The sequence below is a fragment of the Carica papaya genome, chromosome 4, assembly GCF_054855325.1.
Source record: "Carica papaya isolate Zhongbai chromosome 4, ASM5485532v1, whole genome shotgun sequence".
Lineage (NCBI taxonomy): Eukaryota > Viridiplantae > Streptophyta > Magnoliopsida > Brassicales > Caricaceae > Carica > Carica papaya.
Genome location: NC_142312.1, coordinates 30,579,431 through 30,641,279, shown reverse-complemented (window position 1 = coordinate 30,641,279; position 61,849 = coordinate 30,579,431). Strand labels below are relative to the sequence as shown.

At 35.2% G+C, this 61,849-nt stretch overlaps 6 protein-coding genes across 20 annotated transcripts; 1 reads left to right on the top strand and 5 right to left on the bottom strand.

Moving 5' to 3' along the window:
- Positions 1-2,624: 2,624 nt before the first annotated feature.
- LOC110812297 (phosphopantothenoylcysteine decarboxylase subunit) lies at positions 2,625-3,459 on the bottom strand. The gene has a single exon (XM_022039034.2). It carries the CDS (start codon positions 3,285-3,287, stop codon positions 2,817-2,819), a length of 471 nt encoding a protein of 156 aa, XP_021894726.2. The 5' UTR covers positions 3,288-3,459; the 3' UTR covers positions 2,625-2,816.
- A 1,031-nt stretch (positions 3,460-4,490) lies between these two features.
- Positions 4,491-7,082, bottom strand: LOC110812246 (uncharacterized). Its single transcript, XM_088217034.1, has 5 exons — positions 6,033-7,082; positions 5,876-5,939; positions 5,386-5,525; positions 4,983-5,294; positions 4,491-4,790 (listed from the first exon to the last, which is right to left on the bottom strand). Exons 1-5 carry the CDS (start codon positions 7,047-7,049, stop codon positions 4,497-4,499), a joined length of 1,827 nt encoding a protein of 608 aa, XP_088073160.1. The 5' UTR covers positions 7,050-7,082; the 3' UTR covers positions 4,491-4,496.
- An 11,994-nt stretch (positions 7,083-19,076) lies between these two features.
- On the top strand, positions 19,077-20,364 carry MT3 (metallothionein 3). Its single transcript, NM_001426513.1, is given in 3 exon segments — positions 19,077-19,188; positions 19,764-19,811; positions 20,034-20,364. Coding segments are annotated over 3 exon segments (198 nt in total). The 5' UTR covers positions 19,077-19,138; the 3' UTR covers positions 20,134-20,364.
- Positions 20,365-21,608: 1,244 nt separating this feature from the next.
- Positions 21,609-35,510, bottom strand: LOC110812310 (uncharacterized). 13 transcript variants are annotated; one of them, XM_088218929.1, is made up of 5 exons: positions 35,213-35,510; positions 31,703-31,774; positions 31,372-31,639; positions 25,997-27,255; positions 21,609-21,660 (listed from the first exon to the last, which is right to left on the bottom strand). In XM_088218929.1, the coding sequence occupies exon 4, from the start codon at positions 27,243-27,245 to the stop codon at positions 25,998-26,000; it is 1,248 nt and encodes a 415-aa protein (XP_088075055.1). In that variant the 5' UTR covers positions 27,246-27,255; positions 31,372-31,639; positions 31,703-31,774; positions 35,213-35,510; the 3' UTR covers positions 21,609-21,660; position 25,997. The 13 variants fall into 13 exon arrangements, with proteins under 13 accessions (XP_088075055.1, XP_088075056.1, XP_088075060.1 ...); XM_088218930.1 differs by having other exon boundaries at positions 31,372-31,470; XM_088218934.1 differs by having other exon boundaries at positions 35,217-35,510.
- A 397-nt stretch (positions 35,511-35,907) lies between these two features.
- Positions 35,908-38,254, bottom strand: LOC110812288 (uncharacterized). Its single transcript, XM_022039023.2, has one exon. It carries the CDS (start codon positions 36,761-36,763, stop codon positions 36,329-36,331), a length of 435 nt encoding a protein of 144 aa, XP_021894715.1. The 5' UTR covers positions 36,764-38,254; the 3' UTR covers positions 35,908-36,328.
- A 130-nt stretch (positions 38,255-38,384) lies between these two features.
- On the bottom strand, positions 38,385-51,291 carry LOC110812247 (tRNA (met) cytidine acetyltransferase, putative (DUF616)). 3 transcript variants are annotated; one of them, XM_088218926.1, is made up of 10 exons: positions 50,789-51,291; positions 49,842-49,973; positions 49,212-49,541; positions 48,656-48,869; positions 48,352-48,461; positions 48,065-48,267; positions 47,878-47,981; positions 40,684-40,871; positions 40,383-40,582; positions 38,385-38,865 (listed from the first exon to the last, which is right to left on the bottom strand). In XM_088218926.1, exons 1-10 carry the CDS (start codon positions 50,796-50,798, stop codon positions 38,665-38,667), a joined length of 1,692 nt encoding a protein of 563 aa, XP_088075052.1. In that variant the 5' UTR covers positions 50,799-51,291; the 3' UTR covers positions 38,385-38,664. The 3 variants fall into 3 exon arrangements, with proteins under 3 accessions (XP_088075052.1, XP_088075050.1, XP_088075051.1); XM_088218924.1 differs by having other exon boundaries at positions 49,842-50,527; positions 50,789-51,290; XM_088218925.1 differs by having other exon boundaries at positions 49,842-50,221; positions 50,789-51,290.
- Between the last annotated feature and the right edge of the window lie 10,558 nt (positions 51,292-61,849).

Sequence of the window (61,849 nt, the reverse complement as noted above, 5' to 3'; positions counted from 1 at the left end):
GGAAACCAGGAGCATTGAAACGGTGGTCTTTGAATATAATCACCTTCTTCACGTCCCTCGTGAGATAACACGGCGGCCCGTGAGGGTGTGGGAGATGCCGTTTTCGGAGGTGGTAGGTGGGAAAGCGACGACGGTGAGTTGCAGTGGCTGCGTGGTGTGCTTGGAGGAGTTTGGAGAGAAGGAGATTTGCGCGGTTCTTCCTGTCTGCCGACATGTTTACCACCCTGCTTGTCTCCAACAATGGTTTCTCCGACAAAGCACCTGCCCTCTTTGTCGAAGGTCTCTGTAGTAACAGCTAGGCTCCCATGGATTTTCTGTAATTAGTTTAAAAAACAAGTTTGGTTTCTTTAGTTTTTATTTTTGATTTGTGCATTAATTGGTTTAAAGTTGTAAGTAAGTGCATGAGAATTATGTAGAAGGAACCCAATTCATGATTTCATTATTTGATTAAGTGACAAACCTGTGGATTGTTATAATTTGATTAGAATTAATCAAATCATATGTCTAATTCAACCTTAATTGTATATTAAATATCTTAATCAAGTAAATTAACAAAATATCTTAAATACCCATCAACAAAATAAGCCAACAAAAATCCAAATAAAGGTCAAAATTACCATAATCACAATCTTAGTTAGGCTGGCATTCAACAAACCAAACTAATTGTTAAATTCAAATCTTTGACTCCAAGAATTGTAGAACAAAACTGTTTCTTCCTCGTATCTTATGTCAAAAAACTAATTTTCCCGCGTCGAGTTTGTTTATAATTAACTAAAATTCATTCGATTATGTCTGTAACCCGAAACTTTGGTTTTAAATCAACTAGACTCTAGATCAAAAATGTCGAATACAAACGAAATGGATTCCCAAGCTCTTTTTTCTCTGAGTAATTTAAGTTATTCTTTAAAAATTGGACCGATCATTAGTGCTTTCAGCATTGCGATTCTCATCCTCTTTTGCATAATGGTTATATGCATTATAATCTCGTTATTCATTGTCCTCCTCCTTTATATAATATGTGAATGGATTTGTCGACCTTTGTCAAGAAGATACAATATTGATCTCGAATTAGGTAGGAGTCACCAGGCGAGAATTGTGACATATCGTGCAATTTTTCCGCAGTATTTGCCACAATTACAACTTCTGGATCCACATTCATCAAGCAAAGAAGAAAAACTAACTATGAGGAAACAGGTATTGGAAAAATTATTACCACCTGTAATTTTTGGAAGCGAACATGCCAAGAAAAAATACAGAGATTGCGCTATTTGTTTGAATGATTACGCTAACGGGGAAGCTTGTCGAGTTTTTCCCCTCTGTAATCACATGTTTCATCTCGATTGTATCGATAAATGGTTGAAGAATCATCTCACTTGTCCCGTATGTCGAAAATGTATATTAGATTTATGATTTAGAGACTATACATATATGCGTAACAATTGCTGAAATTGATCGTAAATATACCCAGGACCGATTTAATTTTCATTTTCTAACTATTCCTTTACATCATCATTCTCTTTTCTTTAATTTCTTGTTTCTTGTTATTTGCATTTTCTTGGTGATCTTTTCTGTACTCTAGCCGAAATCGAAAACAATGACATTTCAGCTGCAGCTAGGAATAATGTCATAACAAAAAGAAAAAGACAAACCAAAAAATTCTTGTGATTCTTCAAACAATGTCTGTAAATCTCTTGGTTTCTATAATTTGAATTCAACAATTTCATAACTTCTCCAACCCAAAACCCAATTAAAGCTTCAAGAATCTGTTTCTTGAAACTTAAACAAATGGACAGCAAGATCATAGCAACAGAAACCTCTCTTCTCCAACTCTATTCCTCACTTTCTTCCTTCTGCAATATCCTCATTTATTCTCTTGTTTCCATACTTTACTTCATCATACTTCTCTCCATTTACGCGCTAGGAGTTCTGTTTGCCGGATGCTTTATCACTTATTTGATCGAGATCATACTCTGGTTCCTTGTCAGAAGACCTGTCCGATCTGCAAAAGATTTGATAAGTTTAATGAGTCTGGACTGGGATACATGTTTTGCCTTGGGAATTCTAGCAGTCGATGCAGGAACCTCGATTGTAGATGCACTGGAAAAGCTTTTGGTAAGGGAAAGTTCTGTGCTTGAAATACCATCTAGTAGCTTGACAAGCCAGGCGAAGTTAATTATGGATGCTAAGCAGATAAGATTTCATGTTGGTGAAACAGCTTCCAGCGACACTGCCTGTGCAATCTGCTTGGATGAGTTCATGGATGGTAATCTGTGTAGAGTTATTCCTGTCTGTAATCACATCTTTCACTCGACTTGTGTCGATCAGTGGTTGAAGAATTGCCCAAGTTGCCCACTCTGTAGGCGGGTTATGGGTTCATGAACTCTATTAACCGGAGTTCTTATAAAAAGAATCCAACTTTTCTGTTCAGATAAGAATACTTCAATGGATTTTCTGTCGTAAAATACATAAATATGTATATAAGTTCTGCAAATAATTCAATTGAAGAAGAAGACGGTGGTATTACATACAGTGTGAACTTCATCAGGACATGATATATATAACTGCAACTCTTTCAACCCAAAACAAGAAGCATCAATGGCAAAATTCAGCGCCAAGAACTGACAGAGACTGAATAATATTTTCATTCACAGTAAATATAAAGAACTAGATAAAAACACAAACAGATTAAAAACCCAACTTTCATTCCCTTGCCGATTGACAAATCCAGATTTCTCTTCGTAATCAAAGTTTAAAAAAAAAAAGATGAAACGAAAAAGACGATTCATAATGAGAAGAATAATAAGGAAAAGATTATTCTATTTTCTCTGTCTCGCATATTCTTCGTCGTCTTCTTCATCATCAAAATCACCGTCATCATCTTCACTGTCATCAACAAAATCATCCGCATCAAAATCCTCATCCTCAAAATCAGAACCCTCCACCTCCTTCTCCTCATCCTCGATTTCTCCGCGAAACCCACGAGCCTCGACCACACCAAATTGGTTTCCAGCAGCGGAGTTTGAGTTCTGCAAAATCCCCTGCTTCTCCCCCAAAACAGAGCCCAAAAGCCCAGCTTGGAGAACTGGATAAGATTCGGCGAAAATGGGCTTTTGGGTAGTAAATACCTGACTGCAAATCAACAGTGACTGAAATCTTTCGAGATTTTGGGCAGCGCTGCCGACAATTCGGGAGCTACCAAAAATCTTGCCGCGTAGCAGCTGAGACATTGACTTCCCGTTTCCAAGGAGCAATCTTGATGCTGCTGCTGCTGTTGTTGTTGAAGCCATTGACGAAATGCAACAACAACACCTCCAATTCTTTTCTGTGGCTCTGGGTTACAGCGGAGGCTAAAAGAGAAGAGAGGGATGATGGGGTTGATATAGCGAGGGTTTAGGGTTTTGGGGAAGAAGGGTTTGTAGGTTCTAGATGGAATTACCTTGTCCCAGAGACTGGTCAGGGACGTGCCACGTGTAGGCTCCTTAGGTTTTCTTTGTTTTTCTGAAAAAACAAATATATACACATATGTATATACACACATATATAACAAGTAATTGTGGTGGGAAAGCTTTATTATTTTTGGTAAATTACAAGTAAGTAAATGGGTTTTTTTTTTTTTTGCTAATTATAATCGGTTTTATTGTTTGGAAATATAAATAATTTAATTATTTCATGTTAAATAAATATTATAGTTAAGTTAAAATTATTAATTACAAGAGAATATACAACAAATTTCTATTAAAAAAACAAATAAAATTAAATATATATATATATATAAATTAACCAAAATTATAAGTGTAATTATCATATATTATTATATCTTGAATTCTATACATATAACATCAATGCTATTGCATTTATATGGCAATGTAATTACAAATTTAGTAGATTATACATGAACAAATTAAACAAATATCTTTAATTTTTTCATTTCTTTTCAAAAAATAATATTTAACTTTAAGAATATATAGTCAATATAATATATATACACACATACACATATATATATATATATATATATAGAGAAAGAGAGAGAGAGAGAGAGATGGTAACTAACATGGGCTAGTCTCATGCATATTCAATGTAAGTAATCATTTATTCCTTCCTTCTCATGATCATTAGCCTTGCATTTAAGCAAAGCATATGCTAACCCCATTATTATTATTGTTATTGTTATTCTTTACTAATGGTTTGATGTATGTATATGTATATGTATATATATATATATGCATGGAATGAGTATATGTATATACATACATACATATACATGAAGCCAATAGAAAACTATGATAAACCCACAAGAGCATACTGCAAATAAGGAGAGATAAAAAAGGGAGAATGGCTCACAACAAAGTAGTTCAAAATTGGGAGAGAGAATTATTTATATTATACCCCAAGCATTCCACACATATAAATATACCCAATACGAGTTTACTCTCATCAATATGGTATCAAAAAAACCCTTACAACTACTGTACTTGAGAATCAAATCAGTCAAATTACAGGCTTAGGTTTAGGTCAGGATGCACATGACCATTACCCACATTTGCAGGCTTAGCAAATTTATCGCAGTCCTCGACACCAAGTGCAGTGAATTCAGCCACAAGCACAACAATTTGCTTGGCAACACATTCCTTAAAATGATTTGAGGGAGGCATGCCACCTGCGTCAACATCCTGAATCCCACCTTGGACAATAGACCCTAAAGGAGCACCTTCAGTGTATGCTTTACATGCTGCCAGAATATCATGAGCATGGGTGTAAAAATGTCCCACGATGAAGTCCTCAAAATTCTGTAAGACAAACAAGAAGGTACAAGGATGAGAAGTTATATATATATATGGGGGTGGGGGGGAGAAAGATGCATGTCAAGCAAAAGATAAAAGTTTATCAGAAAATACCCAGTTGGTTTTCAAGAGTGATGATAAGTTGTCAACTGTAAGGATGTATCATAATAACAATTCAACTTCATTACTGCAACTTACCTTTGGCTGTTTCCTAACGAGAAAAGCCATCGTCTTCACTGATAAGATAAAAATTGCTTCATTGTAATCCTGAGATTGCATTTCACCTTGTTTGGAGCCACGTATGATTTCAAAACCTGGCTCATTAAAGAAGGGATCTTGATTCAAGATCAGTGCTTGTATTGACACGAAAACCTGCAGCATTGTGGATACACCAGGGATCCACTTCTCATTCTTCCTACCAGACCAGGTGTTAAGAAGACTGAGACATACTTTCCCACACTCGTACAGATTTGGATTCAGTCGATAGCCACCGGAGTGGTAGTGAAGAGACTAGAAGATTGAATCATGAAGTATCAAACCAAAAGTGTGCAAAAGCAAAGGCAAAATAATTTCACACTACAATGAAACCATAATCACTTACTGGTGGAGAATAGGGATAGTCAGGGGGGAAGAAAACATCGAAGAAGAAGAGTCCATCATGGTAGGGAGTACCCTCAGCTCCAACTATTACAGCTCTCATAAGATCCATCCTAGATTCGTAAACCCTGACAAGTATGGTCTCTGTTGCAGGACAAAAAAGTGAGCAGTGGTACTATGCATGATAACCAGACAGAAATTCCTGGAAAAAACTAATATTTGCAATGGAGCATGGTAATCCTTAGGGAGGAATGCGTCTTGCAGAAGTAAAATGAAGAATATTTATGTAAGATGTAAAGTACTCCAGGAGTGTCTGACAATCCTAAAGACAGCAAGGATGTCGTTAACACTCCCGAATCGTAATGCAATATTATATTACTTGCTTACCAATTTCATGGGTTCCAAATGTCAACAAACTTGACTTCTAAGAGCTGAGTAATTATATAATTTAAGATCACCTAATCAACTGGCATACAGAATACGGCTAAGCTAACCTGGCAAATTGTTCTCCAGGATTCTCCACTCCTCCTGGACTCTCTTCGCCCAAGTTTTTGATGACTGTCAGAAAGATGAAAAACAAGAAGCAACTTCACAAATATCTGCATAACAAACAAATTATAAGAACATTCACTAAATTTAAAGACTACTCACCTGCTTTGCTGAATCATCCCGAGAGGTGTAGTAATGGTCTGAATGGTCTTCAACTATGTCAAACTGTTTGAATTGTTGAAATTTCCTCAATAAATCAGCCTCATCCACATTCGTCTGGATTCTGGGAGAATTCTCGGCCGAAGGAGTGTCCCTTTCTCCTTCAAGAGAGTTACCTACTATATTAAATGAGTCGAAAAAACTTGTTTCAATGGTGTAGATCTCGAGCGCAGAAAGTTGTTCAGTATGCAGAGGCTGGTCCAACCAAGACAATGGAGATGCTAACTCAGGAGGTTGATTACTTCCGCTACTACTACCACCAAGTTGATTTTCTAAATCGGCAACTGTCAAGTGTCCCATAAAAGATGCCCCAGCTCCAACAGCGAGCATCACTTCATCTGATTGCAGAAGCTGCTGAGATTGAGAAGTAGCAAAATCAATCTGGCTTTGAAGAGTTGGAAGAACCGGCAATGGTAAATTCATATCCAGACCAGCAGGGTGACCGGAAGTATTCTCTTGTGCCAAAAAATTTAAATCAAGCACAGGAGCTGGCTCCATTCTGGGAAAAGCAGGTTCCCCGGAGCTTGAAGATGCAAATGAACCCAGCTCATAGGTATACACAGGTTCTAACTTCACTGGAGCCTCTTCATCCAATGGATTATGCCCAGTTTCTGTGTTTCTTGTATGTTCAGCAAACTCCGGGAGCAGTGGGATAGAAACCTCAACTCCAGCAGGAATATTTGTACTATCAAAAAACACTTGCAAACTTGCATGATCAACATCCATGAAATCCTCGTTACATTTAATGTAGTAGTCACCGTAAGAACCACAATCAAGGTTAAGAAAGTTATGCCATCGAGGGTTAGTGCGTGAGGAACATTCAACCTTGCTTCCTGGTACCAAAGTTCTGGTAGCAGCTTGCTGCAAAATAATAGAATAATTTCGTGACAGTGGTCGGTATACACGTAAGGGTGAGGAACAGGTACTAAAATGAAAGGACATAATCAGCAGCTTGTGCATGGTTTAACATTAATCATATACCTTAGCTTCATGTATACCAAAATCATTATCGTCTCTTTCTACTGCCTTTCCCTTGTTCCTTGTGTCAGCTTTCTCATCAAGGATAACAGTATCAGCAGAAGCTTTATCTTCATCAATATCTATAACTCCTGGAAGAACAACCTACAAGAACTAGAATTTTTACTACCAAATACATCCTGCGGAAATATAAGGCAAAGCACTTTAAATCTGATCAAGTAATAAACAAATCAATCCTGAACAGCACTAAACACAACATGAACAATTCTTATCTATTCTAAATATTTCCTCCAATGTTGTTATATTTATTTGAGAAAACGAATAGCACTGTTTTGAAAACTACAAATTCATTTGTCAACCCCGTAGAACGACAGAAATCTCACTTCTCCAAAATGGAGGAAACTAAACTAGACATATATTTTTCAAAAACATACTAGCTTGATTGTCATAAAATCGAATTCTGCCACATAGAAAAGATCATGGACTAGCAATTACATCAGTGTTATTAAAACTCAAGGAACCCTGAAGTGCCGAGATAGGATACCTTACTCAAACTAAGACATGAACTAGATGATGCGAAGCCTATTCCTTTGCATGTACAAGTGAATAAACATTCATGCACCGGCAAAGAACAATCACAACCAAACCTAAACTTTACATTTTTGATGTATACTGAAAAAACACATACTTACTTTGCATCATAGAAATAACCTACATTCAAGCAGATTGTTGAAACACAATGGTGAAACTCAAACAATCAACAGTAAGGAATCATCATGTGCATTCACGAGGAGAAGCTAAGCAAAGAACATATATTTAAGAAAAAGAATTGAGAACCAGGAGACCCTAACAAAGCAGCTTGGCGACGATGAGAGTTAACATAAACAACAGTACCACTTAAATTCAAATACGATATCTGAAAAAATGGAATTATCCATTTCACGTAATGCAAGTACAGAACTAACTCACCACTACAATTATATTCCTAAACAAAAAACAAAATGATTAAAGTTTCCGGACTGTTAGACTCGCCTCCACATTGCTTTGTAGACGATTTTTGAATTTACACAAACTATTCGCAATCGATAACAATTTGTATTACGAACTAATTGTAATGCAGTATATGCCAACATAAATCCGTTTGCATTTCAAAAACTGACTGTAATGGAAAAACCAGCTTGCATTAACCGACACTTTTCGATAAAAACAAGTTGACAAAATGAGAGAAACGCGTCTCCTTTATACCCGAGAATTGCAAAGCAACCAAACACTCGACTGCATCTTTTCAATCAAAATGCAGTGGAGCAAACCATCTATCAGTAAGATCAAAATGAAACAAAACCCAAAAAAGTTAATAAAGCAATCCAAAATAACATTTTAAAATCAAATTTCAAACAATCAAACAACCAGAAGAATCAATCATATCCGATCAACACCAAAACTGAGATCGTTCTGTAAATCGAGAAGGCCAAAGCAAAAGTCGGTTTGAAGACATTAGCAGTCTACTGAAAAACAAGCAACCAAACTGAACTAGGTGGATATAAGTAAACAAAGAAAAAAAGATGATCAAACAAAAAAGAAACCTGTTTTCCTTCAAGCCCTCCCCCAGACTGAGAAGTCGGGGGTGGAATTTCGAACACTTCCGGTTCCATGTCTGAAGCCTCTGAACCCACTTGCTTCCTGTGTGGACAGTTAAAAATGAGTAAGAAAACTTTTCACAAGGAAGTTAAAAGTCGAGAAAATGAATCCTTTTTTTTTTTACTTTAATGTAGAGAGAAAGAAGGAGATAGAGAAACATACCCGGAATTTGAGACAATGCCACTAGGTACCGGCGGCGGCACTTCCATCGAGTGATCGGCTACTGACCCCTCGAGGTTCTGAGTTATGCAGAACGGCGCCGGCTTATCGGCTCGTTTCTCTTCCATGAGATATAGAACAAAGAGTAGAGCTTGGTGAGATTTGCTGTCTGGAGAGAGAAAGCTATGGCAAGAGAAAAAAGAGAGAAATTGTTTGGCTTCTCACGGCTTCCCGCCTTTGAATACCAACATGGATTGAGACGTCTACAAACGCCTCTGTCCTATTTAAAATAATATTTCTTATGTGTAATGACCGTTTTACCCCTCCCACCAACCTCATTCCTTTTACTGCCTCGATTTTCTATCTCCGTTTTTAGAATAATTCGTCACAGTATCCAATCAAACTCCTCCACGTACGCATTTCTGGAAGATACTATTGACAGTCGAGCGAAGTGGAGGACAACTGTAATATGTCATGATACAGACGATTATAGCTCATACTGGCAGCAAGCGTTTTCCTCGCTGGGAGATAACTTGCCTCAAAAAGCACGTTGACTGTCATTTGCATTTTCAGTCGTTGGATGAGAGATAATAGTAGGTTTCAAGGGCCAAGATTGAAACGGAAACTTCTAGATACTCTACAGTGCCATCATTACCTTGAAAAGATATCCACGTGTATGTCCAAGTATTTAAGTGTAGGGTCTACAATATAAGATTGAGATAATCTTAATATTAAAAATATAGATAGATATCGCGTCATATTCGGGATATATTTTTTAAAATTGTATCAAATTTGTAGATTATTCATAATCTGATTTCATTAATATTAATATAAATATAATTCATGATAGATTTTCTCATATTATATCAAATTTGTAGATTATTCAAAATCCGATTTAATTATTTATTAATATAATTAAATTTATATGAATAAAAAGTTAAAAATACATTTACTAATATATGTAATAAAATGTATTAACTATATTTGTTAATATATTATATTATATTATTAATGTAAATGTATATATATTTATAATAATATATATGTGTAAGATCAGGTTACGATGGTTTAAAAATGTTAAAATAGAATCCGACCCAATCCACCATTCTTTTTCCATTACCCTCCCACCAACTCATTGCCTTTTATGGTCTCAATATTCTATCACTGTTTTTAAAATAATACGTCACAGTAACCAATCAAATTCTTCCACATAATCATCTCTAGAAGATATTATTGACAACTAAGCAAAATAAAAAACAATGTAATATGTCATAATATAGACAATCATACCACATACTTGATAGAAAGCGTTTTCTCCACTGGAAGATAACTTGCCTTAAAAGTACATTGACTATCGTCTTTATTTTTAGTCGTTAGATGAGAAATAGTAATAAATTTCAAGAGCCAAGATTAGACATGTATTAATAATATACATTAATTATATTTGTTAATATAACAAATGATATTATTAATATAAATGTACATACATTTATAATAATAGAATATTTAAAAATATATATGTAATAAGGTCAGGTTTGGATGGTTTAAAAAGGTTAAATTATAATTTGAACCAACCTACCATTCTTTTTCCATTACCCCTCCCACCGACCCCTTGTCTTCTATGGTCTCAATATTCTATCTCCATTTTTAGAATAATACATCACAAGATCCAATCAAAATTCTCCATGTAAGCATCACTGGAAGATGTTATTAACAATCGAGTAAAGTGGAGGACAATTGTAATATGTTATGGTACAAACAATCATATCACATACTTGATAACAAGCATTTTCCCATTGGGAGATAACTTGCCTCAAAAGTATATTAACTGTCATCTACATTCTCATTCATTGGATGAAGGATAGTAGTAAATTTCAAAGGCTAAAATTGAAATAGAAAATATCTATATAGTCCACAATGTCATCATTACATTGAAAAGATGTCCACGTGTATATCCAAGTATTCAAGTATAGGGTCCACAGTATAAAATTAAGATAGTTTTAATATTAAAAATATAGATAGATATCACATTATATTCAGGATAGCTTTTTTTAAATTGTGTCAAACTTGTAGATTATTCAGAATTTAATTTCATTAATATTAATATAGATATAATTCAAAATAGATTTTTTTTAAAATTATGTCAAATTCGTAAATTTTTTAAAATCCAATTTGATCATTTATTAATATAATTAGATTTATATGAAAAAAAGTTAAAAAAATACATTTACTAATATATGTAATAACATGTATTAATTATATTTGTTAATATAATATAATATATTATATTATTAATATTAATATAAATGTACTTATAATAATAGAATATTTGAAAATATATATGTAATAAAGTCGGGTTATGATGATATAAAAAGGTGAAATTAGAATCTGATCCAACCCACCATTTTTTTCATTACCCCTCCCACCAACCTCTTGTCTTTTATGGTCTCAATTTTCTATCTCTATTTTAAAATAATTCGTTGCAATATTCAATTAAATTATAAGCATCTCTATAAAATGTTATTAACAACATAACAAAGTAGATGACAATTATAATATGTCATGAGACTGTGGATCAAACCACATACTTGGCAAGGAACATTTTCCCCTTTAGGAGATTGACCGGCCTCAAAAGTGCATTGATTATCATTTGTGTCCCTAATTGTTAGATGAGGGATAGTAATAGGTTTCAAGGGCCAAGATTGAAATAGAAAAATTCTAGATATTTCACGATGCTACCATTACTTTTTACGTGTATGTCTAAGTATTCAAGTGTGGGGTCCACAGTATAAGATTAAAGATAACGTTAATATTAAATATATAGATAGATACCACATCATATTCAAGATAGGTTTTTTAAAATTGTGTCAAATTTATAGATTATTTAGAATCCAATTTCGTTAATATTAATATATATATATATATATATATATATACTTCAAGATATATTTTCTCTAAATTATGTCAAATTTGTAGATTATTCAAAATTATATTTGAGCATTCATTAATATAATTAGATTTTATGAACAAAAAGTTAAAAATTCATTTACTAATATATGTAATAATATGCATTGATTATATTTGTTAATATAATATATTACACTATTAATGTAAAGGTTAATGTACTTATAATAGTAGAATATTTAAAAATATACATGTAATAAAGTTGGGTCAAAATAGTTTTAAAAGGTTAAATTAGAATCTAATCCAACCCACCATTCTTTTTCCATTATCCCTCGCACCAGCCCCTTGCCTTTTATGGTTTTAATCTTCTATCTCTGTTTTAGAATAATTCGTCACAGTATCCAATCAAATTTTTCTACGTAAGTATCTTTAGAAAATATTATTAACAACGTAGTAAAGTGGAGGACAACTGTAATATGTCATGATATAGAGAATCAAACCACATATTTGGCAAGTGACATTTTTTTCACTAAAAGATTGAATAGCCTCAAAAGTAAATTGACTGTCATCTGTGCTCCCAATCGTTGGATGATGGATAGTAATAGGTTTCAAGGACCAAGATTGAAATAAAAAATCTTAAATGCTCCACAGTGTCATCATTACCTTGAAAAAATATCCACATATATATCCAAATATTCAAGTATAAGGTCCACAGTACAAGATTAAAATAATATCAATATTAAAAATATAGATAGATATCGTGTCATATTCGGGATGAATTTTTTTAAATTGTGTCAAATTTGTAGATTATTCAGAATCTAATTCATTAATATTAAATAAATATAATTCAAGATATATTTTCTCTAAATTATGTTAAATTTGTTGATTATTCAAAATCTGATTTGATCATTTATTAATATAATTAGATTTATATGAACAAAAAATGAAGATACATTTATTAATATATGTAGTAATATATATTCATTATATTTATTAATATAATATATTATATTATTAATATAAATGTTAGTGTTTTTATAATAATAGAATATTTAAAAATATATATGTGATAAGGTCGGGTTAGGATGGTTAAAAAATGCTAAATTAGATCTGATCCAACCCACTATTCTTTTTCCATTACCCCTTCCACCAATCACTTATCTTTTATTGTCTCAATCTTCTATCTCTATTTTAGAGTAATTCGTTAAAGTATCCAATCAAATTTCTCTACGTAAGTATCTCTGTAATATATAATTAACAATATAATAAAGTGGAGGATGACTGTAATATATCATGATACATAGGATTAAATGACATACTTGGCAAGTAACATTTTTCTCACTAGGAGATAACTTGTCTTAAATATATGGTGATTGTGTTCCTAACCATTGGATGAGGGATAATAGTAGGTTTCAATGGACCAATTTTGAAACAGAAAATTCTAGACATTCCACAAAGCCATCATTACCTTAAAAAATGTCCACGTGTATGTGTAAGTATTCAAGTGTAGGGTGCACAGCACAAGAGTGAGATAATGTTAATATTAAAAATATAGATAGATATCGCATCATATTTGAGATGGATTTTTTAAATTGTGTATAATTTATAAATTATACATAATATGATTTCATTAATATCAACATAGATATAATTCAAGATAGATTTTCTCTAAATTATGTTAAATTTGTAAATTATTCAAAATCTAATTTGATCATTTATTGATATAATTAGATTTATATGAACAAAAAGTTAAAAATACTAATATGTGTAATAATATGTATCAATTATATTTGTTTATATAATATATTATAATATGAATATAAATGTAAATGTATTTATATAATAGAATATTTAAAAATATATATGTAATAAGGTCAGGTTATGATTGTTTAAAAAGGTTATTAGAATCCGATCCAACTCACCATTCTTTTTCCATTACCCCTCCCACCCCTTGCCTTTTATCGCAATATTCAATCAAATTTCTCCACGTAAATATCTCCAGAAGATGTTATTGATAACAAATAAAGTGGATGAAAACTATAATATGTCACGACACAAACCATTAGACCATATACTTGGTAGTCAACATTTTGCCCACTAAGAGATTGATAGCCCAAAAGTATGTTGATTATCATTTGTGTTCCGAGCCATTGGACTAGAGATAGTAATAGGTTTCAAGGGTCAAGATTGAAACGAAAAATTCTAGATACTCCATGAGTGGCATCGTTATCTTAAAAAGATATTCAAGTGTACATCCATCAAGTACAGATGGTTTAAAAAGGTTAAATTTGAATCTAACCCAACCCACCATTCTTTTTCCATTTCCCCTTCCACCAATCCTTTGCCTTTTATGGTCTCAATCTTTTATCTTCGTTTCTATAATAATTCGTCACAGTATCTAATCAAATTTCTTCACGTAAGCATCTTTAGAAGATGTGAATAAAGTGGAGAACAATTCTAATATGAACCTGCATTTTAATATATATAAAAAAGAAAAAGTCGTAATGGATTAAGTTTGTATACATTATATTAAGCGAGTTTGAATACAAAATCTCATTCTTAATCTTAAATTATCTTGGGAACCGGATAAGTAACGTAATAATTATATTGAGCTAAAATTTTGTGGGTCAAAATATGGGCTTACATTTGGGACTATAGAGATTATAGAGTTCTACTTTGTATTTATTTATAATTTGAGGTATTATGGGATCATGAGTCATGTTGGATCAAGACCTCAATAAACAACTCGTTTAATATTCTACTTATTCAATTTTATTTATAAAGTTTTACAAACATATATACATATAATTGAAAAAAGAAAACTCTGGAGGAACTTATCATATATTTTAATGAAATATTGTGTATAGTATATTTAATTATAATTCAAATTTAAATTATTATTTTCAATAAAAATATAATATATCTCTATTAATAATATAATATTTTTAAATCACAAACTCTTAACATTGCTTACTATTTTTAGTAGTTAAGCAAAGTGAAGTATCATAATTGTATTGTAAGATTATGTTATTTGAATTATTTTGTTATATAGATATATATATACACACACATATATATATATGCATGTATTTAATTGCACCAATTATATTTTTAAAAAAAAAAATCAAGTAGGATTGGGAATAGATTATCCCATCATTGGCAATAAGAGAGTGGATCTATCCAAGACCAGATTATACCAATCCGAAATAGGATGAAGAAATTCTTAACTTCGGGATTGAAGATTGAATTGAATAAGGTTCGGTCTAGTTTAGTTTGAACCAGATTTTTTTGGTTTAGTTTTGGTTCGAATCGGACGAATCTGAAACCTGAATCGCATTCCTCAACCATTTTCTCTTCACCCTCAATCTGAACCACATTCAGATGTATCCCTCTCAGCTGTATACGGCGCTGAATTGGTTCGAGGAAACAGTCAATATTGAGGAGAGGAGAGCTGGAGAGGGCCAAGAGCACGAGTCAGACGTTGGACACCGGGCTGGCTTGAGGAGCAGCATTGGATTGTGGAGAGGAGAGCTGGAGAACAGAAAGGGTCGAAAGCAAGGACTTTCAGATGAGCGAGGCTGAAGAGATGACGAAACCAAGAGACGTCAGGAGCTGTACGGGAGTTAAGTAAGTGAAGAGTTGATTTCTTGAGGAGCAATGAGATTCGCGAGACTAGATGGTACAAGAGGCGAAAGCTATGCGAGTGATGGTGAGGCACATGTCTCACTCAGGTGCAATGGCAGCCACACAATGCACTGAGGTTGAAGGGGCTCACATTGACGAATGAGGAGTTTAGTTTTAGGGTTTTTCAAGAATTTAAAAAAATTATCTGTAACCCAGTTTGATTCTAAGAGCTCGTTTCATAGATCTTGACCAAGTAAAATAATTAATTACGTCTAATCCATGTATATTGATTAAACTTTCTAACTATCATTTGCTCCTATGTAATAGAGATTATTATGTTCATTCGAGGAAGTGATTTCATGAGAAGTATTTACGTCTACAATATATAATACTGTAAAAGAGCCTAAGATCTCTTATCAGAGAAGAACCATGCAGCAGGTCTTGGGTTTCAGACTTGATTTCCTCAACTCTTGCGAACCTTCACCAAGAAAACCTACAAAAGCAGAATCTCCATGCATACATGTAAAGAAATACGCATAAAATCTAAAAGAAACCGATAAGAATCATCAACATATATAAATCCTCGAAGGAACCCTGTTAGGGTTTAACAAAGCTTTTATCTTTCTCCTTCTGTGAAATTTTCTACATAATGTTCAAATAAGAAAAGAACATTTACATATGACAGCAGGAAAGAGGTGGACATACACCTGCACCTGCACCATACCTCAATTAATATCACAAAACCCTAATCAATATATATATATATATATATATATATACACACACACGTATAAATACATATTCTTGGATACCCTTTAATGAGGGTTCATTTCTCCCTTTTGGGTCCTTCACTCGAGCTAGTTTAACTCAGGTTCTCAAAAATATAATTTATAAAAAAATAAAATTATGTTAGTTTTAACTTAAATTATTAACATAATGAGTGATTTGATATATTATATAGTATACAATTAAAAATGCAATTTATAATTTGAAATATTTAAATATAAGTAATTGTATATATATTTCCAAATTAATCCCTTTAATCTTGTGACTATGATTGACATAAAATTAAGTTTTTTTTTTTTTTTTATGTAAACTTGAGCTTAATTTAATTTAAATGGACTGAATTTTAGACCAACCCAATTTGTTTGAACTTTAAATTGGTTTTTGGGATTATTTTTATTTTCATATATTTTATTTTATCAATCAAACTTGGATTTTTATCAAGCAAGTGTACATATATGTGTGTGTGTGTGTGTGTGTATATATGTGTGTTTACATACATATATATATATATATATATTGATTTGGACATGCATGGGGAAAGAAAGTGGAGGGGGGAAGTAATGAGAAAGACAAGTATGATTTGGTTTTGCAAGTTGTGGATAAAAGATTGAAAAGATATGTGTAAGGCTCTTCTTTGTTTGTAATACTCAAGTTTTAATAATCACCTTTAAATTTAATAAACAAATAAATAATTGGGAATATTTTTTAAATCTATTCTTGTCTCCATATATATATATGTATGTATTCATGTATATAATTCCCATTCTTGTCCCTATATATATATATATATACATGTATATAATTCATGCTTGATTTTTTCTAGTCCACTTTCTCTTTAAGTAACATATTATCTTTTTAAACAAAAATTATATATTTTATTAATTAACTAACATATATATATATATACATACACACACACTAAATATAATATAATTGAAATTTAATGATTTAATTTTTGAGAATTTGTAACTTTAATAATATATTGAATAATTTATGGTTGTAATTAGTTAAATATTTAAAGAGTTTATTAAGTTTGAAATTCATTGTTTATAATATTAATAAGTTTAATATGAATGATATTCATAGCTAGTCACATCTTTCATGCGCTGGAATCACACTTTCCACTTGATATATACATATATATATAATATAATATAATATAATATATATATGTATATAGATACACATTTGATTATATTAGTGTAAAGCAATGGAGGAGCTAATTTTGACCTTAGAGAGCTACAATTTTTATACTTTTTTTTTAAGTTCTTTCAATTAAGCATATAATATATATATATATATATGTATATGTATATGTATCCAAAATTTATGTCAATCTCAGAGGTACTTCCATGGAGATTAATTTGAAATCCTGACATGTGGGTGGTCAATATTTCTTCAAGTGTTATGAGCTAACTAGCTGTAGTTCATAAAGAATTTTGTGTTTGATTCTAATAAGTGCTTATTACCTTTTCTTTATTCTGTGAATACATTAAGTCTCACTATATACATTGAAAGTGAAGCAGGAAGGTGACATTTATTTATATTTTTTATGCAAATATATATATATATATGTTAGAATTTTTGTGATAGGTTTACTTAATGTGAATTTTAGTATGCGTACGAGATTATTAATTTAATGGACTCGTTTAAAAGTGATCAAATATGATTAAACAGTATTAAATTTTAATGCATCGAATTTAAATATAAGTTTGTAAATATTTTTATTTTATGATGGATGAAATGAAAATTACAAAACTTTGTTAATATAAAAAGTGATTACGGTCTCTGAATCAAAAATTTGTTATTTTATTTTATTTTTATAAAATTCCCTCACAAAAAAATATTAATTTTTTAATTATCGTGTTGGTTCGAAAAATTTACCATCGGATGCAAATAATTCTTCTGCGATAGATACAGATACACTTCCGCTTACAATTTTCGTTAATTCAGTACGAAATTATGTATTAAATTTTTACATATTTATGAATTTAAAAAATATTTTTATTCTAAGAAATTATTAATAATTTAATCATAATTCATTAATCATGAGGAATAAGTTATATATATATATAAGGAATATCTTCTATATACCATATAGGTGTATATATATATATATGTATATGAGATGGGTTGAAATGAGATAAACTCCAAATTTTGGCTCTTACTTGAAAGAATCATAGAGCAGAGAAACAAGAAAGAAAGAAAAAGATAAGCACCAATGATGGAGCCCATACCTTAAGGCATTATGGGGAAACTCTCTCTATCTCTATTTCTATATATGTATATATATAACTATTTTATCTCTTTGAACAAATTCCCAAGACACTGCAAATTCACAGTAATACAGTGCAACTCTTCTGCAACAAGCAAGCCTCAAGATTTGTCTGAAGTGGGAAATTAGAATTTAATGAAATCTGAACTACTGAGTTTTAAGTGAGTCAGTATAATCTTAATTAATAGACCATTGAGATTAATTATGGTATAATCACCATTAATTAGTTTGGATCTACAAATTAATCTTCTTTCACAAATTTTGAGAATTGTTCTCTGTAGAAGATTATGGTGATGGTGATGATGATGATGATTATATATATGGATGTATGTATGTGTATAGATATAGGTAGGGAGAGAGATATAACGTGTGTGTGTGTGTGTATATATATGTGTGTGTGTGTGTGTGTGGAGGGTCAATTTTAGAAAAAAGGAGAAGTGAAATGGACATGAGAGAAGGATAAGAAGCCAAAGGCTCTCCATTATGAAAGATTCCTTACGACGCTTCCTCGAGAGGCGTGTGCTCCTCTCATGCCTTTCTCTGTAGGTCCCATTTCCCTCTTCTTTTCTTCCTCCATGTTCGTCTTCTTCCTATAAATACCTCCTCTCCCTCCCACCGAAATCACCATTAACACAACTCCATACTTCATTCGTTAACCGAAGCCTTTTTCTCCAAGATATCAACCATGTCGGACACCTGCGGCAACTGCGACTGCGCTGACAAGACCCAGTGCGTGTAAGTATACCTTATACCTATTCTCTTCTCCTTCCGCTATCAATTAATGGCTTTCTGGTTAATGGTTTTTGCATCCCCATCGTCATCTTCCTCCATGCACGGTCGTCAAACCCTCCTCTCTCGTTACATCTCTCTCTCTCTCTCTCTCTCTCTCTCTCTCTCTCTCTCTATATATATATATATATATGTGTGTGTGTGTGTGTGTGTGAGTGTGTTTATTAAATATGTACTTATATAGGCTTGCATGTTCTTCTTTCGTCTCTCCCGTCAAGGTTTTAGGGAAACAGGTGTTTGTATCTGCAACTGAAGTCTTGGTTGAATATATATTAATGTTTTGGGTTTCTTCAAGATCAAATTTTGAGCAGATCTGATCAAGGCTTGGAAATTTTTGCCTCTCGGTTTCTTGTTGATGACTTTACGAATCACACACAGACATGCTCTTGTTTTGATCTCCATGCATGCATGTTATATATATATATATATATATATACATAGATACACACACATCAAAGTTGTTTGCTTCACAAATTAATCATATGATCTCAAGACCTGTTTCGACGATTTTGTAACTACAGGAAGAAGGGAAGCAGCTACACTGCTGACATCATTGAGACTGAGAAGAGGTATATATTTCTACGCCGGAAAAGTTCATATATAGTTAATACAAAACAGTAAGAAAGATATACATACATATATGTAGCTATTACAGATTGATTGTTCATGCATGTAAATTAATCCAGGCAGACTCCACAAAGAAAAACAAAAAATATATACATTATACATGGGTTTTATATGTGTGTATGGTGAGAGTTATACTAATATCTTTGTTGATGGTTGGCATGCAGCATCATGACAGTGGTGATGGATGCTCCGGCAGCCGAGAACGACGGCAAGTGCAAGTGCGGACCAAGTTGCAGCTGCACCAATTGCACCTGCGGTCACTGAAGCCAATCTGATAATTAAAGTACTAAATTAATGGTGAATAATTTGAGTTGCATGCTGTGGGTGTCTGAGTGTGAATGTTTGTTGTGTAAACTGATCGGACATTGATTATATCGTATGTGTCTGTCTGTATACTTTGATTTCAGAGTCATGTAATATTTGGCCATGTGGTTGATGATCAATTAAATGCAGTACTATTAGAATAAACACCTCTTCTAATGATTACATCTCTTGCTTCTTGTGTATCTATACACACTTAAGACTTAAAATAATACTGAATCTATATACACATTAGTCCACTAGATCTTATATGTAATTCCTCATAAAAATTTCTTCCAAAATCAATATCAGATCATGAAAAATTTAGCATAATCTTCGAGTTTAACCAAGTATAATATCTATATTCATCACAGACATAACCTAAATATAAATTTGAAGTGCATAAACCCATTTCTTCCACATACTGCCTGAACAAATTATGTTATAGAGAAATGATTATATTCAACATCATTGGTTTAACAGATAAAAGTGCGGCTGTAGAACATCAAGATTCCAAAAGAAATACCTCCTGTAATAAAATAAATTTGACCAGGCAACAAACATGCAATAACAGGATCTATGTTCTTCTACACGGCACCATGAATAATAACAGCATGCTTCTGACTGAGAATCGGCTTTTCAGAACATTTCTGCCGTCATAATGCACATCAGGTTGACCTAAAGTCCTAAACTCTCTTCTGTTTGATTTAGAGGAATCTCTCAATACAATCTTTACAAAGCATTAGGATAATCAAATCATGGAACCAACAGTTTTTCTGAGGAAGACAATAAAGATAGTAACAATTAAAACCAAATTGTAGAAGCAAGCTGCACACGATTTAAGAACAGAGAGATAGCTTCCAATTTACTACTATCTATATTGCCTTCCCACAGTGTTTACTGTCTTGATTTCATATAAAAATTTCCCGCATAAATTTTTTCATAGCAAATTTTCCCACAGAAATGTCAAGATCAAGTAATCTTGTGGAGAGTAGACAAGCAAACATAGACAACAATGTAACGAAGTATTTTAAACTTATCACCATATTTTGGCCCATAAAAGAATGTATCAAATTGTTTCTATAAATGGGCCAAGCAACGACAACATTGCTTTATTGCCTAAAGTTGTAATTTATCATATCGGCATGTGTAGTCCCCAAATTGAAAGTAAGTACTCCAAACCGGTTTCTTTTGTTAACTTTATTCTGTCTTACCAATGTCAAACATTAAAGCCCTCTGCACGAAGGCACTTACGATGAGCTTCAATCCATTTTGCACAAGCTTCTTCACCATGTTGCACAATGCATTCATCTCTCAGTTTCTTGGTATCAGGACAAGCACAGCAGATTTTCTTCTTTGGCTTTGTTTCTGGGCCAGTTGACGTGACTCCAGAACCCTGGTTTGCCTGTGAACCGTGCAAAGCCAAGGAGGAGGAGATATTTTGCATGGATACCCCACTCATCCTGACAAATCCTTTGGAAATAAAGGACACTGAAAACAGGCAGACCAAAGAACAGAAAAAGAATAAATGTTAAATAATGCAGATTAGAGACAACAGAAAAAGAAACATGAAGTATTAAAGCTTTGGATAAATGATTAGATCTCAGTCTGCACTTTCAAAGACAAGAAGCATTCTTTTCTTTCTTATTCTGAGTACACTGCATTTCGGACATAAGAAGTTTCACATGTAACTGCAGCTTGAAAATATGGTCCCATTAATCAAGTATGAGGAAGAGGGAGAAATAAAGTTATAAGATAGAAATTATCATGACTAAACTTAATATATATAGAAATTATTTAATCCATGTCAAATTAGACTGAAACAACTTGCACGCCATTCAGACTCTAACTTCTTGTTAATTCTCTTTTTGACTTTGATGTTGAGTAGGTTATATGAATCAGCAACCATTAAAAGCATCCTTAAGAAAAAGAATATATAACACTTCTTCGAGCATGAAGCAAGCTCAAATAAACTTGAACCCATATCAGAGGGTATGAGGAAGTGGGAAGTCTTTAGGGAGGGTAATTGAGATGAAGTATACGTGGATGGGCTGGGATGGTTTCTAATTTCCTAGGGGTTCTCGTGGGGTGGGGTTGTGGAGAAGAAATAAGCATGGGGTGGGGAGTCTTCAGGAGGATACTAGATGAAGGATGCCACTGTTAAAGAGTCCTTGGTGGGAACCTAGGGTGATGATATTGCTCCTAATAAGGACGCTAAAGGAGCCCTTGGTGGGAACCTCAGGTAATTAGGATTGGTGTGTGGAATTGATTAGACATTTTAATGATTCAGAGATATGAAGTTTATGGAAACACACTCTGTCAAAATGGACCATACTTCTAACGACAAGCCATTATGGAATTAAACTCTTAAAAAATCTTCCCAGTGAAATCTTTTTATGGTCATCTGATGGCAGGTGCGGTAGAGAGAGGTGAGTTTCCAGCCAAACAACTCTAAGGATAGCCTTTTTCTCTTGGGAGGGAACAAAGGAATGTATCCTGACTTGACAAATTGATAGAGAGGGGAAAACTTCTACTGAATGGTTGCTACTTGTGCAAGAGGCATGCCGAATATTGTAGCCATATCCTTTTGTGGTGCCCGTTTGCACATCAGCTATGGAACTTGGCTCATGCTTTATTAGGGTTGAATTAGGTTATTGCTAGATCTATTAAAGATGAACTGTGTGTTTCGAGAGGCATTCAAGGGGATAAAAGCGGAAGGCAAATTCTTATTTCTGGAGTAGGATTGTAACGATCCCAAAAATTAAAGGAAAATGTATATATATATATAAAAAATTCTAAGTGCGGAAGCGAAATAAAAATTTTGATTAATATTCGTTACACAATAACCAAAACGTATTAAATGTATGAAAAAATAAACTAACTAAAGTAAATAGTAGTAATGAATGCTATAAATAAAACTATGAAATCTTTACACATCTACTCGCCGTCTTCCTACGGGACGGGCTCGAAAACCAAATCCTCCTGATCTAAAATGGTTAAGTAAGGAATGAGCTACAGTACCCCAGTAAAGACATCACACTATTTCACTATCACAGAAATAAAGGTTGGTAGAAAACAAAAACGACCAATGCAGCACAATTTATAACAAACTCATTTATCAATAATAAAACTTTTTACTGTCCACTTACCTCGGTGAGATCTATGAAAATAACTTATGAAAAACAGCAACATTATAAACATCATGAAATCATACACACTCTGAAACATAACGCATGTCATACTTTTAATATTTCAATCATCAAGCAATGATTTTTTCTCTTTTATCAGCCTACCAGTATCCGTGAGAACCCATAGTGGACTCCGCTACACGTGAACCATTCACCTTAATAACTTAATTCCAGAGTCGTCCCCATACCCCGTCCGGTATGGGGGCCAAAACTATAAACCTCAATACCCCGTCCGGTATGAGGATGAAACTGGCCGTCCCCATATCCCGTCTAGTATGCACACCAAAACACATAAAGTCTCTATACCCCGTCCGATATGAGAGACCACGTTCCCGGTAGGGTTCCTTATAGATCGGGTCCGTCCACCGTCTCCCAGGATATCTAGTGAGGCTGTCAAGTTATCTATTTATCAATTCACATAACTTTTCTATTTTTCTTAATCTCGATTACCCAATCAAACATGAATACGTAAACCAGTAACGAACACCAAACAAGACAATACAACATCGGGTTCACAATAATTCAAACCATAATAAATTAAACAATGATTTATGCATACGAAACCATAGAATAAAAACATCAGATACCATAATGCATTTAAACTGTAAAACAACTAAAACAGCAACTGACCGAAATTATATCAGATTCGGACTCCATTAGCAACCTTAATTAACTATACATATCTATTAATTCATAAAATACCGTTTTATCATTTATTAAACTTTAATGCTGTGATAGGAAATAGGATGAGAGATTCTTACTTGTTTCGGAGTCTGAAATCGGGTTCTCACTGTGCCTACGGACCCATCAAATGGGCTGAGATACCTGCACTTTTCCTACTGAGAGCATCTGCTATCACGTTACCCTTACCCGGATAGTACAAGATATCACAATCATAGTCTTTAAGGAGTTCCATCCACCTTCTCTGACGCATGTTAAGATCCTTCTGAGTGAATATGTGTTTCAAACTCTTCTGATCGGTATAAATCTGAAAGGTCTCTCCGTATAAATAATGGCGCCAGGTTTTTAAGGCGTGTATGATTGCGGCAAGCTCCAAGTCATGGGTGGGGTAATTCTTCTCATGATTCTTTAACTGTCTAGACCTATAAATTATGACCTTCTCATGTTGCATTAGAACACAACCCAAGCCTAGATAGGAGGCATCACTATAAACTGTATATCCCTCCGATCCACTCGGTAAAGCCAATACGGGTGCAGTAGTCAGCCGCTTCTTTAATTCTGAAAAACTTCTTTCACAGTACTCATTTCATTCAAACTTGGCATTTTTCTTTATGAGTCGGGTTAGGGGAACTGTTAGACTAGAGAATCCTTCGACGAACCTGCAGTAATAACCTGCCATTCCCAGGAAGTTACAGATTTCCTTAACTGATGTCAGCTTCTCCCAGCCAAGTATCGCTTCAACCTTTTCGGGATTCACTGATACTCCTTCATTCGATATGATGTACCCTAGGAAGGCGGTCTGCTCAAGTCAGAATCCACACTTACTCAACTTTGCATATACCTTCTTTTTTCTGAGGACCTGCAAAACTTGGGCAAGATGGTGAGCATGTTCTTCTCTGCTTTTTAAGTAGACCAATATGTCATCGATGAATACGATAACGAATTGATCCAAGAATTCTCTGAAGACCCTATTCATCATATCCATAAAGATGGCTGGAACGTTGGTTTGCCCGAATGGCATGACTAGGAACTCATAGTGTCTGTACCTAGTTCGAAATGTCGTCTTGGGGATGTCTTCTGTTCTTATTTTCACCTTATGGTAACCTAGTCGCAGGTCTATTTTGGAGAAGACCTGCGCACCCTGCAGCTGATAGAAGAGGTTATCAATTCTGGGAAGAGAATATTTGTTCTTGATTGTGACCTTATTCAATCCTCTGTAAACAATACACAGTCTCAATGTTCCATCTCCCTTCCTGGCAAAAGTGACTCCGGCACTCCAAAGGGACACACTGTGTCTAATAAAACCACTGTCTTACAATTCAGTGATCTGTTTCCTCAGCTCTTCCATCTCAATGCGGCTCATGCGGTAAGGAACAACCGAAATGGGTTGGGTGCCTGGCTGTAGGTCTATAGTGAACTCGACTTCTCTGTCTACTGGCGGTCCGGATAGTTCGTCCGGAAACACATCTGGAAAGTCTCGGACTACCGAAATCTCTTGGATACAAATTTCCTTCTTGACCTTGCCTAGTTGGAGAAAATAGCAAGATTAACGTACTTAAAAATTAAGGAAATTTGCCATTAACGAATAAGTACTAAATGATTTTATTAATTTATAAACGGCTCCTCATTAGGAGGATTAAATACAACCTTCTTGTTAAAGCAATCTATGGTAGCGTGATACGCCGCTAGCCAATCCATCCCTAAGATTACATCAAAATCCCCCGTGTCTAACCCTATTAGGTCTACACTCAGTTTCCTATTTGCTATCTCCATGGCACAAACCCTGTAAACAACTTCTCCTAATAGTGTTTCACCCCCATCAGTAGACACAAATAACATTGAATCAAGTTTATCAGATAATACATTAAATTTGAATGCAAAAACATGTGAAACAAATGAATGCGATACACCAGTGTCAAATAAAACATGAGCAATATGGTTACAGATAGTGTACATACCCTATGCCACCTCCGGGTCGGCATCGGCATCCTGCTGAGTGAGGTTGTAAACCCTGCCCTGAATAGGAGGTCTTCCTTGATTCTGATTCCTCGGGCACTTTCTCGCATAGTGCTGGGCACTACCACATATGTGACAGGTGTTGTTGAGGCGGTAGCATGGTCGGTCCCCGTGATCCCTGCCGCAGTGCTGACATATCTTTCCACGTGCTGCCCCTGGAGCCTGAGAGGGAGCCTGGATCACCGGTCTAGGCCTCTTATTTGGTTGGACAAGCGCAGTAGGTGCTGGTCTGCGGGGTGGAGCTGAGGGTCGGTGACTTCCTGCTGACTGAGGATGGGTGTTGAAACTCCTCTCCACAATCTGCGCCTTTGCTAGAACAGCTGAGCATGTCTTGAGCTCCAGCACCAATAAGTGCTGCTTGATCTCTGGGCGGAGGCCCCACTGGAACCTCCTAGCCTTCCTGCCCTCATCCATCAATATCTCAGGGGAGTATCGGCCCAGCTCTAAGAACTTTCGAGCATATTCCGACACCGACATGTTTCCTTGGACCAGCTGGAAAAACTCTATCTCCTTTAAGTGTCGGATGTGCTCGGGGAGGTACTCCGCATGGAAGGCCGCTAAGAACTGCTCCCAAGTGACTGGTGTAGGTAGGGTGGTCTGCTTGAGCTCCCACCAACGACCTGCTTCCCCTACCAGCATGTAGGAAGCAAGGGCAACCCTCTGCTCGGGAACCACTCCCAAGATCTTGAAAGTCTTCTCAGTCTCCGCCAACCAGTACTGGGCATCTTCGATAGAGGACTCCCCTGCAAAAGTAGAAGGGTTCAATCTCTTGTACCTCTCTACGTAGCCCGGGTCAATCAAGGAGGGAGCTGGGTCCCGTGGGAGAGGGACTGGGCCCGGCTGGGGATAGACTGGGGGGCCCTGTGGTGGCACTTGCTGATATAGTGGGGGCACTGAATTGTACTGTGGCGGTGCAGGGCAGTACTGTGGCTGAGGCACCGAATTATACTGCGGCGGTGGTACCGGGTGGTACTGTGGAGGAGCAGGCTCGTGCCGGGGTGGCTCGGGATCCGCTTGCTGTAGCGATGGCTCAACCTGTGGTACTGGGGGAGAGTCGGGTAACTCCCTTCTCTCCTCTCGACCTTGCTGGGCAGCAATGATCCTTTCTAGCATCTTAAATATTCTATCTACATCTTTCCGAAGCGAATCATCTCGGGCTGCTTGGTCTAGTGGGGGTCTTCCTCTCCTCATTTCTCTGCACCTGCATTTTACAAGGAATGGTTGAGTAACGATTTATCAGTTGGTATTTCTCTAAGTATTATTGTGTAAGGGACGAGTTCGAGGAACGCGACTCTGATACCAACTGTAACGGCCCAGAAAATTAAAGAAAAATGTATGTATATAAAAAATTCTAAGTGCGGAAGCGAAATAAAAATTTTGATTAATATCCGTTACACAATAACCAAAACGTATTAAACGTATGAAAAAATAAACTAACTAAAGTAAATATTAGTAATGAATGCTATAAATAAAACTATGAAATCTTTATACATCTACTCGCCGTCTTCCTGCGGGACGGACTCGAAAACCAACTTCTCTTGATCTGAAATGGTTAAGGAATGAACTACACTACCCCAGTAAAGACATCACACTATCTCACTGTCAAAGAAATAAAGGTTGGTAGGAAATAAAAACGATCAATTGAGCACAATTTATAACAAACTTATTTATTAATAATAAAATCCCTTACTGTCCACTTACCTCAGTGAGATCCATGAAAACAACTTATGAAAAACAGCAACACTATAAACATCATAAAATCATACGCACTCTGAAACATAACACATATCATACTTTTAATATTTCAATCATCAAGCAACGATTTTTTCTCTTTTATCAGCCTACCAGTATCCGTGGGGATCCATAGGGGTCTCTGCTACACGTGAACCATTCACCTTAATAACTTAATTCAGGCCGTCCCCATACCACGTTCGGTATGGGTGCCAAAACCATAAACCTCAATACCCCGTCCGGTATGAGTGTGAAACGGGCTGTCCCCATACCCCGTCCGGTACGGGCGCCAAAACACATAAAGTCTCCATACCCCGTCCGATATGAGAGACCACGTTCCTCGTAGGGTTTCTTATGGATCGGGTCCATCCACCGTCTCCCAGGATATCTAGTGAAGCTGTCAACTTATTCATTTATCAATTGACATAGCTTTTCTATTTTCCTTAATCTCAATTACCCAGTCAAACATGAATACGTAAACCAGTAACGAACACTAAACAAGCCAACACAACATCGGATTCACAATAATTCAAACCATAATAAGTTAAACAATGATTCATGCATACGAAACCATAGAATAAAAACATCAGATACCATAATGCATTTAAACTGTAAAACAACTAAAACAGCAACTGACCAAAATTATATCAGATTCGAGCTCCATTAGCAACTTTAATTAATTACACATATCCATTAATTCATAAAATACCGTTTTATCATTTATTAAACTTTAATGCTGTGATAAGAAATAGGGTGAGAGATCCTTACTTGTTTCGGAGTCTGAAATCGGATTCTCACTGCTCCTACGGGCAATCCCTAGATTCTCTGAATTTTTTTCCGGGAACTGAAATACACATCCGGTACCTACACGTGTCCCGAAAAAACTCAAAATCAGACCCAAGGCCTACTCGGCCAATTTCGAAATTCCGGCACGGCGACTCGGGTCGGCCTCGGGTTGGCCATTTCTGGCCGTTTTCGGCCGTATTTGACCAAACTTGCATTGGTTCCTGTGATAAAAACCCCCTAGGGCCCTCAATGGGCCAAAAAAATACCGAAAACTGAGACTTACCGGCGGCAGAGCTCTCAGGTACGACAGCTCCTCCGGCACGAATCGCGATTTGGTGTTTTGCTTTGGTCAACTTGTAGAGAAAAGAACGGTGATCAAAGTGGTGTAAAAATTAAATCGAACAGGAACCGGGAAGGGCCTCATCGGAGGTGAAAACCGAGGAAACCTGCGGCGACGCCGCTGGACTTCGGCGGTGTTTTTCGGCTAATTGGCCGGTAGTTTGGCTCCGATTTGGCCACAGGTGGATTCAACATCGAAAACCGAGCCGAGGGGAGAAATTTTACCTCGTTTGGCGGTCGAAAAATTCTCTGGTGCGGCGGCGGCCGGTTCCTCCGGTGGGTGGGTCGTCTTCTCCGGCGAGAGTTCTGGCAGCTAGGGTTTAGAGTTGGGTGTGGATGAGGTTATTTATAACCTTCTCCTTTTAATCTGAGCCGTCCATCATGATTTAATCTGAGCCGTCTGATCGCGATTAAATTGAGAATAAATCTGGGTCGTCCATCGCAATGCAATCTGGTCCGTCCGTGCGTGATTCAATTTGTGCCGTTCGCACGCGTGAAATTTGGGCCGTCCATGCGCGCTTTTGATCTGGTTGGCCAGAGCTGCTGACGTGGATGCTGACGTAGCGCAATTTTTTTAAATTGCGTTTTAACCCCCAATTTTTTATTTTCTTTTCAAAAACACCCCCATAATCTAAATTTTCACCCATTTTTCCCAAAATCATTTTCAATTGAATCCCAAAAATAATTTTATCCCATTTTATCATTATTATTATTTTTATTTCTATTAAATTAAAATAAAACCATATAGTTATTACAAAATAAATTAATTATTAAAATAAAATAAAATCAAAATAATTTCTATAAAAGTAATAATAAAAAGTTTGGGTGTTACAAGGATGATAGGTCAATTTCAAGTGTGCTCACACTCACCCAGTTGTTTGAAGGAATATCTGCATTAAAAACTAACATGGCTAGGAGAGGTATTAGTGGGATTAATATCGAGGATGATATCCTTGACCACCTTACTAGGTCAATTAGGTGTACTAGATTATCTTGGCCAAGTATATACTTAGGTGTTCCTCTAGGGGGGCAACCCTAGGAGCTGGTCATTTTTGGATGGGGTGAACAAGATAGCTAGGGATCTTGAAAGTTGGAGGGGGTTCCATTTCTCCTAGGAGACAGGGTCACCCTCATTTAGGCTTGTCTTCCTAGCATACCAATTTAATTTTTTATTCTTTTTCAAGATTCCAGTTGGGTTAGCTAAGAGATTAGAGGATCATTGAGGAGATTTCTGTGGGTAGGAGAGTTAGAGAAGAGGGTGGTAGGGACCACCTAGTGAAATGAGTGACTTGTTGTCAGTCCAAGGGTTCAGGAGTTTTGGTTGCTAGGAACTTGAGATAAAAAAACATATGTAACGACCTGGAAATTTGAAAAGAAATAAATTATAAATTGAATACGGAAGCGAAACAATAAAATTAGGATTTACATTCCTTACACAATAATTCAAATTACCCAATAGAATTACGAGAATGACCCTTTTAAAAAAAATAATGAAAATTCAAAGAAATAAATAGAAAACAAACAACTGAGCATCCTATTCGCAATCCTCTTATAGATCAGGATATGCATCTTGGTTCTCTTAATCTGAAATCGTTAATAAAAAAGTGAACTACACTAACACAATAAAAATGTCACACAACTTACCGATACGGAAATGAAAGTTAGTAGAAATCATAAAACTAAATAACTGAGCTCTTAATTGAAGTAAATCCGTTTATCATAAATAAAATTATTTACCGCATACTTACCGTAGCACGATTTTCAAAATCGACCTATAGAATCAATAATATAAACAATATCATAATCTCATATGCAATCAATCAAAATAATAACTTTCTTTTTTATCAGTCTACTGGTATTGATTGGGGTCCATAAGGATGTCCCCATTACGCGTGAACCTTTTTTGTTAACATTTTCAACTAACGGACCGTCCTCATAACCTATTCGGTATAAGCGCCAAAAAATACCATCCCTCAATACCTCGTCCAATATGAGGGTGAAACGGGTCGTCCCAATACCCCGTACGGTATAAGCGCCAAAATACCAATCATCGATACCCCATTCGGTATAAGGCAACGTTCATGGTAGTATTCCCTATGTACCTGATCCGTCAACCATCTCCCAAGATATCCAGTAAGACTACCATTCATCCATTCACTTAATCAAACAATTTTCCGTTTACTTTTAATTTTCAGTTTTCCAATTTAACTGTAAATCACGTAAAAAAACAATACATGCATCAAGGAACACAATCGAATCATTATACAAATTCTAGTGTATTATCATGCATTCGAAACTGTAAAACTAATCAATCCGTTAAACACGGCAAACAGTAATAAATAACCAATTTTAGCTTCATTAGTAACCATTAATTATCAATATTTCTAAATTACGCAAAATACCATATTATTTATAATTAAACTTCAATTCCATAACAGAAAATAAGATGAGAAATTCTTACCCGAATCGATGTCCAAAATGCAAAACTTTCAACTGCGTCTACTAGTGGTCCCTTGATTCCCTGAATTTTCTTTCAGGGATTAAAACACGCTTCAAGTACCTACAAATACCCTCAAAACCCAAAACTGGGGTTAGAAACCCTTTTTAGCCAATTTCAGAATTCCAGCATAGTGGGACCGCCATGCTCCAGCGACAACACTGCCACAAGAAGCAGCGGTTTGCCTCAGATTGGCCGTTTTTTAGGCAGTTTCTGCCGATTTCAGCCATCCCTGCGAGAAAACACATTAAGAGGTCTCGTTTGGCCCAAAAAAACCGAAAAAACTAAAGCTTACCGGCGGCAGAGTTTTCCGGTGCGGCAGCTCCGCCGGCTCACCTTCGCGATTGGGTGTTTTATTTCAGTTAACCTGTAGCAAAAGGAATGGTGATTACAATAGTGAAAAAATTATACAAAACGGGAATAAGGAAGGGCCACATTGGAGGCAATTTTTTATTCTTTCCGCCGCGGCGTCGTGCTTTACCTGCGGTTTCCAGCTCATCCATTGATTCTTTCGCTCTGATTTGGTCATGAGGTGTTCAAAATTGAATTTCAAGCGAATGAAAATTTTTTTACCTCTTTTGGCGGTCGGAGGTGGCTCCGGCACGGCGACAGGTAGTGGTTGGCTCCCTTCCCGGCAATTGGTTCTTCTTCTCTTGGGGGAGGGGAGGCTGGCAACTAGAGTTAGAGTTTGGTGTGAAATGAGATACTTATATCTGTCTCCATTTAATCTGAGTTATCCATCGCGTTTGATCTCGACTGTCCAATCGCGTTTAAATAAGAAGTGAATCTAAACCGTTCATCGCGATTTGATTTGAAACGAACGATCGTGTTTAAAAATAGAACGAATCTAAGCTGTTCATCGCGTTTAATCGCAACCGTCCGATCGTGTCTGAGAAGGGAATGGATTCGGACCGTCCACGCGCGCAGGAACAAATCTAAACCGTCCGATTGTAGGCACGTGGATCGCCAGCGTGACCTCCCGCGCGGCACCGCATTAGTGTGCCTTACCACGCGGCGCGATTCGGTTCGTCGGGACTGCTGACTGGGCGTCCTACGTGGCACATTTTTCTTAAATTGCGTTTTGACCCTCAATTTTTTATTTTTCTTTCAAAAATACCCGAAAACCCAAATTTTTACCCTTTTTTCTCAAAACTGTTTTAAATTTCATCATCTACCTATTTTTTCTAATTTTTACATCAAATAAAATTTCATAAATTAAAAAAATCAAATTTTATAAATTAATTTTAAATTTTTTTTAAAATTTAGTTAAGGGTATTACAATCTATCACTATTGGCTAAATGGTTGTAGTGCTTTTTGCGTGAACCAAACTCTATGGCACAGGATCATAAACAGTAACTAGGGGGTGAATGGAAAGTTGAGATGCCTTAGCAAGGAGATCCTTTTACTCCCATCTCACTAAAAAGGTCATGTGGCAATTTCCAACTTTCATTTCATTAACATCTAATTAAACCTTCAATTTCAAGTGATTCTTTAAATAACTCCAATACCCAATAAAGAAACTAAAAAGTAAACCAAAAATAAACATCAAAAGAAAGGGGTAGATTTTTGTTATAGGAAAAAAATTAAAAACTCTTGCAAAGAAAGTGGCATAATAACCATTCAATAAAGTAGAGGTTAATATAGAAAGATGTAGGAAATTCACCTCTGAATAACCAAAAAGTTGAAGAGATAATCTGATCAATAGAGAAAAAAGCAAAACAGCTCAAAACCCACAAACAGAAACCAAGTACAAAGAATAAGTGACAAATAGTGCTCATGAAGTTCCCAATTGTTTTTTTTTCGAAATAAGTTCCCAATTGCTTTTTTTGAAATAACAAAGTTCCCAGTTGTTAGGAGCATTAGAAAATTTATTCCTTCGGAGATGATAAACTGGAGGGTGAGATAGGTAAGTAGTTGCTGAGTAGCTTAATAAGTTTTTTTCGCATATGTTCAGTTTTCTAGTTCTCAAATATGATAAGACACTTCTATTGTTTTATGTTTGCCACCTGTTATATGACAGGCAGTTCACTTTGCTTCAAAAACCTTATAACTGCCATCATAGGATAGAGAAAGTTCCTTGTTTGAAGGAAGCAGCCATTCAGTATAATGTAAGGAAAAATTATTTTCTTGCTATAACAGAAATCATCAGAGAAGAATTCAGAAAAATTTTATTGAGTACTTTCATACTCTTGGGATCCATGCATTCCCCCTTTAATGAACAGAACCCATACCGTTAATCAAAATCCCATAACAGGATACTAAATAGGGACCATAACATCGACATCAGTCCTTTTTGGTGTGCAAGCTCTCTGCAGATAGAAAGTTCCATATTAAAACCCTATACAACCATTTGCTGATTCCTCACGCTATCTTGGACTGCTTTCCTTGGAAGCAAGTTTGGAAGACAAAGGATGCTCCAAAATTTTCTTTTCTTTTCTTTTTGGTTCAAAGGCAGCCTAGGGGAGGATGTTAACCATCAACAACCTAATGAAGAAGGGTAGAATTCTGGTGATAAGATGCTTCATGAGCAACAAGAGAATGAATCTCCGAGTTATCTTCTTCTTTAGTGTCCTAAAACTAGAAATGGGATTAATTTCTTAACGTCCCTAACCGCCAATGGGTTGTTAGTGGGTCTGTCGAGGACAAATACTAGGGTGATATTTTGACAACTACATCCAAGATGAATTTCTTGTCATTTATCCTCGTCTATCCTCTGGGTCACATAGAAAGAGAAGTCAAATAGAGAATTGAAAATATTGACTCCTTTTTCGTTTCTTTTTGGGACCATTAGCTCGAGACCCTTTTTATTTGGCCTATGGATCTTCCTTCTCAAGATGGCATTGATCTTGTTGAACTCTTTGACCTCTTCTCTTCAAGGAAATGTAAATCTTTTTTACATTGGTTTACCCTTGCTGCCTAAATATTACACTCTCTTTTCCCTCTAAAAAGAAGACTTTGTCAGCGATAATAGTTTTTTTCCTTTTCTTTCTGAAAACAAACATAAAGCAAGAGAAAATTTTGAGAAATCTAGATAAAAAATAAAAACGAACCCATAGTTGAATTCTTGGAGAGAAAAGAGGAATTCATGGCTAACTCGTAGTTCACATATAAACCTAGACTCTAATTTTGGACATGACATGACAATGATGTCGATACCGAATCGCATCCAAAACTTGATGCAACATATTTGGAACTTGATCTAGAACTAGAAATTTGATTTTTGATAATATGCAGATGATGAAGACTTTTCTAGATTACAAGTTTTTAGATTACAAGTTTAAAGAGCACATGCATGTTCGTAGATGTCTAAATTTTGAACAATTTTGCATAATAATACTTAATAATGGTATTTAACGATACTTTTATACTTCTAAAATAGTTAATCAATTATATTACTAATTAGTTTTTTCTTTTAATTTGCTACAAATCTGGGTCTCGTATCTTTTCCTCCTAAAGATCGTATTTTTTTAACGAACCAAAACCCTAATTTCACTTTCGCTATACTAACCGCCGTACACAACGACTATTGTGATTGTGTAGAAGCAAACCCAAATATAAAAACGGAACGAAATCAAAAACATCCTTCTATATACCTAAATTGCAGTAAATACGAATGAACCAAAGCAAACAAGCTGTTTACAGTTATAATCACTTCGAAAAGTCATTTAGGCATATCACCGAACATCTCAAATCCATATTTGGAATCATACAAGCATCACTCGATACAATAACATCATCAGAACTACATTCCTAGGTCTTACATACAATCAAAGGAAATTCAATACAGAAGGATAAGAAGTATACCCACGAGAATCAATAAACCACGCGGCGTGGCTCTGGTGCGCGAGAGAGGAGTTGCGGGTGGTGATGAAGAGGTACGCTGACGCTGCTGCTTCCGCCGCTGGTGCGACTGTTAGCTTACCGTAATGGGTACGTAACTCTAGCCGATAGTTACGACAAAACAGAGGTTAGCGGCTTGTTGACTCGGAGTCGATGGCAAAGACGATGATCCGACGTTCAGACGACGGCCGGGAGCGGAGAGAGAGGAAAGGGGCAAAAGGGCATAAAAAAACGGTGGTCTCGGGACATGCTGGTTTTAAACCCAAATATAATTTAAATTAAATTTAACAAAAATAATAAAATTATCATAATATTTTTTTTATTTAAAATAATATTATTATTAAAAATAATTTATAAATATATATAAAAAAAATTGGTTAATATAAAAAATTAGTTTCTATATAATTTAAAAATATTTTTAAAATAATTAAAATACATGATGAATATAATTCATAAATAAATAAATAAATAATATTTAGTTTAAGTTACTTTTATTATATTAAATTTAATTATAATATAAATTTTAATATTTTGTTTAATTTTAAAATTTTTGTTCATATATTTTTGTTTTAATGTAGTTTGTATTATGTATATATATATATATATAAGTTTATGTATATATTTTACTTTAAATTTTGTTTTATTCTAAATAGACAAAATCCCATGAATATCCTCCTAGAGGATAAGATAATTATTTCTATGGAGAAAACACTTTTCATTACAAGATGAACAAGAAGAAGTATTTACAATTTGGCATTACAAGAACTGGAATCTCAGACAACTTAAATTACATTTAGATCCTCCTCAATGCAAGAAAGACAACAACTTTGGAGTTCATTTCCACAAATTTTCCGAGACCCCAAACAAGATTTACCAAGAAAAATCATGCTAAATCCCCCTTATTTTCTTCTCTGCAAATATTTCTTACAGTTCATGGAGTAGAACCCCTCCAAACCTAGAAGTCACCACCATGAACAGTTCAAATTCATTCACCAGTACCCAAAAGAGTATCATCAGCTTCCCCCCAACAAAAGATTTTCTCTGGAAAATCCCCAGTTCATTTTTTCTTCACTTGATTACTTAATCATATTTCTCCCTCCATGAGTATACAATAAAGAAAATCCAAGAAAAAGCCAATGTGATATCCCCAGCAACCTGCCTAGGCCATTCATAGGCAAGATCTTCAAGCTTTCCTTCAAAGCAAACTCTCCACACAGCCATGGAAACATGGAGCAGAATACAACCTTTAGCAAAGTAAGTTTGGAACTCTCTATCCTTGACAAATGACACCATGAACAAAACAAATCCAATTGAAATCAAAAGCAACCCAGAAAATGATTCTGAGATTTGAATCAGGAGTTGATCATGTGGGGTTGATCCTTTGAGCTTGCTAGCAATCTCAATGCCATGGCCAAACACAGAGGCTTCATTGGTGTAAAACATCATTAATCCCCCACAAACAAGAGCAACCAGAGAATGGAGAATGCAGATGATGAAGAACAGTGGAGAGTCCATTGATCAAAGTCCACCGATGAAATTTCTCAGTCAACACGGAATCTCAAAATTAAATCTGATTGAGTAAACCCATAATCTTGACCTCAAAATTGGAATCCCAACAGAGAAGATGAACTAAAAGGTCAAAACCCCTAAAACCCATTTCATTGACCAAAAGTCATTTCCTAACTTTAGAATCTGTAATTTGAGAAACCCAGATAAACCCATCAATCAAATTCAAAACCCATTTGGATTTTCTCTGAACCACTTCAAATCCCAAACACAGTACTGAATCAGATGCTAAGAGAACCCAGAAAAGCTCAATTGACCACCAAACAGAGACAACAAAAAAATGCTTATGGAATCTGGACCCCTCTTACCTAACAATCAAATTGGAGAGATTCAGGAAAATTCTAGATCCAAAAGAAGAAAACTGAAGAGCGAAGAAACTGAAAGGGCGTTTCAGAAGAAGGAAATTTTTAATTTTATTTGAGTCAAACAAAAAGAACAAAAAGTGAATAGTCATAGATGTGCATTGACGGGTTCGTACAAGATATATATTAATAAATATAATACCATATATGTAAGAATATTTGGTTGAGAGGTTTATTTTATCTCTGGGATTTGACGTTGTATTGGGGATTTTTGGTAGATTAGGGGATTGAGTATGGGTCTGGAGTTGTGTCCTTTAATGGCAGAAACACTGTCACCCTTCCATCCCTTTCCCCATTCACTCACTGTTTGGTTCCTTGCTTCTTCTGTCAAGCAAATTCAACATCTGTGGGGTCATGAACCCATGGTGCTTATATCATCTTTTTGTGATTCATTCATTAATTAATTCATTATTAATGATGGTGTTTTGATTCTCTTTTCTGGTCCAAGGGTGTTTTAATATTTTATTTCTTCATTCTTTAGTGGTAGTCGGGAGGATTGGAAAGAGCATGAAGTAATGAAAAACTAATTTAATGAAAGATTACATGTTCTAATTTCAGTAAAGTAATTGAAAAAAGACTTACATAGTGAATTATTATTTATCTTTTCAATTTAAAGTAATGATAATCTACATTTTGCAGAACAGAACAGATAATGCCTTTTCCATGTCCCAGGTAATCAAGCTGCGGTGCTCTGTTTTCTGAGTGCCGCCGACCAATTGAAAGCTACTAAATTATTTTGTAAAACAGAGATGAGAATGACATGCTTCACCTCCAAAATTTACTTGCATTAAAAAAACAAAGAAAGAAGAGTAGGAGGATATGAACATGATAATACCAAATGAACAGACTGATATAACTTCGATCTCTTGCTCGTATATCATCAAATTACTTGAATAGTAGAGATGATCAAAAAAGAACCTCCCCTTGTGAGCTCATTAACATTCACACTCTATTTTGACAATGCTCACCATTCATGTGACTGTTAGGTTTAACCAAATGCTAGAAGGTCCTAAACAAAGAAAAATGCCAGAACCTTCCTTAACCAGATTGGTCACCTCAAAATGACCTTTCAGTATGCAATCTTAGAAAGAAACAATACGGACATATATACACACACACATATATACCACAAGTACATCAAATAGAATAATGCAGGTGTTTATTACACTCTAGCATGCACGTTAAACATGTATACTTCACTCCCGAGATTCAAGGAAATTGGGAATAGATTGTATGAAATTTATGTTGTGGCATAAAGTATTTACAATAATAAAAGAATATATATCCACAAGTTTCCAACAAAATTTTATGCCAATTCTCTTTAATGATCACTTTCTAGCAAAAACCGTTTCCTTCTTCTGATCCTCCTATACTCATCTAACAATCCTCCTACCTTTGATGTATGTTAAGAAGCAGTGGAAAGAACTTAAAAAGGAAAATGGAAAAGAGGGGACATTTTTCTTTGAATGAAAAAAAAAATAAAGAAAATTATAAATTGTTGTCCCGATTACTGGCAACAACCTTACGGTGACGCCTTGAACCAGATCTCTTGTCCCTACCATGCTTAGGAGGAATCTTCCTGCCTGCCGGATTCCTTCCTGTTAACTTACCCTGAGACACAGCCAATGAGTTTTCAGCTGCAACAGCAATTGGAGGGGCCATGCTCATCATCAAATCTCTGTGGTAAACCTGCAAATCACAAGAATTCAGGTATAGGTACAAATCATATTTAGGAAATTTGTAGAGTACAAATCAAATCCCTGAAAATTCAAGTTTTAGAGTACTTCTATTACTAAGAGATAATTGAATGCTCCCTTGTGTAGCCCAAACGATTCCAATACCCATGATGAGATCTCGAGTTAAGAAACATATCGATCTAGTATCAGATCTTAGGTTATAAGGTGACTTCTGAAGTGCAAGTTCATTGGCTTGGAGTTTCACCCTCAGATGCCTCATTGGGACTACTCAAGGCATTATGTCTTTCAAAAAGTCTTAAATCATTCCTGAAACTGTGTAATGATGAAATGATCGTGATCAAGTACAAAATGGAAAGAGAACACAAGAGGACGGCACTTAAGTCTAACTCCCTTGATTTCAATGTAACCTTCCTACACCTTTGTGGACACCCACGTTGAGGGAGCGAGCGATTGTACGGTCTAAATGAGTAATAATAAGGATAAGATGTTTGGTTTGGTTTGTAGAACATTTATGCTTCTGGAGCCAACAAGAACAAACTATATTAATTTTTTCGCAGTTCCTAGACAGATTCTGAATAATATTTTTCTTTTTTCACTAGATGTGAGGAGATTACTCCACAGTGTGGGAGTTACCTATTCCTTAGGAGCTATTGAAATCCAATATTCTCTAAAGTTGTGTAAACCTGCAGCATCCATGAACAAAAAGAAAAAAGCAAGAGGAATTATCTAAAAAGGTATGCCTCGTTCGTAAACTTAGATATATTTAAGGGTTCTTCCTTAACGACCCCTTATCAAAGTGATCGGTTCTTTGCGACTCCCTAACGCAAGTGATGAAGAGGTTCTCTTAATGAGCCCTTACCTTTTCTTATTACAAACCCATAACTACATCCTACTTTAGATGACCCTAACATTTTATGATGCAGCGAAGGACCAGAAGGTCACTATTACCATAATGAAATCCAGGAATCCCTCCCTTAACCAAGTAGACCAAAGATTAACATTTTATAATGCAGGGAAGGGCCAGAAGGTCACTATTTACCATAATGAAAATGCAATTGCATACAGTTTCCAGGAACCCCTCCCTTAACCAAGTAGACTAAAGATTGGAATGGCGTGGATGGGTTCTATAACACATTTTTTCGAAGCCAAGTGCACCATTCACATGAAGAATGAAGTCAAAACCCCCATCAGAGCACCCTAATCCCCTATGACACAGAATTGGTGAAGCAATCATAGAACTCAATTATACAAGATAATCGCTTTGTACATTTTTCATACAGTTAATCTTTCAGAAAGGTGCTCCACAATAAAACTTTTTCGTCAAAACAACATACAAATGAGAGAACTAAGGTTCAAAAATCTATCTTTAAATGGCTTTCTCTATTACTACCAATTTAATGCGATAAAAAATACCTGAAAAGGAAAAGGAGGGAAGAACCGAAAACAACATCCAAGTTAAATGCTTGAAATAATCTTCTATCCACATTATTATGGCAATACAATTTTTACCTGTACCACAAAATTGCGCCTCTCACAATCCATAAACATGTTGATGCTCCAGTTAACTCTTGCCATGATTTTATCTCTCACTGTAGAGAAGCTTAGCTGATCCCTGGAAGTAAAACGGTCAACTTCGTTGAACCAAAGACATGTGAAAAGATTTGTGATGGGAATATGTTCCCTTATGATAACGCAGCCTTCAGGCACATCTGCACAAGTCAATGTTTGAGAAAACTCAAATTTAAGCTATAAGACAAACCTGTTAAGAACAAAGGTATGAGTACATATCACATCAAACATCTAAACCTACCACTGGTAATAGGAAGCTTAGCCTCTGAATATGGTGTTAAACCCTCCTTCTTATAAAACTCGATCTGATAATCAATGGATGAGTTGTCATACTTTTTACCAGCTTTATTGGCTTCAGCCTCTTCAAACACGTCAAAGCGTCTATAGTGCCTTGATATTGCAAAAGTAGCATTTTCACGCCACAAGAATCTGGAAAAGGCATATGTATGCCAAGAAAAATTATTGACTGTATACTTAGTAAACAATCATAATTTATCCAAAGTGACTACAGGATCCTAATTACATCCCACCCTAAGAGCCTGAAGTGTGAACAGCACATGAAAGTCAATTGCTGGATGCTTAAAGAAGCCTCAAAATGATCTAATTCATATCTATATTCCAAGTTTGAGGAATGTAACAAGCCTGAATAACAAAAGCACTTTAATCTGATAAGACAAGAAACATCCTACAAAAGGCTAAAACAGATTAACTTTCATGAAGATGTACTAGGATAAATTTGTTCAATGTGATGATACCAAAGTGTGAGATATATTTAACCGAAACGTGAGGCAACATTCCTGAACAAAGGCCATGTCTGTTACAGGGATAGGTAAAGAGGTCTTACACAGCCTACTCAATGTTTGAGAGCTAAACTCAATTGGATGGGATAAGCGGTAAGTCAATATCTTACCCATAGGGAGCAGTGTTAGTCACACCACCAGATTGAACCAGCACTATCCAAGAAGCATAGTGTTTATTTTTACCAAAATACCCATTTGATTTTTGTTTCTTCCATAAACCCTCATAGACTACACTAATTACCAAAAAACATAATTTAGAAACAAGAGCCACCTACTGCCTTCGGACCACCTGAAGCTTACCAGAGAAGGAAATAAGAAACCACCTTCATCCAGTCCCGTCGTAACCAAGAAAGACATCAGGAGGTGAATCACAACCTTGTGACCATGATTTCCAGTCCAGTTTTTATTAAATTAAAAACTAATTAAAACATGATTGGAAAATAATTTTTATCTTGTAATATGTTGAAATAATTTTATATTTAGACATTTAGTATTAAATTTATTTTATTCTTATTTTAATGCATTTAAATTCTTTTATTAATCATTATTATCTTATTTTAATATTGATTACTTATGTTCTTAAACATTTTGAGGGTACTATAGTCACATACACTACTGAATCATCTTCTTGACCCAATGATCACATCCTTACCTTATCCTAGCCTATTCAACTAAATCATTGTAACTTTTTTTAAGGAAAATATATATATTAACGAAGCACTAAAGGGATGAACTTCCAAATATAACTTACAAATTAGTCAAACTATCCATTAGGTTCCCGAAGTTCTAGTCAGAAAAAGAGACTTGCCCTTAAACGAAAAAATTTGGAGTCTGGAACCATTAAACCCTAATTTAATAAATGGAAAAACTAAATTTTAAAAATCCCTTCTATTTCTTTCCTTCAAAATGACCTATTAGTCGCTGAGAAGATGAGAAATATTTGGCTTTTCCAACACTTACCAAGCCCTTGAAAGCCTTCTAGATGCCTGCCACTTGAAACTCTTTAGCCATTGAAATCTGCAATTAACTAACCCATAGACTCTAATAGGGTTAGGGTTCAGGTGAACATCCAAGCTCAAGGTTAGGTTCTAGGCTTTTTAGGAATTAACAAGAGAAGAAGTGAGAAGTAGAATGAGAGAATAAAAATAAAATAGAGAGGATTTCAAGAAAAAAATTGTTGATTCCATTCCAATTTTTCAGAAGAATTTTTGTGCTTACATACATTCTTGAATTACAAATTTTTCTATTTGTTCTTTTGAGAATCATAACAAACTAAGGATATTCCAGAATTGAAATAACAAAAAAAGGAACATTATTGCTGCAACTAATCCGAGTCTTATCGAAAAATTACAAAATTAACATAGCAATTAGTTAGGCTAGATACTTCTAAACTAGGTGCTCGCCCTCTATTTACCGTTAAGGGCCTGTTTGGATGACTTACATGAGAATTCATTAATGTCAGGTACGGTCGGGTATGTGTAAGATTTATGAATGTTCAAATTTAATCATATTTGGATGATGTCTATTAATGTCTTATAGTGACAACTGTTTTTGTTTGGATTGACAAGATAATATAGTTGTATATTTGAACAAATTTTTTATTTTATTCATATTTTATTGTATATAGTAATAAATAGAAATTAAAAAGAGAAAAAATTATATATATATAAATATTAAATATAGAGATATATAAATATATATAATTAAATATATATATATATACAATTAAATATAATATATACATATATATTTAAAATATTATATGCATGTATTTATATATAATTAAATATATAAATATATGTATATATAAAATCGATATATTTAAATATATTATATACATATATATAATTAAAATTATAAATACATGAATTTAATTGAATATATAAATAGATATTTATATATAAAAATATATATATATATATATATATATACATAATATTTTGAAAAGAAGAAGAAGAATATAAGGTTGGGTAGAAGAAATAAAGAGAAGGGTAATGTTGTAAATAATAAAAAATATTAACAGTATAAAAGGAAAAAATTATTAAATCATCATAAAACCACCGAATCGCTGGTTTGAAAAAATAAAAAAAAAATCATGATTTTGAGAACCACAACTCAACTACAAAAAAACTATACCATATGTTTGCAAATGCAAATAAATATAAAAAATTAATGAAAAAACCATATCATCATTATTGAACATTCAGATAAGGCCTAAAATGACATCCCCTCTAGTAGACTCTTCTTGAGATAAAAAAAAAAATGGTATATGAAATCAAAAGGCACCAAGGGAATTCTTACCATTTACAAGATATTTACAGAATAATTAGTCTATCAATAATATTTCCAAAATCTTCCAACCTATAGATGTCATGACTCAAAATCGAAAAACAAAAAACATGATTTCATCTATTCTTAATTCTATCCATATTCTCCTCATATCCTTCAATAGCTCTACTATTCCTCTCTTTCCATACCACCCAAAACATAGTTAAAAAAATAAGATTTACAATTTTTTTTCTTTGTACATATCACACACCAAGGTCATAATTCATCTATCACCGATCCCATAATAACCGAATTGATCCCTAACAGCCCATACACCATCATCTAGATACTATACACGATCGGGCACCAACGAAGAATGTGGTTGCAAGATTCAATAGCGCTTTCTTACACAGATAACAACCATTCACCAGTATTTTACCCTTTCTCATTAAGTTATCAATAGTCAGGATGCATCTCTACCCACTTCTCATGCAAAAAAAAAGCTATCCTTGGAGTTGCCTTCACCTTCCAAATCTCTCTAACAGAGAACTACGTCATCCCCACCATGATTGTAATAAAATTTAATAGTGAGCTTCCCATCCTTCTCCAATTTCCACACAATTCTATCCCTGTTATCACTCAACTGTTTATTGGACAAAATAACACCCCATACTCTTCAATCTCCCAATCACTTAAATTTCTAATTACATTCACAACCCTCCCCTTCAACCACTTTCCCCTCTATATGTTTCCTCCACCATTATATCCTTTGTTTGTGCAATAGCATAAATCCTCGAAAATTGGTTTTTAAGGATTCGCCTACCAATCCATTCGTCCTCTCATAATAAGATTTTATTCCCCCTACCCACCTTCCATTGAATGCATTCCTGGAACTTTTATCTCCCCATACCAATCTTCCTCCATAAACCCAACCCTCCACCATCATCAAACTCCAACGAGCATCTATAACCCTCTTCCACAGCCTCCCCTCATCACTCATGTACCAGTATAACCATTGCCTTGTAAGACAATATCCATTTCAACAAATGATCTAAGCCCCAACCACCTTGCTTCATAGGTAGCCTTGCCTTATCTCACTTCACTAGGTGGTATCTCCTACAACTCTCATCATCTCCCCACAGAAAACAACATTGAAAATTTTTCAGTGTTTTTACTATCTTCACTGGCATGGTCATAGCCGATAAATAATATTATAGGGAGGTTTGTAAGTGTGCTTTTATGAGCATTAATCTCCCACTCTTGGACAAATAATTCCTCTTCTACCCTGCAAGTCTTCTCTCGAGTATATCAATCACAGGTTCCCATGTTCTTACATTTTTATATCTAGATCCTAGAGAAACGACAAAATACTTAATAGGTAGCTTACCAAATTGGCAACCCAAGACATCAACAAACCTTTCCTCATCTACCCTGTCTCATAATTTTACCATTTCAAATTTATTTAAAATTAATATTCAATCTAAACACGGCTTAGAAGCACATCAAAACACATCTAAAATTTAATATCATTCGCTTCTTAAGTTGGTAGAAAATCAAAGTGTCATCAACGACCATTTCAAATTTATTTAAAATTAATATTCAATCTAGACACGGCTTAGAAGCACATCAAAACACATCTAAGATTTAATATCATTCGCTTCTTAAGTTGGTAGAAAATCAAAGTGTCATCAACGAAAAATAAGTGCAATACCTCCATTTGATGAGCACCTCTCCCACCTTCACACAACTCAACAACTCCAACTCCTTGGCTTTCTCCAACAATCTACTCAATGCTTCCATAACAATAATGAATAGAGTGGGTGATAAAGGATTTCCCTATCTCAATCATCTATACGCCTTAAAAAAAGAAGAAGAAAGTCCTCCATTCATCATAATAGCAAATGAGAGCATCGTAAAACACGACTTCATCCATCTCCTCCACTTTTGTCCAAAACCCAACATACCTAGCATATAATTTACGAACTCCCAATTAACATATCATATGCCTTCTCCATATCTAACTTGTAATGAATCTCTTCTTTCTTTTTACCCACCACTTCATTTGTCACCGTGACTGCGTCCAAAATCTATATGCCTCCACAAAGGCATGTTGACTCTCCCTAATCACTTCATCCAACACCTTGGACAACCGTCTCCTCCTCTGGTAGACTTTCAGAGGCTTCTTTGAACCTTTGATCCCCAGCTACTTAGTCATAGAGCCTCCCCTATTCCTCACATATTACTGGATACAACTTCCCAATTGAAGCTCAAAAATTGCATCGATGCAGCCAATCAAGATGGATTTGAAGAAAAAGAAGAAGAAGAAAAAGAAGAAAAGGAAGATAAGAGACAACATGCACTCTTTACCTAGAATGGATCTCTGATAACCACACCACCTAATAACCTAGCCAACAACTACAAAGTCCTCTTCTCTTTTTTCCTTTGCTTGGACCTTGTAGCTTCAACTCATGTACCCTTTATAGCAACAAATGCCCAAACTCTTTTGACTTAACTAGCTCCAGCTCGATTTGCAAACCTTTGGAGAGAGGGTATTTTGAATTTTAAAAAATTTCCTAACTCGCCTCACAATTGAATCCCTTCTCCATATCCACATTAAATAAAACTTTTGCAAAAGCTACCATCCCTCAAAAGCAACTCTTAAAATAAATTGAAAGGGATGATTGGGGGAGGGCAAGAAACTTCACAAGCTACCAAATCTAGAACAAGAGCACGCCCTCAAAAGGATCTACAATTAGAGAAGAGCTCTAGAGGGTGTGCTGGTTCCCTCATTTTCCCAAAGACAATGGAAGGTCTATTGCCTCAACAATTTTTAGACACTCCCATGAACATCCATAACTCTACCCTCAAGAGCACCATCGAAGGACTTGAGCTCAATGACCAAAAATGTCCAAGGGAGAGACCTACATAAGAAGAGATGAGGGAACACACAACGGGGGGGAGGGGGGGGGGGGGGAGAGAGGGAGAGAGATACAGCTTTTCCGTTGGTGTTAAACCTAGCCAAAGGGAGTTAACAAAGTTCAACATCCAACTTATATAAGCAGTGATGAATTTGTTTCAGACATCATGAAGAGTCAATAGATCCTTGTACTCAAAGATGATGCCAAATTATCTACCTCTCCAAATCCCTAAATTCTAATGGTAGTAATCATGAAAATATCACTCTCTATACTTAGCAATGGCCAATGAGGTGGGTTACACTTTAACATGCACCTACCCACTCTGTTACTAGCGAGTAAACGGGTAAACAATAAGAAGTACAGCATTAATATAGGTGAAAGAAAAAATATATGGCATAAGTACTAGGTGAGTATGGATAATGTATACAACTGCTCCAATCATACCCTTCTATGTCGTTTATGAATTCTAAAATTACATTTAATATGTTGTATTATACAAGGTAAATATTAAGTTTAATTAAATTATATTGATTAGCAGCATATTATTTAAATAATAATTTAGATTTTTTTTACGCTAACTATTGATTTGTATATTGTTGAATTATTTGAAGTGATCATTTTTAAATATTTGTAAGTAAAAAAATAGATAAACAAGGTATTTTGGCAGGATGGGAGAGGTGGGTATAAGAAATTAATGGGAGAATAGAGACGAGTAATTAGATTTAAATCTGATCCAGTATGAAGCAGGGATGGATAGAAGTTTTTTCTTTGCGGGAGAGATGCGGAGTGTGCGTACCTGCCCATATCCACCCTGTAACCATCACTAGCTATACAATGATTACAAGTTTTAAGCAAAGTCAAAAACAAGTAAATATATATTTGTGATCAAGCTCTATATAGCTGGAAGTTTGATAATCACCAATCCATTAATCCTTTTCAAGTTCATCAAGCTATTTTTTTCTTCTTTTTCCTAACCTCATTTCACAGATATGTAGCCTTAAATTTAACATAGCTCAAAATGAGATAACTTTGAATTTGGAAAAACTAGGTTATAACAGTATATGGTAACTAAGATGCTTGTACCACAAAAAGTTTGAAGTTCCAGATTATAAAAACAAATTCCACATAGAATTCAAGAAAATAATCTTGCCAAGCCAAAAACTAAATGGACAACATCAGATTTTAGAGCAGTCCAGAATCTTCACATGACTAAGGACATCATGACAAGTGAAACCTTTCTCCATTGGAAACTCCACTAAACATATTGTTTCTTCTCATACCTTTTCAATCAAAACTTGTTTGTGTATAACAGAATTTCGCAAGTCATATTCCTATTGATTATAAAAGAACATTGTCTATGAAACCAACTTTAAACCTATTAGGCTCTACATGAAGCATGCCACTTCAACCAAACTTAAGGTAAAGCTAACAAAAGAGCATGGATTGTACCTCTCAAGAATTTGATATGGATCTACAACAAGCTTGAGCTTTCCATCAATCCATATAGAATAGTGGACATTAGGAAAAATCCTATGCAATAGAAGCTTCGGAACCTGCCTCGCAAGATGTCGTGTTAGTAATAAACAGTGTTTTTAAATCATAGTTCAGTATTACATAACTGAAATCAAATGATTACCTTTCCATTTCGTCTTGCATCATCATAAGGAACATTATGGACAACGACAATTCTCCATAATCCAACCCTCCTATCATTTTCTGAGTAACTAGTAGTGTTCTTAATATATGCTTCTGTCTCTTCATCAACAAACATATAGAAAGGAACATTTTTCCTTGCTGCTTCACTAATGTTCTGTGGCTCTTGGATTAGATCATAGTTCCCTACAAATATGCATTAACATAATAATGAAAAGATAAATATAAATGAAAGAAAGCCCATCTAGAAGTTTGTCTTCACAGCAGTACCAAATATTGCCGACGCAACAATGACCTCATGAAACACTTCCAATTCCACGCGAACAGCCTCATCAATATCAAATCCAGTCGCACGACCTGGTTTACTTCCTTTGACAAATCTTTAAAAAAGAATATTAAGTAAGAAAAAATAACATAACCGGACATTTATGAGTTTATCCAAAAAAAGAACATCAAATTTTGTTGCAAACCAACACCACCACCAAAAAAAGAATATAGATTAAAAATAGTCTAGCCATAGTCAAAACAATTCCAGTAACTTTAAAAGAAAACTCCCAAAAAGTATGAAGCCTACCCACAATGCACTTTCATCGTCTCTTTTATCTCAAAAGAATTGTTCCTCTGCTTCAGAGAAGGATATCCACCAAACTCGGAACCTCCATGTGGTTCAACTTTAACAGGATTTTCATCATGAACATATGTCAAATTCTGAAGCACTGGAAATGTTGATGGAGAACTTGGCATGCTTTCCTTTGCCTGCTCCGCAGGCATGTAGCAAACTGGACATGCTGAATAAACATGAGAGCAAGAACACAATCAAGATATGGAAATGGGAGATTTATGTGTCAAAATTCAGCTTTTATTCATCTCGAGCCATCATAGAATTATTTTCTAAGATATTTAGTTCTTTCATATACAAATAATGACATTGACAATGGTTGCGATGATGTACCAATTATAAACAAATTGCACCATTATGATAGGTATTTCCAACTTAAGACGTTTTCTGAAACAACTAAAACTAGTATAGATGTTTCATGTTTAGCATCAGGCTATTTAGCATATACTAATCACGAAAAATAATGGGAAACGAAAAGAAGAAAAGAAAAAGAACAGCAACTCAAACTTACGTCGCGGTCCAATCCGTCTTCTATTAGGTGGAGGGGGAGGAGGAAATGCAAAATTCTCACATGGATGGTGTGAGGAAGAAATAGCTGCAACTGCAGAAGCTAGAATGGTAGGAGGAGGAGAAGAAGGATGAGAAGGAGGAGGTGGTAGTGGTGGTGATGGTGGCGGTGGAATAAGTCGGTGGCCTATATCTACGCCCGAGTGAGTCAATGTGGAAGAACTTCCAGCCTTCTTAATGACAGGAAAAGTTGAGTGCTCCCTGTTGCCTGGTGCTTGGTTGCTATAAGAATTCAACCTTCCAATATGCTGGTGAACATTTGGACCAGCGCTTTCTGGTGTACCAATCACACAAAAGAAAAGGCATTTTAGATGTTAGTTAACTACCTCATACAATATTTGGATCAAATACCGTCCCCAAAAAACAGAACCTACAACATAAAGATAAATGAACAAGCTCAATTTGTATCAATGCTAGACATCTAGAAACTTTAATTCATGGAATAAATTATCCATATTGAACAAATGCTGCTGCATTGAGCTCTTTGCATTAGTTTGTTTACTCATAAAATTAAAACCATGATTATGATATCAAAGCTGAAATGAAATATAGTTACAGGAGAAACAAGTATTACCTTTATTAACTGTATAGGAACCCCACACAAATACCACAAGGGCAAGTAGTGCAAGCAGCAGCATTGAAACCCTCCTGCGGCCTAAATATCGGCAACACACAAAAGAGAGGGGCCTCTCCTTCTCCTTGGAACCTGAAAGAAGCATCTTAGAAGAAGGTTTACGTGTAATACTCGATTGTTTATTGGATTGTTTAGTTGCCTGTAACTGCAATCCACCACCGTTGTATGACTGCAGTGACCCATAACTCCCTGTACGGATTCCCAATGACTTTCCAGTCATTGTATCTCCAAGCCCACGGGTTCAAGTCTCATATCTCCTCTTTTTACCTCTTGAGAATGAACTCTCTTTGCCTCTCACACAAAGAGGACAACCCACAATGCTACCAAAAAACCAAATGCAAGCACATCAATATCGTATTGAACTGCACAACGTGACTTTAACACGATGTTAAAAGTTTCGTCCAATTATACAACCTTAGCTAGAATGATGAAAGATTCATCCAAACGGAACACATAACTACGTAATCCAGTGCCAAAATCAATTACCCAACTTTTCAGAATTTCCAAGCAATCAACCTACTTTCAATTTCACTGAAGTCGATTGCAAAATCCAATGTAGTTCGACTTTTCCCTTAAACAAAAGCCTGCACCACAATATCTTCCTACACATTATATACAAAACCCACCTGCATACAATAGTTATTTCATCAAATTCATTTTTCCTAAGATAAAAAAAGGGGTATTTATTCCTATTCTATATCAAATACTAAAACCCATAATTTTAGAATTGTTTAAATCTACAGTTCCAGTTGAATTCCATTACAATTCAATCACAATGCTGCACAAACTTCAAATCCAAACATAATCAAATTAACAAGCTTATTCAGAAAAGAAAAAAAAACCCCGAAATCAAAACATAACCCAAAAATTTCTTTTAGAGGACTAACCTTTATGCATTTGAGAAACTCTTCTGAAACGGGTCTTTTCCCTTCTCTGAAAACGTGGTGTCGACGGTGAAAACGTTGCATTCGCAGATCAGTGTTTGGCTCTGAATAAGATTTTGTTCTTTTTTCGAAAAAAAAAAAACCCAAATTTGGCTTTTTCGGGACTTTTAACGAATTTATTTAAAGCGCGATGACAAGAAGTGATTATTTCCGTTTTAGACACGGTGGGATTGATGATTTTCAAAATTAGAAAGTCGGTTGGTGAAGAAAATATGATCCGATGTGGATGTCCTCCTGATATTACGATGGGAATTGGGAATGCTCATGAATTCATGATCACATTGTCCCACGGAATTGAGGAAGAACATTAATGGAATTCAGATCAATTCCTAACACATTTAGAATGTGAAAGAGAATTTATTTGAGAGTTTTTCATTGGTGACTTGCATTGTGAGGGTTGTGTAGAATAAATATGGTAGGAGGGTTTCTTAGAATCTCTCCCAAAAATTTTATTTTGTTATTTACTTGACTCTCCAAATTGGGAATTGAACAATTTTTGTTAATTTTAAGAATTAAATATCTTAAAAAACCCAATTTATATATATATATATATATATATATGTGGAATAACAATTAACTTACTAATAATTAAGGTTATTTTATTTTATTAATAAATTTTATTTTTTTTTATATAAAATTATACATTTATCAATTATATAACACATAGTCGTCAATTATAACAAACAGAATACAACATTCTGAAACAAAAGGTTGAACTTGACTTTATTATATCGAATTAAACAAAAGTGGTATCAAAATCTTCTTTTAATAATTTTATTAAGATCAATTCTCAGAGAAATTAAGTTTAAGGAATTCACTAGATTATGAAAATCACGATTGTATCATTTTAATACACTAAATGAAGATGTCCTTTGAAAGATACTCGTATTGATCTAAAAATATAAGGTTCATATTAGGGATAATGACATTAAACTAAAGTCGGCAACATATAATTATGATTGTGGTTCCCTTTCACTTGAGACTTGCATAAAAGTATTAAATAATTCATAGTTGATACTATATTAAATATGCATATAGCGTGAGTGTAACGTCTCATAACCCGGGTAAAATAAATTTGAATTAAATATGTGGAAACGTATAATAACGTTAGAGTTTATATTCTTTACACATAAATTTGAATGCACAATAAGGATACGGAAATATCTCTTTCATAATAGTTAATAAAAAAAATGAAATAACATATGAAAATAGTAAATAAATGTTGTAGGAATGTTAACTTCTACTAGCTCTTGATAGGATCCGAGAAACACCTATTCACAGCCCTCCTGCTAATTAAGATTTGGGTCTTAATCTTTTTTATCTGAAATAATTAATAGGGGTGAGCTACACTAACCCAATAAGAATATTACACTACTCACCAATACGAAAACTAAATGTTGGTAAAAAAATATAAAACGACTAATGGAGCTTTTAATTTAAGTAAGTTCATTTATCACAACGAAAACTATTTATTACATAGTTACCATTATGAGATTTTTAAAATCAATCTTTTAAGTAAGTTCATTTATCACAACGAAAACTATTTATTACATAGTTACCATTATGAGATTTTTAAAATCAACCTATAAATACAATAACTCAAATAACATTATAATTTCTTATATAAGTGAGCAATAACAACAATTTTCCTTTTTATCTACTTACTGGTACTTCTAGGGGTCTATAGGGATGTCCCCTTACGCGTGAACTCAATATATAAACTTGTCAATTAACTGACCGTCCCCATATCTTGTTCGGTATGAGCGCAAAAAATATCATCCCTCGATATCACGTTCGGTATGAGGGTGAACCGAGCCGTCTCTATACCATGTCTGATATGAACACTAAAAATACCATCTCTCAATACTCCATCCGGTATAAGGTAACGTTCACGGTAAAGGTTCCCTATATACCTAGTATGTTTACCATCTTTCAGGATATCCGGTAAGACAATCATTTATTAATTTACATCATCAAGCAATTCTCCATTTGTATATTAATTTCACGTTTCACAATCAAAAACAAGCGATATATGTATCAAGAAAATACAATTGAATTATTTAACTAATTCAATTCATTATCATGTATTTAAAGCTGTACAATTAAATAATCAGTTAAACATGACAAATAAATAACTACCCGGTTCTAGTTCCATTAGTTACATGTAATTATTCTCAAAGTTTTCTAAATTTCACAGAATACCATATTATTAATTTTTAAGCTTCAATTCCATAACAGAAAATAGAGTGAATAGTTCTTACCCGAATCGGTGTCCCAAACACTGCACTTTCTACTGCACCTCCTGGCGGTCCCCGGATTTCTTGAATTTTTTTGGGAGATTAAACACGCTTCACGTACCAAAAATCTAAAATCAGTGTTAAAAATTCTTTTCGACCAATTTCGAGATTCTGACACACCGGTGATTTGCCTCAGCCTAACTGTTTTCAGCAAATTTAGACCAGTTTCAGTCGACTTTACAATATCCCTGTGAAAAAATACGTTAGAGAGTCTTAGTTATCTGAAAAAATCAAGAAACTGAAACCTACCGGTTGTGAGGTTTCCAGGTACGGCAGCTCTATCGGCACCGCCGACTTTCCTTCGCAACTAGGATTTCTCCTTCGATCAACCTACGAAAAATAGAACGGTGAATACAACGGTAAAAAAATCATACAAAATGAGAATCGGAAAGGGTTTCATCGAAGGAGGTTGCGGGTTTTTGGCTGCAGCAACCCTGTCAGGGTTTGAACGTGATTTTCAGATCACTCGCCATTTGTTTTGCTCTAATATGACCACAGGGGTGCTCGGAATCGAATTCTGAGCGGATAGGAGAATTTTTATCTTTTTTGGCAGTCGAAGGTGGCTCCGGTGCGGCAGTGGTCAGCAGTCAGCTTCCTTCTCCAACGTCTGGTCCTTCTTCTCTAGCGGAAGGTCTGGTGGCTAGGGTTCGGTTTCTGTGTAATACAAAATATTTATACCCATCCTGCGTTAATCTGATTCGTCCAACGTGATCGATCTTGTCCATCTTATTACGCCTAAGGAAGAAATGACCGTTCATTGCTTTTGATCTCGACCGTTCGATCGTACCTAAGAAAGAAACGGATCCGAACCGTCTACGCGCGAGGGATCGATCCTGAACCATCTGATCGCGGGGCACACGGATCGCTAGTGTGGCCTCCTACGTGGCGCCGACGTCAACGAGCCTAGTCACGCGGCGCACTCCGATTCGTCGAAGCTACTGATTGGGCGGTCCTACGTAACCGAACTTTCTTTATTGGCACTTTGACCTCCTGTTTTTAATTTTTCTTTCAAAAATACCCCCCAAACAAAAAATTTTACCCATTTTTTTCAAAATTATTTTCAATTTCATCCCTAATTTATTTTTTCTCAAAAAATTAATTAAACTAACATAAAATAAAAAAAAAATTTAATTATTATATATATATTCCATAATTCGTAAAATTATCTCGGACCAATTTTCGAATCCGGGAGTTACAACTCTCCCCCCTTAAAGAAATTTAGTCCCTCAAATTTGTTGCCTTTTTTGCTAGTCAAACAGCTGGGGATACTTGGCCCTGAAGCTTGATTCCGATTTTTAAGTGGCCTCTTCTTGTGTATGGTTCTACCATTGAACCTTGATGAATGGAATTTATTGGTTGCGGAGTACTCTACTCTTTCGGTCTACAATGCCTACCGATACCTCCTCATATGATAGATCCTCCTAGAGTCAAAAGGGCTTGTGGGACAGGATACATGAGGGGTCTCGGTTGTACTTACATAGCATAGATATGTGGAACACATTATGAACCTTAGATAGCTTTGGAGATAGTGTCAGTCTGTAAGCAGTCGTACCAATCTGGTCTAAAATCTCAAATGGTCCAATGAACTAGGGATTTAATGTTTCCCTCTTGCCAAACCAACTAATCCCTTTGAAAGAAGTGATCTTAAGAAATACTCAATCAGCATTTTCAAATTCCAAATCCCTCATCCGGGAGTCTGCATAACTTTTTTACCTACTCTGACCTGTTTGGATGTTTTTCTTGATTTTAACTATCTTGACTGTAGTCTCCTCTACAATATATAGGCTGAATAATTTTCTATCACCCACATCTTCCCAACAGATCGACGATCTGTATGGTCGATCATACAATACCTCGTACGGAGCCATGTCGATGCTTGTTTAATAGCTATTATTGTAGGCGAACTCTATTAGAGGTAGGTGATCATCCCAATGGCCCCTGAAATCTAAAACACAAGCTCGGAGCATATCCTTCAGTGTGCGAATCGTTCTCTCTAATTGCCCATCAGTTTGAGGGTAGAATGTGATACTAAGGGACAGTTTCGTTCTCATGACTTGCTGAAAAATAGACCAAAATCGAAAAGTAAACCTGGGGTTTTTGTCGGATACCACTGAAACTAGAACTCCATATAACCTAACTATCTCTCATATATACATTTTTGCTAGCTTGTCCAAGGGGTCGGTCATCTTGATAGCCAAGAAGTGAGAAGACTTGGTGAGTCTGTCGATAATTACCCAAATGACATCATGTTCTGAGCGTGCTTTAGGCAACCATGTTACAAAATCTATTGTGATATGTTCCCACTTCCACTCCAGGATCGGTAATGGCTGAAGTAGTCCGCCTGGGTGTTGATGCTCCGTTTTAACCTGTTGACATACTAGACACTTGGTAACAAAATCGGCTACTTTCTTTTCATCTCACTCCACCAAAACTGAGGTGGCATACTTTGATATATTTTAGTACTTTCGAGATGTATGACGAACTTGGAGCTGTGAGCCTCTATCATGATGTATTTTTTTAGTTCACTGTCATTTGGAACACACACCATGTCCTGAAACCTGAACAATCCATTGGTAGAGACTCAAAATTCTGGACATACTCCCTGTTATGCATCTTTTTTTAGGGTGGCTATGGGAGAATCGGTAAATTGTGCCTCTCTTATTTTCTGGATCAATTCGGATTGGACAGTCAAGCGGGCCAAGCATGCAACTCTCTTTAAGTCCTGAAGTTGTATCTGTTGTGCGACCCCTATTACCCTACATTCAGAAACTATTAAATGAGCTAACATACCTACACTTTTTCTGTTTAGCGCGTCAGCTACTACATTGCCCTTATCCGGGTGATATAAGATATTACGATCATAATCCTTGAGGAGCTTTATCTAATGCCTCTAACGTATGTTCAAATCATTCTGAGTGAATATGTGTTTCAAGCTGTTATATTCAATAAAAATCTTAAAAGTCTCCTCATACAGGTAGTGGCGCCAGGTCTTTAAGGCGTGGATAATGGCAGTAAGTACCAAGTCATGGTGGGGTAATTTTTCTCATGACTGTTCAATTGTCTCGACACGTTAGGCTATGACTTTGTCATGCTATATCAAAACACAATCCAATCCTAGGTATGAGGCATCACTGTCCATTGTATAACCCCTTATCCCACTCGGCAAAGCCAACACGGGTGTAGTAATCAATCGTTTTTTGAGTTCTGTAAAGCTCTTTTCGCAGTCTATGTTCCATTCAAATTTAACATTCTTCTTTATGAGTCGGGTCAATAGAGCAGCTAGACTGAAAAATCTTTCTACAAACATGCGATAATAGCCTGATATTCCTAGAAAGTTACGAATCTCCTTAACCGATGTCAATTTTGTCCATCAAAGCACTGCCTCAACTTTTTTGAGATTCATTGATACTTCATCCCTTGATACGATGTATCCTAGAAAAGTAGTATGCTCGAGCTAGAAGTCACATTTGCTCAATTTAGTATACAATTTCTTCTCCCTGAGAATCCACAAAATTAGAGTCAAGCGATGAGCGTGTTCCTTTCTGCTCTTTGAATAGACCAGCATATCATCGATAAACACAATAACGAATTGATCCAGAAATTGTCTTAAAATCTTGTTCATCAAGTCCATAAAAATGGATGGCGCGTTGATTAGTCCAAATGGCATGACCAAGAACTTATAATGTCTATATCTGCTTCTGAAAGCTATCTTGGGAATGTCCTCGATCCTGATCTATACCTGGTGGTAACTCGAATGCAATTCTATTTTAGAGAAGATCTGAGCACTCTGTAACTGGTCAAAGAGATCATCAATTCTAGGAAATAGGTACTTGTTCTTGATTGTGACTCTGTTTAATCCCCTATAGTCAATACACAATCGTAACATCCCGTTCCCTTTCCTTGCAAATGTGACTCTGGCACCACAAGGAGATATACGATGTCAAATGAACTCACTGTCTTGTAATTCATTGATATATTTTCTTAGTTCTTCCATCTCAATACAGCTCATGCAGTAAGGGGCCATCGAGATAGGCTGGGTGCATGCATAAAGAAGAAATTAATTTGGACTATTCATCGCGTTTGATCTCGAAAGTTCGATCACTCCTAAGGAAAAAATGGATCTGGACCATCCACGTGCGCAGGATAGATCCTGAATCGTTCGATCGCGGGACACACAAATCGTGCTGACATCAGTGCGTCTGGCCACACAGCGCACTCCGGTTTGTCGAGGCTGCTGACTTGGTAGTCCTACGTGGCCGAACTTTTTCTATTTATACTTTGATCCCCTATTTTCAAATTTTCTTTCAAAAATACTCCCCAAACTCAAATTTTTACCCATTATTTCCAAATTTATTTTCAATATCATCTCTAATTTATTTTTTCTCAAAAACTCAATCAAATTAAAATAAAGTAATTTTTTTAATTATTATATATATGTATACACCATAATCCGTAAAATTATTCCGAGCCAATTTTCGAGACCGAGTGTTACAGTGAGCACAAATTAATTACTTATTGACATATTTTCATAGTTAGTATCCAACTTATAATCACTTCAAATTTTTATCAAATAAGTTTTATCATTTTAAAAGTGGTACTGTCAACATTAGAGTATTAGGGTACTTCAATATTTATATCGATTTATGTCTTAAAAATAATGCATATAGTTTTAATAATCCATTATTTTATATGGGCACACACGGTGGAAGCACAAAAATTAAACACGAGATCCTACTAAAGATATATTAAAAATCAACACTAAAAACCTATTGATTTTTACCTTTAAATATTTAAGTTAAGAACTTGGAGGAGTTACTAAAAATGATATATAGTTATAACACTGAAAAGAATGATGATTTCACAAATTTATCATCTAACGTAGTATATATTTATTTAATGTAATATATATATTATATTAATTTCTATCTAATTTTTTCTCCAACTATCTCAATCTCTCATCTCTCTCCTTTAGGCTCTTTTAAACTAACTCTCTCATAACCTTCAATCTATTTCGAATTCTATTTTTTTCTATGATTTTTCCTTTATCCTGTTCCTCAGCTTTTCTTTCTTATTTTGTTTCTTATGAGGAAAAAAAAACGAGGTCCGTCTTGATTTCCTTTTTGGTATTTGTTTTATTTTTATTTTCAATTAAAAAAAATTAGGCAAACCCTCATTTAATCTATCTTACTTTTTTATTCTTTTTCTTTTCTCTATTTTTCTCTATTGTTTGCTCCATTTATTTGCTCATATTCTTTTTTATATCATTCTTAGGTTTAACTTCTTACACTGATCCCTTTTTTCCTTCTTTTTTTTTTCCTCAACTTGATTCCTATGTAATGACCCCGAAAATATCCAAAGAAAATAAAAGATAATTAAAGTGCGGAAGTGTAATAAAAGTTCAGGGTTTACATTCCTTACACAAATAACTTAAAGTACTAAACAGTGTTATAGAATTCACCCTTTTGAAACAAATATAAGAAATAAAGAAATAAATAGAAAATAAAGAAATGTAGCACCTACTCGCAATCCTCTTGCGGATCGGGCTCTGAAACCTGGTCCTCTTGATCTAAAATTGTTAAATAATGGATGAGCTACACTAGCTCAGTAAGGATATCACATTATATCACCGACACTGAAGTAAATGTTGGTATAAAATCAAAACAACTAATGGAGCACTTAATTTAAACCAATACATTTATAAAAAATAAATGCATTTACCGTTAACTTACCATGATGGGATTCATACAAATAATTTATACATACAATAATATTATACAAATAATAATTCCATGTATAATCAATAATCATAGCACACATTATAGATATAACACCCGAAATTTTTTTTTTGTAATTTAGGATTTTATTCTAAATGTAATAAAATAATTTTTCAATTTTTCTTTTTGTTTTTATTTTAATTTAGAGTAAAAAAATGAAATAAAATTGATGGATGATGAAATTAAAATCAATTTTGGGGAAAATGGGTAAAAATTTGGGTTCTCAGGATATTTTTGAAAGAACAATTGAAAACTATGGGTCAAAATATAATCTAGAAAAAGATTGTCACGTAGGATGCCCGGTCAGCAGCCCCGATGAACCAAGACGCACCACGTGGCAGTGGGCGCTGATGCAATACCACACGGGGAGCCACGCGGGCGATCTGCATGCATGCGATCGAATGGCCTAGGTCCGTTCTCGCGCACACAGATGGCTTGAATGCGCTCCCCCCAAACGTGATTGGACGGTCAGATTTGAACGCAATTGGACGGTCAGATTTGAACACAATCGGACGATCTATATTAGATCGCGATGGATGATCCAGATTGGATCGCGATGAATGGTCTAGATGCACTCCCTATTTTATCGCGATCGGACGGTTCAGATCAAACGTGATAGACAGCGCAGATCAAAAGCTGACAGATATAAAAAATCCCCATCCACACCAAACATTAACCCTAGTCACAAGACCCCCTCGCTGGAGAAAAAGACCCGGCCGCCGGGAAGAAGACCGTCATCGCACTGGAGCCCTTTTCGACCGCCAAAAAAGGTAAAAATTTCTCTTTTGCTCGAAATTCGATTCTAAACACACTCATGGCCAAATCACAGTAAAAAGACCGGTCAATTGGCTAGAAAATGCAAGAGAAGCCCAGCGGCGCCACCGCGAAAAATTTCACAAAATGCCTCTGATGACGCCCTTCCATCCACCGCGAGAAATTTCACAAAATGTCTCTGATGAGACCCTTCCTTATTCTCGTTCTGTGTAATTTTTCCACCGTTGTAATCAGTGTGTCCTTCTTTATAGGTTGAACGGAGCAAAACACCCAATCGCAAGGTGAGCCGAAGGAGCTGTCGCACCGAAGAGTCCTGTCATCGATGAATTTCGATTTTTTGTATTTTTTTGGCCAACCGAGCCTCTTTAACGTATTTTTTTGCGCCGATCCGATGCGAACCGCCTTCACCGAAGCACGGCAAAGCCGCCGTGCTGAAACTCTAAAATTTGTCAAATGGGCCATGTGACTGAATTTGAGTTTGTTTGGGGCATTTGTAGGTACTATTAGCACATTTTAATTCGCAAAGAAAAATTAAAAAAAGTCGGGAATCATCCGTAGGCGCAATCGAACAGTTTAGCTTCGGATATCAAATTAAGTAAGGATCGCTCACCCTATTCCCTATCATAGAATTAAAGTCAAAATAAATAATAACACGATATTTTGTGTAAATTTAAAAAATGTACATAATTAATTACGGATTGTTAATGGAGCAAGAACTGGAGATTATCTATTGTTGTTTGTTGATTGTTTTACAGTTTATATGCATGATGGTATCTCATTAATTTATTTTATAGCTTTGAATGCATGTATGATTTATTTTATGTGTTACTGTCGAATCGGAAAAAAAGAAGGTTAAACGGTAAAAAATTGTGTGATGAAATGAATGGATGAAAATGCAGCCTTACTGGATATTCTGAGAGATCGGACCGGGGAGATAGAGAACCCTACCGTGAACGTTGTCTTATACTGGACGGGGTATGGAAACAGTCCGCTTCACCTCATACTAGACAGGGTATTGAGGTTTGGTAAAATGGCACTCATACTAGACGGGATATGAGGACAGCCCGTAACTGAGAATGTTAAATGAAATGGTTCACGTGTAGCGGAGACATCCCTATGAACCCCTATGGATACTAGCAGGCTGGTAAAAAGAGCGATAGTTATTGTGGGTTTATTGATGATGGACATAGATTTATTGTAACGACCCCAAAAATATCTAAAGGAAATAAAAGATAATTAAAGTGCGGAAGCGTAATAAATGTTCAAGGTTTATATTCCTTACACAAATAATTTAAAGTATCAAACAGCGTTACGGAATTTATTTTTTTGAAAGAAACACAATAATAAGGAAATAAACGGGAAATAAAGAAATCTAGCATTTACTCGCAATCCTCATGCGGATCGGGCTCTGGAACCTGATCCTCTTAATCTGAAATGGTTAAATAAGGGATGAGCTACACTAGTCCAGTAAGGATATCATATTATATCACCGTTATAAAAGTAAATATTGGTATAAAATCACAACACTAATGGAGCACTTAATTTAAATAAATTCGTTTATCATAAATAAAATCATTCATTATCGTAGTGGGATTTCTAGAAATAACCTATGTAGATAATTAATATCATACAGATCATGGTTTCATGTAAAATCAGCAACATAGCACATATCACAAGTCTATATATATCATCAATAAATCAAACAATAATTGTCACTTTTTTCACCAACCTATTAATATCCATGGAGGTTCATAGGGATGTCTCCGCCACACGTGAACCTTTTTCTTTAAAAATCTCAATTACGGGCTGTCCCCATACCCCGTCCGGTATGAGTGTCAAATTATTAAACTCCGATACCCCGTCCAGTATGAGGTTAAAGCGGGTCATCCCCATATCCCGTCCAGTATGAGTGCCAAATTATCATGTCTCCATACCCTATCCGGTATGAGATAACATTCACGGTAGAGTTTTCTATGTACCCGGTCTGTCCACCATCTCCCAAGATATCTAGTAAGGCTGTTGGTTTCATCTATTCATTTTCCCCCACAACTTTTCCGTTTTCCGTTAGCCTCCATTTTTCAAATCAACCATAATCACATAAGTAAACAAACATGCATCAGAAAATACAATCATATCTCAATTTTTCAATCAAACGGTGG

Excerpts from the sequence above, each read along its gene's own strand:
- LOC110812297 (XM_022039034.2), bottom strand. The coding sequence starts at position 3,287 with ATGGCTTCAACAACAACAGCAGCAGCAGCATCAAGATTGCTCCTTGGA.
- LOC110812246 (XM_088217034.1), bottom strand. The coding sequence starts at position 7,049 with ATGCACAAGCTGCTGATTATGTCCTTTCATTTTAGTACCTGTTCCTCA. Across the intron at positions 5,526-5,875 it reads CCTGGAGAACAATTTGCCAG|AGACCATACTTGTCAGGGTT; the intron begins GTTAGCTTAGCC and ends GTCCTGCAACAG. Across the intron at positions 4,791-4,982 it reads TCGTTAGGAAACAGCCAAAG|AATTTTGAGGACTTCATCGT; the intron begins GTAAGTTGCAGT and ends TTTGTCTTACAG.
- LOC110812310 (XM_088218928.1), bottom strand. The coding sequence starts at position 27,245 with ATGAGGAGAGGAAGACCCCCACTAGACCAAGCAGCCCGAGATGATTCG.
- LOC110812288 (XM_022039023.2), bottom strand. The coding sequence starts at position 36,763 with ATGGACTCTCCACTGTTCTTCATCATCTGCATTCTCCATTCTCTGGTT.
- LOC110812247 (XM_088218924.1), bottom strand. The coding sequence starts at position 50,121 with ATGACTGGAAAGTCATTGGGAATCCGTACAGGGAGTTATGGGTCACTG. Across the intron at positions 48,462-48,655 it reads ACGATGAAAGTGCATTGTGG|ATTTGTCAAAGGAAGTAAAC; the intron begins GTAGGCTTCATA and ends TCTTTTTTAAAG. Across the intron at positions 47,982-48,064 it reads ATGCAAGACGAAATGGAAAG|GTTCCGAAGCTTCTATTGCA; the intron begins GTAATCATTTGA and ends CTTGCGAGGCAG.